Raw genomic sequence first — 72089 nt, 5'->3', positions numbered from 1 at the left:
CCACAGTCTAATGGGCTCCATTTTTGTAAAAAATCTACATATACGTATCCATGGCCTTAGACCATGGGGTATGGTGGGGCGGGGGTTGTGGCTTGGGTTGGGCATTGGTTGACATGTGGAACGGGGTGGCAGACATGGGAAACCCACAAGAACACACGGTATGGTGGGCGTGGGTTTGGTGGGCTTGTGGGCTGACCGGCTGGGCAGACCCAATAACACAAATTTAATTTTTTTAATAATTTTAAATAAAGAAAATTATAAAAAAAGAAGATTACAAAAAAAAAATTCCTAACTTTTATATTTGTTTTTTATCTCTTCTCTCAACGCCAAGACTATTTCTAACTCATCACCCTGTAGGTGATCAATTGGCTGGGATAGAATTTTCAAATCATCCCGTCTTTGTTTCAGGGCATCTCTAGTGGCATCTCTAGCTTCTTTGCTCCTTCGTATTTCGGCCCTTTGTTGTTGGAATACGTTGAATGTATCCAACTTGCATGAAATGTCATCCAACTTGTCGCTGTATATTCCCCTACGCGAGCCAGAACTCCCAGCTGAAGGCGACGCCGTTAGTTTTTTAGCACGCCTTCTTGAGGCATTTCTTCCATGCTCAGGCCGGTTTGGGCTTGCGAATCATCCAAAAGGTCCTCAAACTCTTGATCTCGTGCATCAGATTGGGCTTGGGACGAGGCCCTAGACCTTTTGGAGGACGAGTTAGTTTCGCTACCAATGGGGATAGTCGCCCACTTTGGATGGAATTTACAAATCTCCCAACAATGCATGAAACGGAAGTCGCCCACATTTGATTTGAATGCATTTACTGCATTTGCCAAAACGTCGGCTTCGGTTTCACCACTTTTAGGGTTTTGCTTTTTTTTATTTTAAATAACCACTAAATTTTGTAAGTTGGGAGCTTATCTCGCTCCACTTTGAGGATAAGCTATCGTTTTCACGATAAGTCCCCCTACCCATTTCTTCATGGAATAGTCTACTAACCGATTCCCACAGGGCCGTTCGATGTTGCGAATTTCCTATTTTAATAAAAAAATATTAATATAGTACAAAGTTATATAAAAAATAACCATTCCATTAATATAAACAAAGGTTAAGAATACCTAAAATTGAATGTTGAGATTGTTCACACCAAGCCCTCGCCAATGCAAGTTCTTCAGCGTAGACCCATTTTTGTTGTTTCGTTTGGCAGTTTCAACTACTTTATCCTCCTCGGTTTTTTTCTTATGACTTCTTTTTTTGATGGGTTTCGATGCGGAAGGACCCTCTTTGGGTGGTTGAGTTTCGGGAACGGATTCGTTTTGTGAAAGGTCGATGGAGGTTGGTGAAAGGTCGACGGGCGATTGTGAAAACGGGGTAGGTATTGAATCTTCGTTTTGTGGGAAGTTAGTATATAAACCATTCCCAATATACGATGCATAACTTGCTAAGTCGGGCATAGGAGAGTGTATGAAAAATGGACGAGTGGGTGGTGGGCTAGGATTATTTTCTTGGAATCCATACGTGTTGCTCGGGTCAAAAGGACGGTTGTAAGGATGCATTTTTTCGTTTTGTAGTAGGAGAATTGAAGATGTATAGAAGATATGGTTGAATGTGGTAAAAAATGGAAGTAAAATGTGATTTTTATAGTGAAAAAATGGAAGAATTTTTTTATTTTTTTTAAATATAGCCGTTGGCCAAAGGCTAGCCCAACGGATCTTTTCTTTTGCCCATTCACAAACCGCCATGTCACCTTGGTCCCCCGCCCCACGCCCGGCTTGAAACCCAAGCCCCAAGGGGCCACGTCCCAACCCAAGCCCACCCAGGGTGGTGTCTTGGGTGTTTTACCCCAACCCACGCCCCATACCCCACGGCCTTAGCGCCATGGTCTTTTTGAATGTTGACTTTGGCCACTACAGATTTTTTTTGTCTTTTAGTGAATGATTTTTTTTTTCTTTCCTAAAGTTTCAAAGTTGCTACTTAACCTGCTCCACTTTATTTGGTGGTTAAATTTGGCCCCTCTAAGTGTTGTGTTTCCGGCTTTTAGTGAATTGGTTTTCTTCTTCCTCTCAAGTTTCAAAGTTGTCACTTTTGTTATCTGTTTTCTAAAATGTTTATAAATTGTCTCTTTGACCCCATCGACTTTCTAATACGTGTCGATATAAGCTCGAATTCGTATATGTTTTACATCACGTGAGTGACTTGATGTTATAAATCTGTGTTAGGGTTTAATGCTTTTTCCCAATTTTGGTCTAGCCGCTGCTAGGGGTGTCACGGTTCGGTTCGATTTTCGGGCAAAACTGAAACCGAAATGTCGGTTTTTGGTTTTTTTAAAACGTCCGGTTTCTGTTTTTTCAGTTTTTATGTCGGTTCGGTTCGGTTTTTCGGTTATTTCGTTTTTTTGGAACAAAATTATATATGATTCAAAAAATAAAAAGTATAATTTAAAATATAAGAATCGTTCTTATGTGTTTACATTTAAGATATAATAGTTAACCTCTTTAATTAATATTGCTTACATAAATCTAACCTTCTAATCTATTTTTATGTTTCTTCAAAGTTTTTATTAAGACATTTTTATAATAATTTGAAGATCATTTAATTTTTATATTAAAATTTGTTATTTCTTGTAGGTAATAAATAAATCATTTCAATTATAAATAAACAAATAATTATTTTATTATAAAGACTTAACATTAAAGAATAAAATTAATAATATCTACTAGCATTGGGTTAAACACTTAAACAACTTAAACTTAAACATAAAAATATATGTATTGTAACTTATCGGCTGGGTTCGGTTTTTTTTCTGTTACTGAAAATGGTTATCCGAAAACCGAACCGAAATTGTGGAACTTTATTGAGAACAAAACTGAATCTCCAAGAAACGACGTTTCGCATTTTGTGGTTTTTATATGTTTTAGCGTTTATATTGAGGATAAACTCAATAAGATTTTGCTCAATGAGATGGACAATATCCCCACATAAGGATTTTGCCCAACACATTGAGTGAAACTTCACTGAGAAAATAGTGTATCTCAAAGAAACGTAGATTGGAATCTTTTATGTTTGGGGTTTTTTGGCATTTTTAAGATGAATGGTATATAGTAAAATATGGTGTTTTGGGTTTGGTATGTTTAATGGAAGGTCTGAGACGTTTATATAGGATGTTTTTTGCGCGTTTTTTAGGCGGGATTTTATTATAATAAATGCTAGTAATGAAGTTCCGTCATTTCAGTTACTGTTTGATCAGCTTTATCGTTTAAAAACAAAGTTTTGCATTTTGTATCTAATGGCGTTTAGATTAGGATGATGTGTGCTTTGTAGTTTAAGGCGGGAATTTAATGACGTTTTATTCATGAGTTTAGCGTTTTGTGTAGAGAAGTCTAAAAACCTTTTTACCCTTAATGAAGCGCGTCCATGTAATTAAATCGATGTTATTTATGAAAACGCCACCGCACCAATCTAGTCCATAGATTGTTTTGATCTGACGATCCATAAGCGTTCTCACTGTTCTCACACTTTTCACCGTTTTCCCTAAATCCTGACCCTATATATATGTGAGAACGCTTATGGATCGTCCGATCAAAACAATCTATGGACTAGATTAGCGCGGTGGCGTTTTCGTAAATAACATCAATTTTATTACTTGAACGTGCTTCATTAAGGGTAAAAATCTCTTTTTACTGCTCAAATTCAAAACGCCAAACTAATTAGCAACACGCCATTCAAAACGACTAAAACACCGTTAATACAAAACGCCAAAGCTTAATGATAAAACGCGTTGCATGCTTAGAGGGTAGATGGAACAAACAGTAACTGAAAGTCAATAATTAACATTTATTACAAAACATTCCCTCCTAAACTTGCACCATGACCCCTGCTTAGCAACCAAATATCATTCCAACATAATCTTCACATGAACTATATCTAAAACACACTTCTCATGTTAGCTTACTTATCAAATACATTATAATCATATTTTATACATGTTTACCAATTACTTGCATAGAATTTCACATATTATAGTCATTTAGACATTTCATCAAACACTTGGTGTGAGTACTATTTTCTAAGCATAATGTACAAGTATTTCATGTTTTTCTTCCTACTTATCACTTTCATTTATCAACACAAGTAAACATCATACCAATTCCATACCATACTCAATCTATATGCAAGTACACATCACATACTACATATATTCATGATCAAGTTCATACCATTTCGTGGATTAAACATAAACCCACTTAACTAAGTGTGGTAATTCATCCAAACACCTAAATTATAGCATTTTACTCAAAATCTTTACTTAGGGTTTGTTCCTAAGCAAGCATACATCACTCATTTGGCCATAACCTCTATGATTCAGACATAAATCACTACTCGTGATGTTCATCAAGATTTCTCAACTTCATTAAACATCAAATTTCGACATACCTTATGATCCCTTAGCTTGGGTGATTGTTAATTCTTGTTCCTTTATAATTTTGAGCCTAAATTATCCTTTAATTTGGTGATTCTTGATGAACTAGGGTTTGCACCCTTGTTCTCTTCTCCTGATCGTCGACATATACACACACTAAGTGTGTGTTATGTGTTGATCTTTATGTTTTAATAACACAAGTTCCCTTGTTGGCAAGCCTGGTCCCTCAAGTTTTGTTAGTTACTAAGTAGGCCACAACCTACTTATTTCTCACCATATTTCCTCTTATTAATTGGGTTAAACATTCCTAGTTATTCTTATTTACGGGTTCACTTTTACCCCTAACGATATTTTACCGGTACTTTTATATTAACTGGGGTTTAAATTACCAAACCATTTTTGGGGTGTTACATAATACCATCCACAGAAGACTATTAGTTTTGTTTGACTTCGTCTTAGTTGTAATCTTTTGAATTACTAATGAATTATATGAATATAAAAACGCCATGAACGCCAGAAAATTTACCTTTATAACATATATGAGATTAATTCAACTGGTGAAATCTACAAAAACGCCTAAAAATTTGTAAGGTTTGAGTTGTTAAAGATATATAATGAATTTGGGAACGCCATGGACGCAAAGATGTTAGAATTATTAATTGATTTTAATGAATTTGGGAACGCCATAAACGCAAAAATATTTACTATGTAATGCAAAAACGATTAATTCATCGAGGTAGATGTAAAAAAACAATAAAACGCCATGCAATTATTGAATCTAACTAAACGCCAAAAAAATCTTACACGCCAAAAATGAAGCGGTGTTGTGAGACACAATGGAAAAAAGAATATAAAAGAACAAAAAAACCCCTCCGCCCTTCATTATATCGCGTGCCACGGGTACGGCCAGGACCCGTTCTCACCGTTTTCACACTTTTAGACCTTTTATCCTAATCCTGTTTCTATATATATATATATATATATATATATATATATATATATATATGAGAAAGAGTAAAATGGACATTTTTCGTACAAAGTATAAGAAGTCTATGTAAGCATGATATTTTAAATTTTAGGTATGTGTTTTATAATGTTTTGATATGGTATAATACAGAAAAACATCAAACACAAAAATTTATAACATAGTGATATGTATTCTAGGCACTTAATTTAAAACGCACTAATTTAATTCTCCGCATGGTGTTTTAGATTTCATGCCTATAATACATTTAATTGTGTTTTAAATTGTTATATTTGATGTTTTTCTGTATAATACCATGCCAAAAGAATAAAAAATTATACCTAAAATTTAAAACACCATGCCTATATAGACTTTTTACACTTTGTACGAAAAATGTCATTTTTATAGGAACCGTTACATACATACATACATACATACATACATACATACATACATACATACATACATACATACATACATACATACATACATACATACATACATACATACATACATACATACATACATACATACATACATACATACATACATACATACATACATACATACATACATACATACATACATACATACATACATACATACATACATATATATATATATATATATATATATATATATATAAGAGAAGTGATGGAAGGTTTTTTTATTAATTTTTTTCATCAACTTAAGTATGATATTTAATTGTAAAATGTAAAAAAAAACCTGATTTTACACTAGTAGAGCAATTATGTGTTTGTTCTAGAGTAATTATAGTTATTCTACTCTACTAGCAGAGTAATTATAATTACTCGTAAAATCACGATTTTTTTATAGATTTTGGGATTAAAATACGTCATCGATAAGATGGAAAAAATAAATAAAATAAAATATCTTCTTCACTTATCACGTTAAGCCAATTTGTACAATAATCTCTCTCTCTCTCTCTCTCTCTATATATATATATATATATATATATATATATATATATATATATTGAGCGTATTGGGTGAAAACTTATGGTTATTGAGAAAACCTCGGGAACTCTAACCTCCCAACAGTTTTTGCTTTTGAAAAAAAAATAACACATGTAATATATATGTTTTTAAGAGTTTTGAGCAAAAAGGAAAAAAAAAGCGCCGAGTGGATGCTATTAAAAAAATAAACAAGTTTTGCGCAAAGCGTCTGAAACATATGTTACACATGACTGTAAGTCTGTAACATATGTTACACAAAAACTTATTCATTTTTTTTTAAATTTGGTTGACACTTTTTTGATTTTTTTTTCAAAACACTTAAAAATATATATATTTTATGTTATTTTTTTTTCAAAAAAAAAATGTTGAAAGCTTAGAGTTTCATAAGTTTTCTTGATAACTTAGGGTTTTCTATATATCATTTCCATGTATATATATTAGGGTTGTTCGTGAGCCGAGCCGAGCCGAGCTAGGGTAAGCTCGGGCTTGGCTCAATTATAAACGGAGCTGGCTCGACTCAGTTCGGATTTGAAACCGAGCTGAAAATCTAAGCTCGGGCTCGGTTTGGTTTTAAACCGAGCTGGCTCGGCTCGGCTTGGTGTGACTCGATTTTAAAAATAAAAGTTAATACGTACTTAGCTCTCAAAATTCAGTATTCTAAAATATTATTCGACACTTCAAAAGAACGTATTCAAAATAAGTTCAACCTAATACATTACAAGTCAAAATCATGTTCAACAACGCAAAATAAGTTTTATATTTCAAGTAAATACAATATTTTTCATTAGCAGGACAATCAACTTTTAAATATGTCATAGATATCAAACTACAAGACTAAATACATGTATATAATAATCACTTTTTTTGCAATATATTATAGGTATATAAAAATAAAATATATTATAAGTAAAATAATTCGAGCTAAGCCGAGCTGAGCTACCAAGCGAGCCAAACCGAGCAAATTTGGCTCGTCACGAGCCGAGCCGAGCTAGGCTCACTTTCAAACCTAGCCGAGCTAGGCTCACTTTCAAACCTAGCCGAGCTGGCGCGGCTCACTTTCAAACCGAGCCATATCGAGCGAGCTTTTTCCGAGCTAACTCCGAGCGAGTTTCGAGCAAGCTCCAAGCCGCAAACTTTTTGTACAGCAATAATATATATCACCTAAAAGAAATTCATTTTTGTTCTTCTTTTACAACCCCTCCAATATTTATGGTCTTGACTTTAAACCGCTCCAGTTTTTGGCTCAATTCATCATCAATGCTTACATCTCTTTGGGTAACTACAAAACCTCCATCTTTTTGAGCTTTCATCTTGTTGCCTACTTTTCTCACCATCTTTCCCAGAAAGTCCTTAGCTTGGGAGTCCCCAATCGCGTCTCTTGCAAGCCTTCCTAACGAAATTTCCACATGCCCGTTGGAGACGATTTTCTTGAACAATTCTTTACTTTTGATATCAATTTCCTCTAAGCATTCAACAAATGCTCCGATTATGTGACCGTCTACCTCATTTTGCACGTAATCTTTATCCAAATATGTGTCGGCTTGCATTGTAAACGAGTGAGTTCTTTCATATACGGAGTGAGGCACCGAAGGCTGAGGAAAATATTGCATCGATTCTAAGAATTTGAGTGAATAGATTGTGATTAGAAATGCAGAAAGTTGCTAGCTAGTTCTTTTTTGTTCTTTTGTAATGGTAGATGTCTTATATGGGTATGGTTATATGTGATATTTATATCTAAATTTTTGTGTGCCCAGCAAGTTTGAATAATCAACATTCCATATATTGACTAAATAAAGTTCTTCTTTTTTGACTCGTGTTTTCACTCTTTCTAGTTGAATAAGTCTTGATATGATTACTAGTAAAACTTTTAAACTTTTATGGCTAGAAGACTTTAATTTGAAGTCACACCTCGTTAGGGTGTAAGGGGTGCTCACCTAAGAGGTGAGTCCCCTCTCTTACGCCCAACCAATCCTCGTGTGCCACGTCAACTCCCCTCTTAAACTCCTCTAACACCCTAAATTGATGGCGGCACTCCCCTCTTAGGTGAATTGGTTTTTTTTTTTTAAAAAAAAAAAAGAAAAAGAAAAGCATTGATTGGTCACTCCCTCTCTCTCTCCTCCCTCTCTCTTCGGTGAGCCGCCACCGTTTCTCTCTCCTCTCTCTACCTCACCGCATGTATGGCGGTGTATCACCGCTCGGCAAAACACCTCCCCGATGGGGATTTCGGTGTGCACCCCGATCCCCCTTAGCATCTATGTAGATGAGGGATAGTCAAAAGTTTTCTTTATTCATGCTATCACATTAATTGATGGTTAAAATTATCTTGGTGATATATTTGTACTTAATAGGAAGTTTATATATGTTTGAAAAAAAGAAAAGAAAATTGTGTAAGATTAAATATATTACGTATTGGTATTTAATCTATAGCCATCATAATCATTTACATTATAGAGATCAAAATATATTAGAACCTATTAAATAATTAGTTGGTAATTGTTGATGGACGATATTACCCTTATTAACTAATTAGGGTTTCCTCCTGGGTGCTTATATAAGGAGACTTATGTGGAGGTTAAGGGGTTACACAGTTACACAATCAGACATCCCATTAGCCATAACATCATAATGCTCGACCTCCTCTCCTACAACCGATACCCTTTTCGGTTTTCTTAGCCACCATCATTAGATTGCACCCTAAGGAGGAACCAGACCAAAAACTGACAACTATGTCAAACACTATTGCTGCATCTACATCTGGATTCTCTGCTGGCCTGTACTGATGCAATCAAAGGTACGTTTTCATGTTTTCCATTATGCCTAAAACAGAACTGACCAACATGTGGTATCAGAGCGTATGTTGATTAGTCAGTTCTGTTTTCGTATCCATAATTCTGGGATTGAAACTTGGAAAACGGAATTTTGAAACCTTATGAATCATAACAGCCGGTTTCGAGTCGGCCTTGTCCACTCGAGATCATTGTTTTCGGATAAAAGCTTAATCATATGTTTATTCGAAATTAACTGGTTTATGTTTTAGCCGAAATCTGTTTAGAAAATTATTAATTTTCAGGTTTCGGGTTCCAGAATTTTATGTTTTACTTTTTTAGGGTTCATCACTTGTTCTTAGAAAATTCGAAAATTCTATTATGTTTTGGAATATGATTCGGATTATTAAGTGTTTTTCCTGTTTTTGATCTGTTTTGTCCTCTAAAGATTTCGAAAAACTGTTATTAGATAAACAGATTATGATTTTGAAATATTTGATAAAATTAAATCTTTATTAAAACAGGAAACACTATCATAAAATCCCTTAGATTTCGAATTTTCGGTTATGATATCACAATTAACAGCTGTTGACGAGGTTGCTACTCGCAACCATGAGGTTGCTACTCGAGACCATGAGGTTGCTACTCGCAACCATAACGTCATTAATCGAGACCGTAGTTGCAACTCGCAACCATAACGTCATTAGTCGAGACCGTAGTTGCGACTCGCAACCATAACATCATTACTCGAAATCGTGGTTGCGACTCGATCCGCGCTAACGGGTGGTTTGCTATTAAATGATTGGTTTTTGTGATTATTTAGTTAATTAATGAGGATCAAATAATGTTTTACAAAACCAAAAATGGCTTTACTTGAATGAGTTTTTGATATATCATTTCTGGCCAAAGCTGACTTGATACATCTACTTATCGTTCAAGTATTACGAAAGCTATGTTAAGTGTGCATCATAAGCATGAATGTTTTAATATCTGGCCAAAGCTGATTTAATTCCTTCATAGATGGCATACTTAACAAGTGCATAACTAAAGTGATTGTCTCAATTTCTGGCCAAAGCTGATTTGTTACAACCACTTTGCACACATGCTTAAATGATTACACTTCTGGCCAAAGCTGTTTTGTCTTCGTTTAAGTAGAACTTTAAGTAGTCTATTATTTTGATGTTAGTAATAGACGTATCACAATCTCTTCACATAATGATCCTTATATTAATGATCCTCAATTAATTTTTTGTGATCATTTTGTCTGCCTTATTCTTAGTACCCATAATTTTTGCTCACTATATTTTTCTTCTATAAGTCTATATCTCATCCACTCTAATTCCTAAGCCTAAAATGTTTTGCTTTATTTAAAGTTTCTATAAGAATTAGCTCTTAAATTAAATCCTTGATTATCTCTTAAGACACGATAACCCTATTGCTCTCTTCTGATAAGGCACTACAGAAGAAAAGTAGAGCATGATGATTAGGATAAATCGAACATGATGTCTCTTATGATAATCAAGAACTCTCTAACATAATTGCTATCACTAAAGTTATTCCAGATTAAGTTTTTCCTAAGATTAATCTATAATTGTGGAATAATCACTAGAACTCCTAAGGTGCATGTCTTCATTTAAAATTATAAATTATAAGGTTAAGTGGTATATGTGAATATATTATAATGTACAATACCATGACCCATAAAGTTAAGGGCTTACGCATGGAAATAAGTACATTTTCCAGTACATTACATACTAAGTTTTCATTTGTACAATTTGATGCATTATAAATCAGCTATAACACTCAAAAGTACCAAAGTATAATGAGTGTGTTGATAAGCAACATATGTACAAAGAAATAAATGTTTGAAACTGGAAAATAAGATGTTATTCACCTTACAACCACTAAAACCTTAAGAGAGGATTGTTCTAAGGTCCATAGACAAATTACAAGTGCTAATCCCAATGTTAAGGTTCTTCAAGGGAAAAATCTCACTAGATAATTATGTCATTAGACTAGGCATAAGCAACGAGACTATCCATTATTCTAAAGAACAGTTGGATAAATTAATTAGATAGTAACTTCCTAATGATATTTAAGTCTGATAATTTTTTAATATTCCAATTAACACATGATTAGTTGACTCTAGTTCCATACGTTTCCTTACCAGAACTCGACAAATAACTAACATGAGAGTTAGTGACAAAATTAAATGTTAACCATAATGAACAGTCTTCCAACAACGCTTTTCGATACCTTATATATTCTGAAGATTAATCAGAATATAGTATCATAATTAAGCAATGTTATGAAGGTTGTGCGGTTTGCATAGTCAACATAAAGTCACACTCATCTTAAATTCTCCTCTTATTTGTTCTAAATATCTGGATAGAAACATTACTAAGATGAAACTAGATGATACCTTACTTTTTCACAACTTTTGTCATCATGCTAATGAGAATTTGACAAAAGGAAAATGAGACTTATAAATTTCATCCATTAGAACCAAAATTCATGAGAAATCATGACATAGTTAATGAGGATGATTTTTTCATCTAATCTCATTTTAAGTGATTTTAAATCATGACGTTAAAGCCCTAAAATATGCCTTGGCTTAAGGAATAAGCATGGGTCCATCATAAGTCATTCATTGACATTCGTGGAACTTATTCCAAATGGAATATTCAGACATAATTCATTTATCATTTAACAGACTATCAACTTGTATCTAAATTTTGTCACATATGGCCCACGGTCTTAGAAGAAATTTATTCATACATATACTTTATAAGATTTCTATTAAATATGTCCCTAAGTTTCTTATGACATCTGGACGTTAAAGAAATGAAATAAAGTCTAACATATATGTGATAGGTTCCCACATCACGTAGCTCATTGAAACTTTTCTTGTAGCATTTTAGAGATATTAAAGATCAGTGGGAGCATTAAGTGTCTTAATAATAACTTGCAATAGTTGCAAGAGGTGGGGGAGTGAAAATTTTACATTACCTCATAAGTTTGCACCTCTTGTACAAGACACCGCTCCATCACGACACTGTTCTATCATAACTTGCCTCCTTAAAATTTAATGCTACTCTTACAAAAGTTTCATTGTTGCTTAATTGTGGGCACATTTAGATTTCTTGCCTAAACTAACATAATCCTCAACAAGAGAAACTACAACGACTAACGTCATTAACTTGTTTCTCTATTAAAATTTGTTGGTCATTACACATTGACCCTACGCATGCTGAGTTCCTAAAGATTTCTAAGCTCGGTGGGAGCAGTCAAAGTCCTTATCATGATTTGCAAGAAATACAAGAGGCGGGGGGATGAGTGTCATTAAATTTCACTCCGAATTTAACTCCGATTACACCTCTTGTATATCATACTGCACCAACCCTTACAAACTTAGAATGAAATGATAGCAACCTAACCAAGAGCTAATCCATAAAACTGAAACTTCTAATGAACTCAATAATCAACTCAGGAGGTCATCTAGGTTTAAAAGCCTACTAACTTTGATGATTACATAACCTCCCTAACTAAAGTTGAAATGGATTTTGGAAATGTTTAATGATCCTATCTCTTAAAATCAACCCATTAGCGTAAATCAATCATCTGAATGGAATAAAACAGTTTTCTAGTAAAACTGATTTTATGTGTTCGTATAACGTTTGGGATTTGATTGAATTACTTAAGAGTATTCATAACTAAACCAAATCCTGATATAAGCGTTAAGACACTAAGAAGCATGATTGATTGTCAAAGGTTATACTTAGGAAGAGATAAATTATCAAAGATTTCTTTGAGGATCATCACTGTTCTAGTAGCTTATAATGGTTTAAAGCTACATTAGATGAACATTAAAAAACATTTTTTCCTAACAAATGGCTGACACATTTACATGTTCATTAGATAACAACCTAAAGTTTCAAACTGAAGGTCAAAGAACACTTTATTTGTAAGCCAACAAAATCCATGTATGGGTTAATGCAAACATCATAATGTGATGAAAAGCTAACGTAATTATTTTCATCAAGAATCAAGTGGATTAAGGAACCTACCTCAAAATGAGTGGGAGCAACTAAGATAAACTTGTCTATATAGATGACATTCTTTTGACAAGTATATGTTACATAAGTCAAAGCATTGTTAACACAAACTTTGATATAATAAATCTCAGAGATATCTCTTACGTGATTGATATCATAACATACTGAGATAGACCCAATGGGATATTAGTTCCGTTCCATAAGTTTAACGTTAAATGGGTCCTTACATATGTAACAAAATACTGCTCTCCTTTAGAGGATAATAGGATAAATGAGATTATTTCCTTACGCTTCATTAATTAGAAGTCTTATGTAAGTTTAAGTCTATACTCGTTTAGATATTACTCACATTGCAACACACTAGATATGTCTAGATTAATGTGAAGCATCTAATGGAGTATTACAATATCTTTAAAAGAAACGAGAGACTATACTTTAAAGAAGAAGTGAGAATTAAAACCGGTTTATTACTCTAACTTTGTGATATTCAAAGATTATAAAATGTAATTTTGGGTATATCTTTATGTCAGCAGACAAAACCTATTTCATGGAGGAGTCATAATGCACTGATATTAACAACCTAAGTTATAACGACATAATATAGTCACTAAATGTTGTTGGAAATTTATCAGTGGACTCATAAGTTTATTAACTCCATATAATTAATGTTTTGAAGAATTAGTGTGATAAAGTCAGCTACCATAACTCCTTGAACAATAACAGTTCAAGAGGTGCTGCATTAAGTTTCGATACGCAATTAATTATTCGTTTATGAACGAATTGAGGAAACTAAGTTTTGTATCGAATACATTCATGATATGCTTAAGGATCCTATAACTGAAGGGCTATTACCCATAAGTCTTATTAAGAGAGCTCATAGACGGGTATTAATTAATAGTCGTGCGCAATTGCATATCGTACTATGAATGACTAAGTATTAGTTAATTTTCCTCATCAGTTTGATTTTGTATGTCTCTAAGAATATGTCAAGCTAGCATAATGGCATATAGAAAAATATAGTTACAAATCAAACAAAGGGCTTACGCGTATTTTGATCATAACGATTAGGTTTTAAATTAAGGCTATAGTATGATTAATGGGGGTCCTGAGTCGCATAATGATTCAACGGCTGTATTTTTCTGCTATAGTACTTGTTTAAGGCTAAAATGAATGTTAACTCCTGATCAGGCTTATCTAACACTCATAGTAAATGATTACTCGGCTAAGTGGGAGAATGTAAGATTAAATATATTACGTATTGGTATTTAATCTATAGCCATCATAATCATTTACATTATAGAGATCAAAATATATTAGAACCTATTAAATAATTAGTTGGTAATTGTTGATGGACCATATTACCCTTATTAACTAATTAGGGTTTCCTCCTGGGTGCTTATATAAGGAGACTTATGTGGAGGTTAAGGGGTTACACAGTTACACAATCAGACATCCCATTAGCCATACATCATAATGCTCGACCTCCTCTCCTACAACCGATACCCTTTTCGGTTTTCTTAGCCACCATCATTAGATTGCACCCTAAGGAGGAACCAGACCAAAAACTGACAACTATGTCAAACACTATTGCTGCATCTACATCTGGATTCTCTGCTGGCCTGTACTGATGCAATCAAAGGTACGTTTTCATGTTTTCCATTATGCCTAAAACAGAACTGACCAACAAATTGCAGTCATACATGTGACTTTTGTGTAAAATTAAACATTATATTTTTTTATACTTTTCTAATTTTAAGATCTTCCATATTGTTAGGTTTTTTAGAAAAATTACATTACTAAATTCAGAATTTTACTATGGTTTAATAGATTGTTGATTAGAGTAGTGCACCTAACCCATTACATTAATTCATTTATTTTTCAAGTTTGATTTACTATTGCGATATGTTTTAATGCATGGCACCCTTCAACCAAGTTTCCTACCATTTTCGTAGTGTAAAAAAAATTTGATTTTATACAAAGCATACTCTTGATCCAAAAAAAAATTGGATGTCACTGAAATTTTGAGCTAGATTCGCCACTGATGTATATAGTTATATGATTTCAATTGTAATGAGTTTTGTTTGCGCATCCACTTATCAGATTTTATTCGTTGTTAACGAGTTTTGATATACCATATTTTAACGATACAATCAACTTTGTAATTTTAAATGTTATACAAAAGTGATGAATGAACTAATAATAGACGGTTTCACCTAATATTTCAAAATAGGTGACTATATGCACAATGTTTATAAAATAAAAAAGTTAGCTCTATACTACCATATACCAAAATAATAAGGATGTATTTTACCTAGAATTTTTAATTAATTCTGAAAATAAAAATTTAAGGGCTGAACTCTTCTAGAAAGAGTGAAAGACATTCATTTTTGTTAAATGTTTGGGTCAAATCAAAGATCATATGCTCTTTGGCTGCTACATTACACAATAAAGTTATTTACCCAATACTCCCACACTTATAATATTTCTATTCACCATAATCCAATTCCATAACTACAATTTAACAAACTTTTTAGGACAGTAGTCTAAATTTGAAGCAATTATAAAATGGAACAATTAAAAATAGCTTGAAAATGGAATAAACTAAAACAAAGTCCATGTCATATCACTACCGGTTGATAGATAAAACAAGATTTTTCTACCGAATCCATATATATTTTTTATTCCCTCAACATAAAAAACATAAAAAGTTTGGATACTTTTTTAATTCACTTAACCCTAATGCATCATCTAAACTATATCCATCTTGTGTAATTTTGCTAGTACACTAATACACATCCAATGTCATTGCAAACACTTCTATAACAAATCTAACAAACTCATATCTTAAGTTCTAAATTTTAACAAAGAAATTATGTATCTATACTTCAATAAACCGATCAACGAGGACGGGTGTAGCCGAGGATGGTGTAAATCGTCTGCACAACGGTAAAAACTAACAAAACGGAAGCTGCCATCACCGATACAAACGACCATGGTGTGCTAAAATACGTGTATTTTAAACCCGCCCATTGCGTATGCCACCCGCTATGATAATGCCGGTTCACATCATCGAATAACCGAGCCAAGTAACACTCATCTATATCAAAAGAAATATCCTTTCCCATATTGTTGAAAAAAGTTGCAACTTCAGCATCAGTACCTAAATAATTCTCAATAATATTTTGGTCACATAATAGTCCAACGTCTTTAGATGTGTTTACTAAAGAATCAAGCAATGTCACGTATGTAGTAAAGATTTTAGAGCATCCACTGTGACATTGTTCAAACGCGACCGCGTTTAATAAAAACGTACACATGAAGTCGTCGATTGTTATCGTGGGCATGTGTATTACACCGTGTTTGAACTTAACCATGAGGAAGCTTTCGGCTTCCCATGGTTTTAGTTTGATTCCCGATCGCTTGAGCTTTGAGATGTTGTGAATTATATGCGGTGGTGGGAGGTTGCCGGGTTCGGTGCAATGTTCGAGTTCCAATGGAATGAAACTCGATCGAAGAAGGTCGAGCAAGTGTTTGGCTTTAACGTTGGAGCATTTCTCCAAAACGTTATCAGGTCTTTGTAAAGTGCGGTTAAAAAAGCCCAACGCTAGCGTAGCTAGCGTTGGGCTTTTTGGCGTTTTTGTCAACTCAAATAGACATTCGAGAACAAAAAAGGGGATCTGATTCTCTGACCTAATCAGATCCCGAAAGAAAAAGGGTACGATCCACGTCATGCTTACTAGTGGATCGTACTCATCAACCTCCACCAATCCACCAAGCATTCTAAAAAGCTCAATTATAAAACAACCATCGAGCACCATCATCTCGATGAACTCGTCTGTGTTATAAGGGATGGTCACTGAGTAAGACTCTCGGGCCGTGGCCTCTAGCGGTTGCACAGCCCTCAAGAAGTCTTCCAGGACCATCCCTTTAGTTTGTGTTCGGTTAAGTAACTGACGGAGTAACCTCCACTTGTGCTCCTCGACCATCTCGAGGTGCGGCTGGCCATGGTGGAAGGGTCCAACGGAGACGATGTGTGGTTCGTATGATTTACCGTTGATGTCGATTAGGGTTTGTGGGATTTTGAAAATGGAGCAGGTGGTCCGGCCGGCTGCAACATTTAGTTTGGGTGTCTCTGAAAGTTTATGTTGCATCTCCATGAGTCTATCTTTGTTGATTTCCCAAATTGTGATGGCATGTTGTTCTTTACTTCACAGTTTCGAGAATTGATATCCATCTTCTTGTGTGAGAAACAAAGCTTTTGATTGGTTTTAAAATTGAAGTCTATGTGAATATGGTGTGATATAATATGTAGAAGTAAAGGAAACCAGCACGCTAACATGACATGGTTTGGTAGCGTGAAACCAATAACTTATGAATAACTTGTAAATGGAAAACCTATATATGCACAATAGTCTTAACCTACCCGCGTTGCGGGTCAGTGGGCATAAAAACGTGCTACCAACGTTAAGGAGATGGGGACGTAAAATCATGCTAAGTAGCATAAAACGAAAACGAAAACCAAAACCGGGTAAAGCGTAAAAAAACATGAATTTCCAACAAAACGTGACGTAAAACGTAGAAGGAGTCAAATTTATAACGATGCGTATTAGAAAGTGGAGGGGGTAAAACAAACTTAAAAGACCAAATGTGACCACCAAATACGAATGAAAAAAAACCCTGATGGACCAAATGTGACTATCAAACATTATGCTAAATAGCAACGAACGACGGACAAATCTGAGAAAAACGTAAAACAAAAACTAATAGAAAAACGAAAATTATTTAACCTTTGTGACACAAATTATAAAAACTAAAGTTTTGTTACAAAATGAAAAATCATAATGCCAAAAAAGGAAAAAAAAAAGAAGACAAAAAAAATAATATTCCTCCATATATTATTAAAATTAATATTGAGAGATTTAATAATAATAATAATAATAATAATAATAATAATAAGGATAAGGATAACAAAATATTTTTATATATAAATTAAAATTAAAATTAAGAGATTTATAGATAATAATAATAATAATAATAACAACAATAATAATAATAATAATAATAATAATAATAATAATAATAAGGATAACAAAATATTTTAAATAAAAATAGAAATATAGTTGTGAAATTGAATGAGAAATTGTCACGTTCCATTAATTGTAGTTTTTTATTAATATTTAGATATGCTTTGAATCAAGATTTGGTTTTAAATATAGAACTACAATATGTCAATAACGTGTAATAGGCTTATGCATCACTCTTACAGATATCAAAACTAAAAACCAATCCATAACATTAAATAAAAGATCCTAGTTACATTTATTCGATTACTGAAATAAAGAATCTTGGCCAGCAACTTCCTAACACTGCTCATTAAAATCCCAGATCATCCCATATTACCTGTAAATCAAATAGGAAAAACAAAAAAAGAAAACTACGGCTGAGGCAAAAAGTTGCTCAGTAATAGATAAATCAATAGTACATGTAAAGACGAATAAATGAGAATGAAACGGAAGTCAGACAGAGGCTAGACTGATACTGAACCCAATACATAAATTAGCACAAAGACTGATACATAATCAATAATAATAAATCAGATTACTTATCATTTATAAACTATTTATCTCTTAGGCACCATTTAATAATCCCTCGAATTTAAAATCAAATTACTTGTCTTTGTTATATAAAATCCCAAAAGTATCATCTTTTTATAAGCATTAACCATTTTTCCTTCTTTCAAATAGTTTTACTTATAGTATAATATAGTTTAAAATCTCACTTTCTTTAAAACACGAGAATGTCGAAATTACTATATTATATATAAACATTTAAATGTAGATCAAAATTGAATGATAACTCTAATTTCATAGCAAAACGTTATTTATCCAAAACAACTATATTTCTAACTTTGAAAATATATATTTACTAAATAAATTAATTTAGATAACCTGAGTTTTGAAAACATGTAAACTGATATTCGAAACAAAATGGTTCTAAAAACAAATACTGAGGCGGACACCAGGACAAATGCTGAAAACATATACTAACGGATACAAACTAACGTATAACACGATACGTGAATCTAAGTCGAAACTAAAACTAATAAGACGGATACTGAGATGAAACCGATACAGATACTGAGTCAAAATAGATTAAACCAAAATCAGGTACTTAACATAACCAGAGGCACGCCCAGATGCATATAAACATATAAGACAAAGCATAACAGATACAAGACATACGTGACTACACATAATAATAAATAAATAAGTCACGTAATATATAAACATATCATAACAGATACAAGACATACGTGACTACACATAACAATGAAATAAGTGATGTAACGTATATAGAAGCACCCACGAGCTTAAATAGAGGGGTACACAGCTAACTAGTCTATGCACCGAGACGGTGCATGTAGGCCTACACACATTATTCCATCTCAACAGGAGTCAGAGCTAAGATCGATCTATTCGGCTCTAGGGCCAGGTGCTACACAAGCACAAACTAGAGATGCCGTGAACTTTAGTTACGCACTGTCACGATGAGTGCCATGTCATTGACGCCCCAACGACAAGACTTAACATATAATTGCTCTGCTGACAGAGTACAAATTCGTATTAGAAATAAATGTATCTTGACATAAGTCTAAAGGGAATATGCAATAACGAGCACAAAATGTAAGGTCTACTGCATGCTATAATAAATACTAATCATATAATAATCCAAACCGAAACATCTAACGAAAACATCTGTACTACAAAGTAACGGATTGAATAAAAATTCTACGATGAAAGGAATCCGTACCAACGAGTAATGAAAAGCAAAAGTATACTACGATGAAAAGAAAATAGAATCCGTACCTTAATCTAGCAAAGTAAGCATCCCAATAAATCAAGTCTTCCTCGAATAATCAAGAACCTATAATCTCGTATTTTATTTTCAAATCAGTTATATGTTAAATCATTTGTTTAATCTACCTATTTGTTCAACTTTCCCGGCAATCAACAATCCGAATTTAATCCTTTATTTTAATAATAACTTACGGCCACAAAAAAAGAACTACCCTTCCGTTAAACTGAACTGATTTCCCAAAGTTTTTTAAAATAAAGTGTCATTTCTGTATTATATAAGAAGTACCCATATATATATACATATATATATATACGTATATATATATATATGTATATATATGTATATATATGTATATATATATAGGGTGGGAGTTGGCTACAAAGTCCATTTTTCCTACAAAGTGTACAAAGTCATAAAACACCACAATTTCAGCTATAAAACACACTCAAAACCCACAAATAATAAAGTGAAGCTTACTAAAATGCCATATTTGTGGGTTTTGTGTTGTGTTTTGGATGATAAGGCTTTAATTTTTGAATGACTAACGTTAATGTGTTTTATGTTGATTATCATGTTGTGTTTTATATTCATAGTTCATTGATTGTGTGTTTGAAGTTTTTATGGACTGTTAGGGTTTGAATATTGTGTTTTAGTGATCTTCACTTTGTTATTTGTGGGTGTTGAGTGTGTTTTGTGGCTGAAATTATGGTGTTTTATAACTTTGTACACTTTGTAGGAAAAATAGACTTTGTAGCCGAACCTCACCATATATTATATATATATAGTAGGAGTTAGGTAGAAAGTGTGTTTTTCCTAGAAAGTCTAGGAAGCTATAAGAACGCGACATGTGGCATTGAAGGATTTTAACTAAAAGGGCAATTATGTAATTTGAATATTATTTTAATTATGGATTATTTTATTAGGATAACTAACTAACCAGAAAATTATGGAAACTAAATATCCCATTTAATTCAAATTGACAGTTTCAATTTAAATCATACAATACATACAACATATTCAAAGGAATTCGTAAAAAAGGATTTTACAACTTTGCTGACGGATTCTTGACATTGTGTTTTAACAGCAAGCATATTTCTTGACGCTGTGTTTTAACAGCAAGCAGATTTGCTGGAGGATTCTTGATATTGTGTTTTAACAGCAAGCAGATTTCTTGACATTGTGTTTTAACAGCAAGCAGATTTCTTGACGCTGTGTTTTAACAGCAAGCAGATTGCTGGCCATTGTGTTTTAACAGCAAGCAGATTTCTTGACGCTGTGTTTTAACAGCAAGCAGATTTCTTGACGCTGTGTTTTAACAGCAAGCAGATTGCTGGAGGATTCTTGACATTGTGTTTTAACAGCAAGCAAATTGCTGGACACATTGTCAGTGTCTTCGTCTTCAACACAACCCAGTGTCTTCGTCTTCAGCACACTGTCATCATCAACATTAAAATGGTAAATCACATAAACCTTAAAACACACTGTCATCATCAACATATTTAGATGTCATTTTAAAACACACTGTCATCATCAACCTTAAGATGGTAAAACACATCAACCTTAAAGTGGTAAAACACATCAACCTTAAATCATACAACGAAGATACGAAAGTGAATCGGGTAACCTAGAGTTAAATGAGAGTGACCTGGATTCGAAAAGGGCACGCCGGAAACCTTGACTGATCGTCGGTGGCGGCGTCACCCCAGCCTCCCTCTCTGCCTACCCCCTTCTGGTCGCTGAGCACCACCACCACAGCACCATCCTGCGCTGCCACCTAACCCCACAAAATCCCTCATCCACTGTGTGTTGCGGCCATCACCGTTTTGAGGTTTTTAGAGGTGGGTTTAGAGACGGAGAGAGGGGGGAATCGCATGAATTTAGGGATTGGTTATTGATATGGCAGTTTCTTAACTGATTTAAAACACTTCCAATTACCAAAATACACTCACTATATTAAAAGTCTCTAATTATATAACTCAGATATTACGAAAATGCCATCCATTTGATCTAAGCCATTAAACACACTCATCTAATGGCCCAGATCGCTTCCTACACTTTCTAGGAAAAACACACTTTCCGCAGGCTCCCTACTATATATATATATATATATATATATATATATATATATATATATATATATATATATATATATATATATATATATATATATATATATATATAGAGAGAGAGAGAGAGAGAGAGAGAGAGAGAGAGGAAGTGTATTGTACAAAATGTCTAAACGTATGCTACGTACGCGATGTGAAATCGCATGTTATAAAATAGCATGAATGAAATCGCATGTGATAATTTAATGAAATCGCACGTTGGCTTTTTGTAACAATTTCGCATGTGATAATTTTGATGAAATCGCATGTTGGTTTTTTGTAACAATTTCGCATGTGGTAATTTTGATGAAATCGCATGTTAAAAAACCAACATGCGAAATTGTTACAAAACCAACATGCGATTTCAATGTGGGATGAAGATCTGACGGCTGAGATGATCGCGTACGTAATGTAGTATAAGGGCTCTTGTACGTTAACCTAACCCTATATATATATATATATATGGTCATGATTTAGGGAAAACGGTGAAAAGTATGAGAACGGTGAGAACAATTTTGGTGTTGACATATGGCATTGATGCTAAATTAAACTAAGGGGAAATATAGTTAAAAAAGCCACTCACATGAACTGGGTGTTAAAATAAAACGTCATAAAAACACACAATTCAGAAAAACGCCATGAAAATACCCAGTTAAAAACGTCATAAAACACTCAGTTCAGAAAAACGCCATGAAAATACCTAGTTAAAAAGCCGTAAAAATACCTAGTTCAGAAAAACGTCATGAAAATTCCTAGTCTAAAACGCCATAAAAACACCTAGTTCAGAAAAACGCTATAAAACACACAGTTCAGAAAAACGCCACAAAAACCCAGTACATTTTTTTTCGAAAAGCATATCAATAGTATACTCGTTGGAAAGATAAAAAAGCGCTGAATTTTATGGTGTAATTTTTTTTTTTGAAAAATAATCACGTATAAAAAAGTTATTGTCGTTTAAATATTATGGGGGAAAATGGCATGTGATTAGCATGTGCACCTTTGTTTGTATCTTTCTATTTTACCCCCTTCTGGTAGTTCCAAGACCCCTATTATTTACAAAAATGTCACCGCATTAATCTCAGCCACAAACCACTAAAATCTTGTGGCTGAGAACCCTTCTCACACTTTGAGACGTTTTCTTCTGATCCTGTTTCTCTCTCTCTCTCAAGAAAGGAAAATCTAATTCCAATTATCTTATTTAAAGAGTCCACAAATACGTATAAACATACAATATAGATTTGAATCTTCTAATAGTTATTTTTATAATCAAAATCGCTTTATATTCATTTTATTTTACTAATGATAATTTCAAACTCCATGTGAATATCATATCTAGAAGCACAACAGTAGCTAAAATAGTTAATTCTTGATCACCTTTGTCAAAACTGAAGACACATGTACTTGACTCAGCCACAAACAACCATATAGTTGATTCTTGATCACCTTTGTCAAAACTGAAGGCACATGTACTTGACTTAGCCACAAAAAACCATAATCGGATACTTCTGGTTGAACATTTATTTACTTCTTTTTTTAAATATCAAATTTAACTTTTAGATGCACAACACCAATTATTCTATTACTGATGTTCATATCACAACAGAAAGAAAAGCTCAAGCCGGTCATCTTCTTTGCTTATAGTTTCGACTACCTAACACGTTTTTTTAACGTTTTATAAACTTCCCATGTCTTTTAGTTCTATCTTTGACTTAGATTTTTAGTCGCCGGATCAACTCGAGGTCACAAAAAAAAAAACGGATTTAAGGAACATATAGGTGTAACACCTCGTAAAATCGTGTCCAATAATGTATTGACACGTGTCCCTAATCCTAATAATGTCAAACGTTGGCTAGGAGAGACTATTTTTGCCAAACAATGAAAGAATGAATGTGGAGGGACTAAAAGTGTCAACATGCTGAAACTAAGCTTCTGAATGACCTTTAATGGTATCCGTATTCTCAAATGAGCCACCTGTTGGACGAGAGTAACCGTTGGTGATTTTATTTGGAAGTGTGTTAATTGAATGGTTAAAAGCGTCAACATGTTAATTTATACTTCTGAGCGACCTTTTAACGAACCGGGAGCCTTTAGGGCTATTTATGTCATTTATGAAAGTTATATTAAGTTTAGAGGTTGAGGGGCCATTTGTGCCAAAATTCGAAAGTGAAAGAGGGGCGCCGCGCCGCGCGACGGCTCACCCCCTTTCTTGTCGCGTAACGCGACGAAGTGCTTTTCACAGAAACATGTTACCAGCTGCAAATTTTGCCTTGCAGCCCACACAAACCACTATATCGAATCTATGGGCATTATAGCTGCTTTGTACACGTATTAGGACATGTGTTAACATCCCCTAAGCCTTCATAACACCTGGATTGATTTCAAAGATCCTCAAATAATATAAATAGGTGTTTGTTTCATTTGAAAACTTGCACCATTTCTTATAAATCCTTCTATACTCTTCTCTAGAGGTTCCTGAGCAATTGGGAGCTTCCCTTTGAGTTTTATCCAGTCCCTTGGATCACTTGTAAGTGTTCCTTTCGTTGCTTATTCATTTATTAGGCTTTTAAAGCCGAGAGTCAAACGTTTTCGATAAACGCTTTGACTTTCGGTTTAGACCTTAATTGTCCAGTCATTGTTCGCAACGAACATGGCTACGTGATCGTAATTAGATATGTGTTAATCCCTCAAAAGGGCGCCTCCTAAGAATCACGTTTGCTTGGTCAATTGACGGGTCAACATATTAATGTTTTAAAAAGTCAACGGGCAGATTTTGAAATAATCATAATCTGAGTTTAAAGGTGTTCTAAAATACGTTTTAACAGATAACCAACTTGGTAATAATTATTAGAACATGTGTAAATATGTTCGGCTCATCAATTCCAGTTTTAGGGTCGGTTCACAATCGAAAGTCGTGAAGTTTGACTTCTGCTTTGACTTTCGATTATTACTCGAATTAGACTAGTTTGCTACTGATTTAAGGTTCCGTTATGATTGTATTATGATTTAGCATAACCCTCTTAGATTATATTACATGATCGTAATAGTAATCTGAGTTTTATGCAAGTTTCCGTTATTATGCCATACTTTGACTATTTTGCCCTTTTATTAAAAATAAGGTTTTAAACACCAATGGACTTGCAAATGACTTAGGTATTGATATGTTAACATGTTTAGCATATTTTGATGTTACTAATCATCTTAAACCGAGTTTTGTACAATATCGTAAATTATGCTTTAAAGTGACCGAAATGCCCTTTCGGCGCATAGAACGGTTTTAAACATAATTTCTTATACTAAAATCATTACCTACTAATGTAATATCATAATTAGGATATTTTGGGATATCAAGTCAGTTTATAAACTGAGTTTATGCACAAGTTCTTATATTACGTTCTTAAATGACGATAATGCCCTTATGGCACATAAAATGGTTTTAATCATGGTTTTCATACAAAACCTTTTACCTACTGATGTGTTATACTAAATAGCATATCTTGACCATATAAACCTAGTCATAACATCAGTTTTCATAAAACATCGCAAATATCGTCATTTAACGAATTTAACGCCTTTTCGGCGCGTAGTATGGTTTTAAACCATATTTACCAACCAAGACTTGTTACCTACTGATTTTATAACTTATTTGAAATGTTTTTACAGTAGGTACATGTTATAAACTCAGAATCCCAAATAAGCTTTCTAAACTATGTGTGAAATGACCAAAATGCCCCTACGGATCATAGTTTGGTCGTAAACTATAAAACACATATATGTTTGATATCCTACTGATACTATATCATAAATAAAGTGTTTTCACAGAATTTTCATGGTTGTAACATCAGATTATACGCAAGTTCCTTTTATACGTCGCTAAATGACCAAAACGCCCTTGTGAGGCATAGTTTGATTTTAAAACCTTAGCAGGCATACAAGTTGATATCCTACTTATATTATAACTTGTTTACAGTATGTAGGCATATAGAACTTGTTCATGACTCATCCGGTTACTCGTTATCGCCTATACGCGTACGGTTAGGCTTATGTAACTAGTTTGCATAAGTTTACCGAAATGGGTTAAAACTTATCATTTTTATCTCAATTTCCAGAATGTTAATAGTTTACCCGTATTATACAAGTCTTAGTACTTGTTGGGTTTAAACTACATTCTATTCCGATCATCGCTTAATCAAGTGTATCGTACCGTTTTCGATATTATAAGTTAACCGGTCTAAGTCTATGACTTGAATGAGACCCCTTAACATTCTAATTGGTTATTTATACCATCATTCCAGACTAAAGCCTTCCAGTAAATTGTTACCTACGCTTACTTAATTGAATACGGTCGAGTTATTATAAACCTTGCATTTTATCAAGTCTTAGCTCAGGTAAATACTCTTAACCTATTTTCTCTATACGAGCTTGGGATACGGTAAATTATTACCGCATGGTCAGGTATGGGATTCGAAGACCAATGTGTCGGGAAATTCAAATAGCCCGTTTTAATTCGTATTGCTTGACTTAAACATTGAGGGTTAATATGACCGTGTCCTGGATATCCTCGGCTCATTTAATTGTAAGTGACCACGACCTAAGCGCGGGGTGTAGGCATACACCTGACATACGCAAATGGTTTATTTAAAATGATTTATAACCCAATACGGGTTTTGCCCAATATGGGTATTCCCAATAAGAGAATAAGTGGTGTGTCGGTTAATCATGACTCGTCATAGTTTCCGAGCCCCATATGTATTGTCAAGTGTTGTAAAACTGATAATATGAGATATAGTTTGTCCCAAGTTATTTATAAAAATTAAATGTACCATTGTGTACATGAAAACAATTTTGAAAATGTTTTCAAAATGTGTCGGTTGATTGTATTTACCAGTAAAAACTGGCATATTTTCAAAAGACTAAGTTACAGGTACAAATACGTAAATAGGCTGGAAGCTGCTCGGTAATGCTAGAAGAGGAATTTGCAACTCCTCTGAATATGCCTATTAGTCTGTTGAACTCCTTTTGTACATAATGATCCGCCTGTGGATTATTATTACAAGCTCGTCTGTATTTATTACTTTGGTATTTCCAAACAATTGAATTTATAATAATATTTTATATTCCAAGACTACCGTTGTGCTATTCTGTGTATGTTTGACTATGGCGATACCAATCTTACGTCACGATACTCCCCACCGGGCCCACCCGCCTGTGCTGGAAATATCAGGGTGTGATAATAGGTACGAAAATTAGCGTGATCAGAATTCTTACCTTAACTGGTCGAAAAGAGAGCAGAATAGTCGAATCAAAGGCGTTGTTCCATCTTACGTGACTTTCAGAGCCAGCCCAATGGGCTTCCAACCCTAGGCACAGGCCTAGGGCCACCCAAAATGAAAGGCCTCCAAATTTTTTGATGGTTCTTTATATACTAGGTCCATTTTTTTTTATTACTAAACAAGAAATAAGAAGCCCAAGGTCAGAATCGTTTAAGAAGAAAAGGCCCAAAGAAAATAAAAGGCCCAAACATGAAACTGAAAAGGCGCTCTATCTCGGTCTCCCACACAGCCACCAATCATCGCACAGAGAGAAACGAGAGAAGAACAAACGGCGGCGGCTTTGCAGTTTGGAAGTCACGATGTTGTCGCCTGAATCGTCGATTGATTACAGGTATTAACGTTTATAAATTCTTCTCGATTGTGTTTTGTCAATCACCCAGCCATCAAATAAATTAACAAACCCTCTGCCCTCAGTTCTCATATACAGTTTTCGATTGTATTTTGATATCAGTTCTCGATTTGAATTGGTATCAGTTCTCGATTTGAATTGATATCAGTTCTTGTCTTCTTGATTTGTAGCAGTCTAGCAAACGTGGATTATCTGTTGTTCTCGGAACTCAGTGGCACAAAGTCTCAGAGTCAGACACTCAGATTCTCGGAAGTCAGTGGCACAACCGCACAGGTTAGATATCTCATATCTGATTTTTTTTCCTGAATCAAGTTGTTGTTTAGGGAATTAGGGCTTATTCTTTTTTCATAATTTGCTATTTTTGCTGAATAAAGTTGTTGTTTAGGGAATTAAGGCTCATTATCCATCTGTTAAATAGATTTATATTTTAGCAATGTCAAATCAAATTCGAACTTTTGAATCCGGTCATTCAAAAAGGCAAAAAAAAAACGTAAACAAGAAGCTTTAATTTAATCACAAAAGGGAGCACTTCTAAAATTTTGTACACCTACAACAAGTCAACCTATAAATGATAGTGATACACCTACAACAAGTCAACCTACAAATGATAGTGATACACCTACAACAAGTCAACCTATAAACGATATTGATCCACCTACAAATAATGAACCTACAAACGATAGTGATACACCTACAAATAATGAACCTACAAACGACGAAAAACCTACAAATGATGAATTTACAACCGATGAAATACCTATAAATTTTGTTGATCCAAGTCAATGGAATAATATTAGTATTGATCTAAGAGATATACTCGTAGAAAAAGGTCCGATTAAAATTCATGATTACGATTTTCCACAAGATGAACACTCAAGAAGCTTTAATACATCTCACTATATGCGAACATTACCAAATGGTGAAACGCTAGAAAGAAAATAGTTGATTTATTCTATAGATTTAGATAGAGCGTTTTGTTTTTGTTGTAAATTGTTTAACGTGAATCAATGTACTAGTAGCTTAGCTAAAGAAGGTAATAACGATTGGAAAAATATTAGTAGTAAATTAAAAGAACATGAAAAAAGTAAGGTACATATTAACAATATGAGAACATGGATGGAATTAGAGATAAGATTGGCGAAAAATAAGACAATCGATAAACAAAATCAAAATCAAATAAATAAAGAAAAAGAACAATGGAGAAATGTGCTACAAAGAATTATTGCCCTTGTAAAGAGTCTTGGTACACATAATTTAGCATTTCGTGGGACAAATGAACAATTGTATGAAGAAAACAACGGTTTATTTTTAGCCGGTATTGAGATGATTGCAGAATTTGACCCGATAATGCAAGAACATGTTAGACGCATACAAAATAAAGAAATTCATAATCATTATCTTGGACTCAGAATGCAAAATAGGATGCAAAATGAACTAATACATTTATTATCAAATGAGGTCAAAACAAAAATTATTAAAAAGGTTAAAGAGGCTAAATATTTTTCAATTATTCTTGATTGCACACCCGATATAAGCCACAAAGAATAAATGTCCATTATCTTACGATGTTTAGATATTTCGCCAACTTCAATAGAAGTTAAAGAAAACTTTTTAGAATTTTTAATAGTGAATGATACAACCGGTAAAGGTCTTTTTAATTCTATTATTGAGGAACTTAATAGAATAGGACTTAACGTGGTTGACATTAGCGGTCAAGATTATGATAATGGTTCAAATATGAAAGGAAAACATAAGGGAGTACAAAAACAATTGTTAGAAGTTAATCCTAGAGCCTTTTATGCTCCATGTGGTTGTCATAGTTTAAATTTAGTTATTTCTGATATGGCTAGCGCTTGTGATAAAGTTCAAGATTTTTTTTGGAACCATACAATGTATTTATTCTATTTTTGCATCATCCACTAGATGGAAAATTTTACAAGATAATATACCATATTTAACTCTTAAATCATTATCACAAACACGTTGGGAAAGTCGATTAAAAAGTGTTAAAGCAATTAGGTTTCAAGCTCCAAAACTAAGAGATCCATTAATGCATTTGTATCGTGATAGTACCAAGGTTAATGTTAAAAGTGAAGCTAAATCTTTAGTTGAAAATGAGTTGGAAAATTTTGAATTTTTATTAGCGATGGTTATTTGGTATGAGGTTTTACATGCTATTAATGTAGTTAAACTTACAATCAAAAGATATGTGTATTGATATTGCTATAAAACAACTAGATGGACTTATTATTTATTTTAAAAAGTTTAGGGATGAAGTATGTGAAAATGCTATGATTGAGGCTAAAGAAGTTGCTTTAAAGATGGGCATTGAACCTAGTTTTCGTGAAAAACGTGTTATTCGTAGAGATAGAAGATTTGATGAAAATGTTGATAATGAGACTTTGAAATCTCCTATTGATTGTTTTAGAACGGATTACTTTTTATACATAGTAGATCAAGCTAGTGTTTCACTCGAAAGTAGATTTGCTTAGTTTAAAGAGTTCGGACAAATTTTTGGTTTTTTTTTGTTTAGTATAAAAAAGTTAAAATCTTTAGATCAAAAAATTTTAAAAGAGAAATGCATTTATCTAAAAAAGTTTTGGAACTATGATAATCATATTGATATTGATGATTTAGATTTATTTGAAAAACTAAAAATGCTAAGAGAAATTATACATGTAGAATCTGACACCCTTACTAATATATTAACTTATATTAAAAACTTTAATTCTTTTCCAAATGCATATATCGTCTATAGAATTGTGTTAACCATTCCTGTAACCGTTGCTACCGCAGAACGTAGCTTTTCCAAATTAAAACTAATAAAAAAATTCTTAAGATCTACAATGTCACTAGAAAGATTAAATGGTTTAGCTATTATGTCAATCGAAAAAGATTTTTAGAAGAACTTGATTACGATGATTTCATCAAACAATTTGCCTTGGTTAAAGCTAGAAAAGTAGATTTTATTTAAACATATACTATAATTATAGAAAACATATGATTTTCAAAAAAAAAAAATTTAACTACGCCAATTATAAACTTTTTAGTTTATAATTGTCAGTCCCAAGCCCGGATAAAGGAGGAGGGTGATGTTGAAAATGATAATTTTACAAAAGGGCCACCACTTCGTAGTTCGATTAGGGCCTTCGAAAACGTAGGAACGGCTCTGGTGACTTTCAATGTCAAAATTGCTTGTACCGATTAACACGAGTATAAAGTAGGGTTCGAAAGAAAAGAACAAAAACTGGGTTATCTTGATACCTGATTAGAACTGAATTGGATCATACAGAAGCGAAAAGAAAGAACCAAAGGCATACGGCCGCCGCTATCCGGAAAGAAGAAGGCGGCAATACATCTGGTTCCTGTGGGAACTGCGGTCATGGTGGCATGGCTGCTGCGGAGTGGTGATGCGGCGTCAATGGGAACGATTTCGATTGCGAGATATGAATCGTTTATAATGGACAATGGTGATGAGTATAACATATCAAATCTTCTGTCGATTAGTTTAGAAGGAGATACTGATTTTATTTTGAATGGAAGACGTATATTATAATTGCTAATTATACGACATGGAAACTTTAAATTCCAAATCTATTATATTGATAATTTACTCTTCCCTTTTTACTCGAAATTTCTAGCTACAATTACAAATCAAATGTTTTTCTTTCAAACTCACATATACATATAGTAAAATAGTTTGGTGAGTATTTCCCATTTAATTTTAGTAGAAATATGTAATTAATATATCAAACCAACTAGGTTAATGCCCGCGCGATGCACAACTTCATGCAAAACCATATTATTTACTTTGAAATAAAATATTCTGTACAAATACATACATTGGAAGAAAAAAACAGAAAACTTTTCAAATGCCGGGAAAAACTTCCTTGTAGACTACATTTAAATTATGTTAATCATAAGTGTATCAATAAAAGTAATGCAAATAAACTGACATTACATAAATTAGTAACAAAGTGGATTTTATCATTAGGTGTGAAGTTTTCTTTTTAAGCCGTTTACAAAACATCAAGAAAAAGACAAATATCGGTTATGTATACAACTTAGGAATTATACATGTTTGGAACCACTTGGACTAAAGGCTTGTGAATCACTCTTGAATATCTTTTGACACAAGTTAAAATAGTTTCCTTGACATTTCGAGCAAAATGTTTGATTGTTGTTCCAAACCTAACCAACCACAATTTATACACATTTAGTAAACAAAATTATAATCATCAAACAAATGCCACAGAATCTTTGGCTCTGCAGTTCTCACCTTAACTAAAAAAGAAAGATACGACATCTAATGACAAAGCGATATTCAACTGCAAAGCATACTAAACATATGATTAACACTTCATTATCCCCAAAAAATGGATAACAAAATGAGATGCATTTTTTAGTTTTATCACATGAAGCGCATACCCGTTTGTTTAATAAACATAAGAACATGTTTAAAGTATTCTTTTTAACTTTCAACATTGGTTATCCTCTTTCTTTGACTTCATTTTGTGTTTTATTAAAACCACTGTCAATTCCATCTTTTCCTATTCATAAAAGAAAAAGTAGGGGAAAAAAGAATTAACAACCTCTAAAATTTCAAATAAAGAAACAATATACTCTACTTTTTTAACAGAAACTGAAAGACTTGAAGCTACACTTCCATTTAAATACTTGACTGACCAATATGCATACAAGTCCACAAAATAAAGAAGACAAATAATACATGCGAGAGAGAAGGAGAGGGAGTTATATGAATGTTGCCTATTGCTACTGTTTTGCCTGAACAATTTTATTTTCTCATTCTTTCCATGCTAAAGCTACCTTTAGATTGACAATATGAGAAATAAAATATGATTTTGAATTTAAGTATCATAATTTTATATCTATATATAAAACAAATGTAAAAAAAAATGTTTACCATATTTTTGGTAGTAATATTTTTTATTTTAAATATAATTGTCAACCTTTACTAAAATATAAAAAATAGATTTTTCTAAATTTTTATGAATAATCAGTTTCCATAATTATCAGTTTGAAATTGCAAAGTAAGGACGAAATTTTTATGATTAATCACTTGCAAAGTAAGGACGAAATTTTGAAATAGCAACATACTAAGTGACAATTGACTTTCTATAATTAAAATGAATATAAAATGGGTTATTTATTTATGTTAAATCTTATATAAAAACCTTATAATGTAACATCTCAAAACTATAATGCAAGGTTTAAAAATGACAATCATAGTGTTATCTATCTATTCCATATGTAGTACTAAAGGTTCACAATACTATCTTATAACAACACTATACTCTCTGTGCAGAAAAAGAGAAAGATAAAAGAAACAATGGGATCCGGATTATTTTAAATCTTGTTAAATGCTTAATTAATTAACATAAAATTGTGTTTAATATACTTTTTGAAGAAATTAGTAACATCATTAGCATCAGTTAAGGATTTATATAATTTAAGAAATGACTACTTAACACATAGATTAAACTTTCAAGACATGACAAATGAGCGGTTAAAAGCACAGTTAAGAGATGCAAAAAATGTAATAACTTGAAATTCAAAACCATAACCAATGTCAAAAACCAACAAAACCATATAAAAAGTTAATATCTACCATATGAAAGGCAAAAAACATGCCCTAAATGTCATATAACTAATGACTACGCCTAACGTAAGGTACAACCAGTTCAACACTCAACACCGGGTTATTTTCATCAAAAGAATAATGAACCGTGTCACGGACCTTAATTCGAGCTGCTTTCATGAACTTCTTCCAACTGGTTAACGCGTATCGAAAACCTCCGTCGCTTTTTCTTTCACGTCTGGTACCGTTGGTAAATTGCTGTGGGAGATCCAGATGCATAAGCCTAACGGTGATATCTTTTAAACCTTCATCAAGTCTAGCCATCCGTGATACAGGATCAGGAATCCTCTGTATCGTTGTAAAAATAAAATTAATAATAAATATGAAACTAAAAGAACAATGTTTATTAAGTAACAAAAAATTGTAACACTTGTTTTTTAGCGGTTTGTAAAATGATATTAAAACTTACAAAATAACGTTCACCAGCCATACGAACAAAACGACGAACACCACCAGGTATTTGTTCATCAACTTCATTTTCAGCATCGATAGGTGCAACTTCAGCTTGCAAATTAAATATATAACATGTATTACATTAACATATATAAAATATATAATTAAGTACCAAAATGTAACTTACCTCATCGACATCTACATCAGGAAAATTCATTTCAACACCGTTTTTTCCAAAAAATTTTAAATGGAAAAAATTACCAAAAGCTTTTGTAACTAACAAAAAACAACCAGCCTTCAACTGTAACTGACTGACAATTACGTCAATACCAACGGTAAAACCGACTTTACCGTCAGACGTTTCAATGGCAACGTTAAACGTTTTGTTGTCTATAATTACAGTAGAGATTACATCATTTGAGGAATAATCATAAATTTTTGGTAGGATACATTTAGGAATGACCTGTGGGAATGATAAAAAAAGAAAAAAAATAGTTTTAATATAAGTAAAGTAATACATCAACACATTACGAAAAATAAAAAATAGAATTTATCTTACATAAAAATGAGATGATGGAGGGAGCAGATACGTCCAGAAAGAGCCACGACTAACCCCATCAACGAAATATGTTAATTTAAACGTAATAGAATCTACAGGATTAAATACTACCAAACAGCCTTTGGTTAGTCACAAATGTTCTACAACATTGGACCAACCATGGAAAAAGAATAACTTTCCTTTAGAAGCGCTTAAAGAAACATTAAATAATCGGCCATTGTAACACCCCGAAACTCGAATTATTTAGTTGCTAGAATGTTACCACATCTAAAAGAAGGGAATGTAATAACTAGGTTATTAAACCTAGTTAAATGCTTTGTTAAAAGAAATAAGGATATAAATTGGGTTAAGTATGAACAAGGGAGAAACATGAGGGGTTGAAAATGGACAAAGAGAAAGGCAAAATATAAAAAAAAAAAATCACACAACCCATTCTGGGCGTATGTGTGTGTTCGAGCAGAGGAGAAGAAAAGAGGGGGAACCCCTCATGAACCCTAATCAACGAAATTGGATGCGAATTAGGCTGAATTCGAAGTTGCATGAGTCGAAATAGTGATTATCTAAGCAAGCTTTAGCCAAGGTATGCCTTAAATCTCTGATTTGATGAACAACCATGAAGTGGGTTTCGATGAATTCGTGAGTTTGGTATAATTGGGATGAAAGCTTGCTAATATTATCTTGTTTAAGTTAAGTCTTGGTTGAATTTTGAGGTATCTTGATGATTTAGTATGAAACCCACTTGTATGTTAAAAGATGGTTATAAAGTTGTGAAATTCTAATTGCAAATTAGATAAATGTTGATGATATTATGATTAATAGGTGATTTAGAACAATATGCATATGGCTAGGGTGGTAAATTGTGAAGTTGGGATTACTTATGTGAATCAATGGGTGAACTAGGAAGAATGTGCTACAATTAGTTGTACAATGTGCACCAAATGGTGTACGCACGCCAAGTGTTTGATGAAATGTCTAAGTGACGTTTGGGATATGAGAATTATATGAAACGACTTGAGATTATGAATGAATTGTGGAAAGACGAGGTAGTAGCAAACTAACTTGAATAGTGTGCCTTAGGTAGAATTCGTATGAGTATTCGGAAGACTGTATATTTCGATAAAGGTTATGTATTAGGAACTTGTATCTAGTGCTTGAATGGTGTAATGCTCGCCTTGTATTGATGCGCTTGAATCATGGTAATTAAGAGTGAGTGTGTATGATATGTGAAACGAATAGTAAATTGGTAAGTAATAATGTTGGAAGTTATGTCATATTAATACCATGGATTATATTGTCAAATGTAGAATCATAAAACAATTACATGTGAGAGTATATGTAAGCAAATGTGTATGCGAGTATGATTATGTGATCATGTGATTGTAAGTACATTTGCATCATAAGTACGAAATGTATATAGTGTCGTATGGTATGTGATAAATTAATATGCGTTTTATGCGTTAACATGATGGATTACATGAGTTTGAAAATATTTGATTTTGGATGTATGCTTTATGTTTACTAGACTTGACCATGAAAGTCAAATGTAAGCTATGCTTTTGATATGACCAATTATATGCAAAATCGCGTACACTAACAAGGAGTTGATTGCGGTGACACGAAAGCGTTAGGGATCACATGGAAATGGACTCAAGCAAGAAAGACTAACGGGTCAAGAGGGGACAAGGAAGCCAATGAGAAAACGGACGCTCAAGGTAAGTGATTCCGTAATCACTTCTTAGTTTGTTTAAGTAGTGTAGCGTTTTAATTAATTAAACATGATGTTTAATGTCAAATATGGATTTAGTTGAATGAAATTGGTGAATTTTTCTAAGTAGGCCAAACGGGTCAAAATGAGGTCTTATGATTATATCGAAAAGTTGTAAAAGAAATGGCTACGGTAGTATAAACGGTTAATGGGTAGAATTGCACATAAGTACGCAATCCGGGAATCGGAGATGTGGTTTAATAGTCAAAAGACTCAGATGTGAGTTGGTTTAATAGATATACATTTGCGCAAGTGGAGGTTTTAGTAATAAGTTTGATACGTAGATTTAACTGGAATGAATGAATTTAATGAATACCGGGTATCAGTTGCGTAAACCCCAAGTACGAAACTCTAGATAATATAAGAGGATTATGGATATAATGTTCATGTATGTTTTGGGTTAAAACAAAGGAGTGGTTTGATGAAAACATAAACGGGTCAAATAATTAGAAAATGATTATTAAGTCGATAGCGTGTAAGTTAAGAATTTCCTTAATCCGGATATGAGATTTTAAGTTCATATGATAGAATGTGAATTTACAAGCATATAGGAAGAAACGTGAGGTTAAACGGACAATCGGGTTAAAAGTTATGCGAGTTTTAGTGGGCGTTTTGTATCTGCACCCGGAGTATGGAACGCCGGGCAGAAACCCAAACGCCCATGCTTCACTGTCAAACGCTGGTTCCATGTTAAAGTGAACGTCGGGGTGTTCCAAACAAGCCTAGATCACTTTCCTTGAGTTCCTTTGATGTATGTAAAGCTCCATGTGATAGGTTTATGATCCGGAATCATCACGCAATCTTCTACCACTACCCTACATGTAAAAAAATGCATCAAAGTAACATGTCTTGATACAAATTCGATGCTAAAACATGTAAATATTAACCACTTAGGCGTACCAAAAGCATACGCATCAGGTATGTACGTATGTATGTATGTATATATATGATTGTATGTAGATATGCAGGTGCATATGATCAGACGTATGAATATATGAATGCACGAAGTAGGATTTATCGCCTATGAAAAGAATGGGACAGGTATGCATGTATACATGGTTTCAATACGTTTGAGTATGGACGTTACTAATGATGTGCTTGAGATTGGAATGTAATGCAGGAATGAGAACGTCAGACTCTTGTAGAATTGAAGCCGAACCTTGAAGCTGAACTCGGAACAAAGGAATCCGAGAGGATAGTCGAATGAATCAAAGTTTATGTTGTCGAATGTTATATGATTTTTAATTTGTATCAGATTATTGTTGTATGACGTTGTCAATGACTAATGGTTAAGTTGTATGTGGTGTCCACAGGTACTACACGGATTTTCTTCTACCACTATCGAAGATAAGCGGGCATAGATCGAGTCGAATAACAAGGGTTGTACGGAAAGAACGGTTACGTAGTCTTAATTTTGTAACGCATTAATTTGTAAAAAGGGAAGTGAATTTTGTAAGCTTCTTCTTGAATGTGTGTATTGTTATAAGATCGTAAAGAAAATTTTAAAGCTAATTTTTCCGCTGCGTTATCTTTAAGTTCTTACACGACGATCTTACAGGGAATTGTTCTTATTACGAACGGGTCATGCCCGAATTTTTCTTAAATAATAGTATGGTAATATTACTTTTCGGACTAAGAAATATGGGCGTAACAAGTTGGTATCAGAGCTCTGGTTTGAGAGAATCAAGTAACAGGAGGTAAATACTTGAACTCAAACCGGTGTGCTCCCGTGACCAAGAACCCGTACAATCCAAGACTCGATCGAGGCCTAAAGACAAAAGCGAATGTAAGTATATATTAGATTATGTAATTGAGGGAAGCTAATAGTATGTTTTGTGAAGGGTAAGCGCAATTGTTAGAAGAGATGATCCGTGAATGCGGTCTAGGACCGGCATCGAGGCAAGTAATGAGACGAACTGACCCCAGGTACGTAAACCTAATGTATGGGCGTATGAAATGGTATAGTTAAGCAAGTGAAAGAAAAATTTTGAACAAATTATAATAACGACATGGTAAATAAGTTTTGAAAATGTTACACGAGCCGAAACTTAATTCTTCGGGCATGATGTGGCGATTACGCGAAGACACGAAAGTAGTACGTGGGTTGTGTACCTGGCCAGTACACAAGAAATGTATCACGTTCGTGAGACCGCGATAATTGCTACATGTATGTCCGTTAGAGTTGGGTAGCAGGTGGGCGTACGGGTAAAATGAGTAGTAAGACTCTCGGGAGACTGAGAGTACTAAGTAAGAGTAAAAGTGCAAGTGATAAGAATAAAATGTTGAATCCGTAAGAAGTACGGACCAACAATGTATGAATGCAATGCTTGAATCCGCGAGACGGATTCAAGGAATGAAAGATACGAATGCAATGCTTGAATCCGCGAGACGGATTCAATGAATGAAAGATACGAATGCAATGCTTGAATCCGTGAGACGGATTCAAGGAATGAAAGATACGAATGCAATGCTTGAATCCGCGAGACGGATTCAAGGAATGAAAGATACGAATGCAATGCTTGAACCTGCGAGACGGATTCAAGGAATGAAAGATACGAATGCAATGCTTGAATCCGCGAGACGGATTCAAGGAATGAAAGATACGAATGCAATGCTTGAATCCGCGAGACGGATTCAAGGAATGAAAGATACGAATGCAATGCTTGAATCCGCGAGACGGATTCAAGGAATGAAAGATACGAATGCAATGCTTGAATCTGCGAGACGGATTCAAGGAAGGAAAGATACGAATGCAATGCTTGAATCTGCGAGACGGATTCAAGGAATGAAAGATATGGATGCAATGCTTGAATTCGCGAGACGGATTCAAGGAATGAAAGGCATGAATGCAATCTGTTCGAATCCGCGAAACAGATTTAAGATATAAAAGGCGAAACTAGTCTACATAAGAAGAAGTCGATAGCTTGACCATGATAAGTAAATGTAAAACAAATGAGCAAAAGAATGATAAGAATGAAAATATTCGTATGTGTAAGTAGTTACGGACCGAACAAGTAAATATTCCTTAAGTGATTTAAACTTACATATATATATATATATATGATATATATACATGAATATATTTATGCAAATGCGTCGTATGCAAGAATGGTAGAAATGATAAAGGGACATACGGGTCAGACGGCGATCGTCCCATTTGAACTCGGTAGTTAATGATTTGATTTGTTAAGTTTTATACTCATAGGTGAGCTTGAAGAATAGAGACGCAATGTCACTAATCGGAAAGGAATGATCATCGTAAGGCATGGATAACGAATCAATGGAATTTACTTCCGTCAGGTATGTATAAAAAGAGTTATGACATAAATAGGAGGTTATGACTCGACTAGTGATGGATGTGTTAAAATAGAATGTATATATATAAACCGTAATGCAAAAATGTAGAATGAATTTCAAAATGCTCGTAATGATCGCCGAGTGGTATAGAACTTGAATGCTCGTAACTGTGGAAATTCTGATAGAATATAAGAGACGACAAGTATCGTTAAGAAATACTAACCTTGATGCTCGGCTTGTTGGCCATGTTCATTTGAACAAGACATTGTAGAAAAAGATACACATGGCATAAATGACAACAGTAACTATGGGAATAATGTTTAGCCTTCGTGATTTAAGCACGGATAAGTAAGTTTAGGAAGGGTGATTATAGTTGTAATAATAAGTCCTTGAATGATTATAGTATGCGTATGGTAGTATATCGACCCCTCCTATGAGCTAAAAGGTAAACGAAAGTAATGATAGTAATGGAATGTCTAGGATGACTCATAGTTAACAAAAGGAAAGATAGCGTATGGTGTATGAGTAGAATAAAATAAATCGATTTATTCCGATTAGTCAATATATGAATGTAATATACTTAAATAGGATGTTAGAAACAAGCCATAGACTTAGTTTGTATGATTAATAACTGTATACACTTGGAATAAATTCGATGAATGAAGTGCTAGTGATAGTATGTGCTAGGAGCTAGCATTATAAAGTGAAGACGACACTAATAAGAGCTCTGGATCAGATTCTGACTTTAATGCGATTATGAAAGTAATTTACTTAATTTAAGAACGGAGGGACAATGTGTACAAAGACGTTTATGAATGAATGAGATTCTTTCCAAGATCTCGAATGCATCCCTGTGGTAGTAAGCATTGTGAATGAAAAGGTGAAAGAGTAGGAGTAGAATTGGTCCAGTTGGAATGAGAAAGGTTTCGGGGACGAAACCTTCTTTAAGGAGGGTAGACTTGTAACACCCCGAAACTCGAATTATTTAGTTGCTAGAATGTTACCACATCTAAAAGAAGGAAATGTAATAACTAGGATATTAAACCTAGTTAAATGCTTTGTTAAAAGAAATAAGGATATAAATTGGGTTAAGTATGAACAAGGGAGAAACATGAGGGGTTGAAAATGGACAAAGAGAAAGGCAAAATATAAAACAAAAAATAAATCACACAACCCATTCTGGGCGTATGTGTGTGTTCGAGCAGAGGAGAAGAAAAGAGGGGGAACCCCTCATGAACCCTAATCAACGAAATTGGATGCGAATTGGGCTGAATTCGAAGTTGCATGAGTCGAAATAGTGATTATCTAAGCAAGCTTTAACCAAGGTATGCCTTAAATCTCTGATTTGATGAACAACCATGAAGTGGGTTTCGATGAATTCGTGAGTTTGGTATAATTGGGATGAAAGCTTGCTAATATTATCTTGTTTAAGTTAAGTCTTTGTTGAATTTTGAGGTATCTTGATGATTTAGTATGAAACCCACTTGTATGTTAAAAGATGGTTATAAAGTTGTGAAATTCTAATTGCAAATTAGATAAATGTTGATGATATTATGATTAATAGGTGATTTAGAACAATATGCATATGGCTAGGGTGGTAAATTATGAAGTTGGGATTGCTTATGTGAATCAATGGGTGAACTAGGAAGAATGTGCTACAATTAGTTGTACAATGTGCACCAAATGGTGTACGCACGCCAAGTGTTTGATGAAGTGTCTAAGTGACGTTTGGGATATGAGAATTATATGAAACGACTTGAGATTATGAATGAATTGTGGAAAGACGAGGTAGTAGCAAACTAACTTGAATTGTGTGCCTTAGGTAGAATTCGTATGAGTATTCGGAAGACTGTATATTTCGATAAAGGTTATGTATTAGGAACTTGTATCTAGTGCTTGAATGGTGTAATGCTCGCCTTGTATTGATGCGCTTGAATCATGGTAATTAAGAGTGAGTGTGTATGATATGTGAAACGAATAGTAAATTGGTAAGTAATAATGTTGGAAGTTATGTCATATTAATACCATGGATTATATTGTCAAATGTAGAATCATAAAACAATTACATGTGAGAGTATATGTAAGCAAATGTGTATGCGAGTATGATTATGTGATCATGTGATTGTAAGTACATTTGCATCATAAGTACGAAATGTATATAGTGTCGTATGGTATGTGATAAATTAATATGCGTTTTATGCGTTAACATGATGGATTACATGAGTTTGAAAATATTTGATTTTGGATGTATGCTTTATGTTTACTAGACTTGACCATGAAAGTCAAATGTAAGCTATGCTTTTGATATGACCAATTATATGCAAAATCGCGTACACTAACAAGGAGTTGATTGCGGTGACACGAAAGCGTTAGGGATCACATGGAAATGGACTCAAGCAAGAAAGACTAACGGGTCAAGAGGGGACAAGGAAGCCAATGAGAAAACGGACGCTCAAGGTAAGTGATTCCGTAATCACTTCTTAGTTTGTTTAAGTAGTGTAGCGTTTTAATTAATTAAACATGATGTTTAATGTCAAATATGGATTTAGTTGAATGAAATTGGTGAATTTTTCTAAGTAGGCCAAACGGGTCAAAATGAGGTCTTATGATTATATCGAAAAGTTGTAAAAGAAATGGCTACGGTAGTATAAACGGTTAATGGGTAGAATTGCACATAAGTACGCAATCCGGGAATCGGAGATGTGGTTTAATAGTCAAAAGACTCAGATGTGAGTTGGTTTAATAGATATACATTTGCGCAAGTGGAGGTTTTAGTAATAAGTTTGATACGTAGATTTAACTGGAATGAATGAATTTAATGAATACCGGGTATCAGTTGCGTAAACCCCAAGTACGAAACTCTAGATAATATAAGAGGATTATGGATATAATGTTCATGTATGTTTTGGGTTAAAACAAAGGAGTGGTTTGATGAAAACATAAACGGGTCAAATAATTAGAAAATGATTATTAAGTCGATAGCGTGTAAGTTAAGAATTTCCTTAATCCGGATATGAGATTTTAAGTTCATATGATAGAATGTGAATTTACAAGCATATAGGAAGAAACGTGAGGTTAAACGGACAATCGGGTTAAAAGTTATGCGAGTTTTAGTGGGCGTTTTGTATCTGCACCCGGAGTATGGAACGCCGGGCAGAAACCCAAACGCCCATGCTTCACTGTCAAACGCTGGTTCCATGTTAAAGTGAACGTCGGGGTGTTCCAAACAAGCCTAGATCACTTTCCTTGAGTTCCTTTGATGTATGTAAAGCTCCATGTGATAGGTTTATGATCCGGAATCATCACGCAATCTTCTACCACTACCCTACATGTAAAAAAATGCATCAAAGTAACATGTCTTGATACAAATTCGATGCTAAAACATGTAAATATTAACCACTTAGGCGTACCAAAAGCATACGCATCAGGTATGTACGTATGTATGTATGTATATATATGATTGTATGTAGATATGCAGGTGCATATGATCAGACGTATGAATATATGAATGCACGAAGTAGGATTTATCGCCTATGAAAAGAATGGGACAGGTATGCATGTATACATGGTTTCAATACGTTTGAGTATGGACGTTACTAATGATGTGCTTGAGATTGGAATGTAATGCAGGAATGAGAACGTCAGACTCTTGTAGAATTGAAGCCGAACCTTGAAGCTGAACTCGGAACAAAGGAATCCGAGAGGATAGTCGAATGAATCAAAGTTTATGTTGTCGAATGTTATATGATTTTTAATTTGTATCAGATTATTGTTGTATGACGTTGTCAATGACTAATGGTTAAGTTGTATGTGGTGTCCACAGGTACTACACGGATTTTCTTCTACCACTATCGAAGATAAGCGGGCATAGATCGAGTCGAATAACAAGGGTTGTACGGAAAGAACGGTTACGTAGTCTTAATTTTGTAACGCATTAATTTGTAAAAAGGGAAGTGAATTTTGTAAGCTTCTTCTTGAATGTGTGTATTGTTATAAGATCGTAAAGAAAATTTTAAAGCTAATTTTTCCGCTGCGTTATCTTTAAGTTCTTACACGACGATCTTACAGGGAATTGTTCTTATTACGAACGGGTCATGCCCGAATTTTTCTTAAATAATAGTATGGTAATATTACTTTTCGGACTAAGAAATATGGGCGTAACAAGTTGGTATCAGAGCTCTGGTTTGAGAGAATCAAGTAACAGGAGGTAAATACTTGAACTCAAACCGGTGTGCTCCCGTGACCAAGAACCCGTACAATCCAAGACTCGATCGAGGCCTAAAGACAAAAGCGAATGTAAGTATATATTAGATTATGTAATTGAGGGAAGCTAATAGTATGTTTTGTGAAGGGTAAGCGCAATTGTTAGAAGAGATGATCCGTGAATGCGGTCTAGGACCGGCATCGAGGCAAGTAATGAGACGAACTGACCCCAGGTACGTAAACCTAATGTATGGGCGTATGAAATGGTATAGTTAAGCAAGTGAAAGAAAAATTTTGAACAAATTATAATAACGACATGGTAAATAAGTTTTGAAAATGTTACACGAGCCGAAACTTAATTCTTCGGGCATGATGTGGCGATTACGCGAAGACACGAAAGTAGTACGTGGGTTGTGTACCTGGCCAGTACACAAGAAACGTATCACGTTCGTGAGACCGCGATAATTGCTACATGTATGTCCGTTAGAGTTGGGTAGCAGGTGGGCGTACGGGTAAAATGAGTAGTAAGACTCTCGGGAGACTGAGAGTACTAATTTTGTAACGCATTAATTTGTAAAAAGGGAAGTGAATTTTGTAAGCTTCTTCTTGAATGTGTGTATTGTTATAAGATCGTAAAGAAAATTTTAAAGCTAATTTTTCCGCTGCGTTATCTTTAAGTTCTTACACGACGATCTTACAGGGAATTGTTCTTATTACGAACGGGTCATGCCCGAATTTTTCTTAAATAATAGTATGGTAATATTACTTTTCGGACTAAGAAATATGGGCGTAACAGCCATCTTCAGTGTGTATCATAACATTTGTAGGGCCTTTATCTACACCCCATAGTTTGAACGCAACGTCATCTGGAATGGACTAATAAAACAAACAAATGCAAAATGAATTATAATTACAGTGAAAATATATAAACAATGCAATAATAATAAACTGTATTTAATAATAAGAAAAACAAAAGACCAAAAATAACTTATGTAATAATTTATCATTTACCAGAATAACTTCCTCTGCTACATTCATTAGCCTACAGAACCAGGGTCCTCTGAAACTGACTTAAAAATTTCGATGTTAATAAAGTGTAACATGTTAAGGTTAGTGTGAGAAAAAAACAAAAGCATGAAAAAAAAAACACAGATTCTACATATGAAATGTTACATAAACTAACAAAATGAACAAAAAATACCTTGATGAACTTTTAGCCATATGAAATACCTACAAAAATAGGTTACATAAACAAACCACATTAGATGAATTATTAAAAAAATATAAATAACAACATAAAAAACAATGTGAACGACATGTTATAATAACAATCCATATATAACAAACCTCATCAAAAGTATCTTTTATTCCAAAATCTAGAACAAATGGAGGCAACCGATGATGTAACCATTATGATACAACATAATAAAAAATCGTGTAACCAAATGATTTACACTGACAATTAACAAAATTTAAAACTCCTTAAAATATATAATCCTATTATCCTATAATCAAATATAGATAAAGTGACCTCAAAAGTTGATAGATTACATAAACATGTGAAATAAAAACAAAATCATAAGAATTTCCAAGACAATCAGAATCAGGGTTTATATAACATAAACTTAACCAATAAATCAGACTAAAAAATCATATAAACAGAATCATATCAAAAAAAAAATTCATAAAATCTATATTGAATAACAATCGAATTCAGGGTTTCCTATAAACATCATATTCTGCATCAAAATCGGTTTTAGGGTTTTGCATAAACATCATATTCTATAACAAAACCATAATCTTAAAACCCCTAAATCAACATATTTTAAAATGCCAATGGGATTTATATAACAACCCTCGGTAAAACCGACACCCTCATAATATTTCTGACACCCTAATATATCTTAAAATATCCCAACATGTCTTTATATGCACCCCATATGTGAAAACCGAGCCCAAAATACAATATAACATATAAAATAAATTAAAAACAATAATCATTAAGTTGAGGCGGGCCGCATTGACCTCACCTCAACTTAACGCGGGCCGCATTAGAATGCAACCAGAATCCGCTGAAAACGTTAGTTGATGCGGGCCGCGTACAAGATCGCTTAAGTCCATGCGGGCCGCGAGTGTCCTGAATGGTGGCGCAGCCCTGGGCCGCCACGTGGCCCAACACACGGCGGAGCTATACGATGACCGGGCCAAGCTATAAGTTGACCGCACATTGACGCGGGCCGCGTAAGGGTTAGCCTTACTTAACGCGGGTCGCGTGAAGACGCGATATCAGCCCTATAAATAGAAGGCAACGGGCCTTCAGTCTGTTCGCTCATTTCTTTCTTTCTTTCTTAATTTTCTGTAGTGGCGTTACTATACCCGGGTATTATACCCCCTAAAATAGCGAGGTTCTGCTACGATGTAAGTATTATAACCCCTGGAGACGTATTAGATACGCTGCCCGATTGATCTAGGGTTCCGTAACGGCTGTCGTGGTTCTGCCCGACGTAGTCGTTGGAATGCCGTCTCGGGGAGAGTATTACTAATGTTAAAATGGGTTATTATACTAACACACGTGCATTTGTGTAATTTATAGATTATCTCCAGGAAATCCTTACGAAAAACCTAAAACAGTAATGTGAGTTGATTCACTTTTTGTAAACCTTTTTGTTACTGTTTTTACAAAACCTCACTTAATTAAATATATACAAAGCAGTTATTGAGTATTTGTAAAGAATACAATTATAGTGGGTACGTTGGGGTTTTGTATACAAAATTGGTTACTGGCGTGGTAACATCCCATAAGTTGAGTATGACCGTACCACTGATGTTAATTGTGATGTCTTGGATACAAATGTAATTGCGGATGTGCCCTCAATACTGCAAATTGGTTTTTACTTAAACTTGATTAAACTGGGATTCACTTACCAGTATTTCCCACTGACAAAATGTTTTTAAAACGCGTTTTAGGTAACAATATGTGAAAGCCAAATAGAAGCCAGCTGGACAGCACTGAAGGCTTGGAAAAGTGGCAATAAAGTTACCTAAAAATAAAAGAGATGTTTTTAATAAATAAATAGGATTCATTCCTATGAAACGTGTGTATTGAAAACTTGGGTTTTACCCATATGTTTAATATTATTAAACGAGGTGGTTTACTCTGATTTAACATTTCCTAACTACGGTCCTGATGAAAATTTCCGCTACCAAATTGATTAATAACGTGATACCACCGAAACTGGCTCGCGGCCGCCCGTTCCCGGGGAATAGGGATCGGGGGCTGTGACAGAAGGTGGTATCAGAGCTATGCCACTGATTCAGCCACAAAAGTGTTCTGCTGACATCAAAATTCAAAGTGTTAGGAAATAAATTATGGAAATACGTGTATAATTGTATTTCTTGCTATGTGTTATCTGACTATTTGTTAGTTTACAGTATAAGCGACCAAGGACCTTCTGACACCTATCGTCAACTGTCTGGTTCGCTTAGGAGCGAAGGCACCTCCTCTTCTCAGCCTGCCCTCTCAGGGTATTCTGCTGACACAGAAGAAGGAATCTTTGTGTTTAAGGCTCAGTCTGAAGAGCCATTTCCTCAGAAAAAGAGGGGATGGTTCAGTAGGGGAGCGCACGAGCGTAGGAAAAGAATGAAAAAGTTGCAGGAGCAGCGAGTGTTAGCCGCAGCAAAAAGAGAGACTGATGCTTATAATCAGGATATGCTCAATAGGGGTATCGCTAATATCCATATTTTAGCAACCACTGCTGCTGACCCAAACCTGGAACAAATGCTAGCACCCCAAAATCCTGACCAACCCATGGAAGTAGAAAACCAGATAGAAATGCCTGATTACAACCCGGAGGAGATACCTAGGGTACCTGCACCAGATCCCCTAGACCCAAACAACTACGACCCCTGGTGGGACGATGTTAGGGACTACGTGCAACAAAACCCAATACAGGAAAATATGCCAATGCCCAACTTAGGAGCTTACCCAGGATTAGATCCTCAAGATCCCTACAACATTAGTGATGCATATGTTAGGGAAATTTTAGAGAATCCATACCCGTACCAGGCCCCTATTCCTCCGTATCAGGAACCCGTACCACAAATTCCAAACCCAGTCCTAGAACCTGCACCCCCAATGAGTGCAGAAAATGTCCAAGAACTTAGGACTTTTGGGGAGAAATTTTAGAAAGCAGTGATAGAATGCGACAGGTGGGAGAACGCCTCGTATGGAAATACGATGAGCGTAATATGGATTTTTGAATGAATCCATATCAGTGAAGATGATGGCAGGAACAGTAGTAATAGTAATAATAATAATAAAATAATATATGTGTATATGTGTTAGAAAAAAAAACAATACGGATGCCTACTATTAGTATTGTAGCTTTACATTTCAATCGGTATTGTAATTTAAATTTTAGTACTAGTGTGTAATGATGCATACTATATAAAAAGAGTAAAAGTCGCAATGCTCGACGCTTTTGGTTAAAAGTGCGTGTCATGTGATTGGCTATATTCAAATATTATTTGTGATATTAATATTTGGTAATTGTGTAAAATTCAGATGGCCGACAAGGAAAATCAGGATAATCTGAATAACGATAACCAGAGTAACAATAACGTGGTTAATGAGAATCCAAACAACAATGGAAATCAAATGGATAATAGTGCCGTTCAACACGTAGTGGCACAAGGAATTATAGATGCAATGCCATTTATTATTCAAACAGTTCAAGAAGCGAATAATAAAAGTAAGCACAGCAGTAAACGACCAAGTGAACCGGAACACAGCGTAAACAATGGACCCATACTTCAAGCGCCCATTCCCAAAAGAAGAAGAACCATGCCATATGGTTGTTCTTACAAAGAATTCTGGTCCTGTAAACCAATAGAATTCTCGGGCAATGAAGGACCCATTGCAGCCCTACGTTGGATAGAGAAAACTGAGGCCGTTCTGAAAATAAGCAAGTGTGCTGAAGAAGATAAGATAATGTTTGCTTCAAATCTGTTTAAAAACGCAGCCTTGGAATGGTGGAACACTATCCTCCAATCAAGAGGAAGTGATAGAATTTATAGCATGGAATGGGAGGAATTCAAAAATATGGTAGAAAGGAAATTTTGCCCTCCTAATGAAAAAGAACAAATAGCAAATAAATTTCTGAATCTTAGAATGGTCGGGGTGGACAGTAAGGGTTACACTACCACATTCTTTGAATATGCTAGGATAGTACCTACCCTTGCATCACCAGAACCAGTGTTAATCTCCCGTTACATCTGGGGATTAATTGGAGAGATTAGACATGTAGTCAAGGCAGCTAGACCCCAAACCATAGAGGAAGCCGTAGAACTAGCCAATACCTTGACTGATGAACTAGTGAGAACTAGAGAAGAAGATCAGAGGAGAAACCTAACCCAAAAGCTTACTCAAGAATTCCGTTCTGGGAATTCCAATCGTAGGAATGTAGGTTCTACCTCTGCACCATACTGCAAAGCCTGCAGAAAGAAGCATTCCGGAAGATGCTCTACTTACTGCAATTTCTGCAAAGCACCAGGACACAAGGAAGAGAATTGCAAGAAGAAATCCAGTAATGGATTCTGCTTCAATTGTGGAGAAAAAGGTCACATCAGGCCAAATTGTCCAAAATTGGCTCCAGCTGCAAATAACAAGAATCCTAAAAATGCTAGAGCTTTTGTTCTAACTGCAGATGAAGCCAAGATGATTCCAGACGTCATTGCTGGTACGTTTTTAGTTAATGATATTTTTGCTAAAGTATTATTTGACTCTGGTGCCAACCAAAGTTTTATTAATACTTCATTTTGCAAACTCCTAAATCAATCATTAACTAAACTACCACAAGAATGTCTAGTAGAAACAGCAAATGGAGAAACCGTTAAGATTTCTGAAATTTTGCAAGGAGCAAGAATAGAAATTTTTAATCAAAAATTTATTGCAAACCTTTACCCAATGAATCTAGTAGGATTTAATATCGTGTTAGGAATGGATTGGTTAATAGCCAATAAAGCAAATATCTTATGTGATCAAAAGTCAATACAGATAAAATCACCAAAAGGTGAAAGATCACAATTAAAGGAGATAAACCATCTAGATCCACTAAATTCATCTTTGTGATGAAAACTGCAAGTTATATAAGGAAAGGATCTATAGTGTATTTGATTTCTATAATCACTAACACGAAAGGAAAAGAATTAAAAGACATTCCAGTAGGGTCCCAGTTTTCAGATGTCTTTCCAGAAGAATTGCCAGGACTACCACCTGACAGGGAAGTTGAATTCAGAATTCACCTGCTACCAGGAACAGCACCAATTGCCAAAGCACCTTATCGTTTGGCACCCGCTGAAATGCAAGAACTGAAGAAACAATTAGACGAATTGTTGGATAAGGGATTTATACAACCAAGCTCATCACCATTGGGAGCACCGATTTTATTCGTTAAAAAGAAGGACGGATCAATGCGTATGTGCATTGACTACCGTGAATTAAACAAAGTCACGATTAAGAATCGGTATCAATTACCAAGAATCGATGATTTGTTCGATCAACTTCAGGGAGCTCGACTTTTCTCTAAAATCGATTTAAGATCAGGATATCATCAATTAAACGTACAGGAAGAGGACATTCCTAAAACCGCATTCAGAACAAAGTATGGTCATTATGAATTTACCGTCATGCCATTTGGTTTAACCAATGCCCCAGCTGCATTTATGGACATGATGAACCGAATATGTAAACCATATTTGGATAAATTCATAATTGTCTTCATAGATGATATTCTAATTTACTCTAAGAGTAAAGAGGAGCATGCAAAGCATTTGCAATTACTTTTAAGTTTATTGAGAAAAGAAAAGATTTATGCTAAGTTTTCAAAGTGTGAATTTTGGTTAGAACAGGTGCAATTCCTCGGACATTTAGTTAACCATGAAGGAATTCATGTAGATCCAACAAAGATCGAGGCAATTACCAAATGGAAAACCCCAGAGTCACCAACTGAGGTTAGAAGTTTCTTAGGATTGGCCGGTTATTATAGAAGATTTATCCGAGATTTTTCTAGAATAGCTATCCCTTTAACAAAGTTATCCTATAAATCTGTTAAATTTGAATGGGGACCAAAACAAGAAGAAGCCTTTAGAATCCTTAAGCAAAGATTAACCCATACACCTATAATAGCGTTACCAGAAGGAACTGAAGACTTTGTAGTCTTTTGTGACGCTTCAAAGTTAGGATATGGATGTGTATTAATGCAACGTCAAAAGGTTATAGCTTACGCCTCTAGACAGCTTAAGAATCATGAAGAAAATTATTCAACCCATGATTTGGAACTAGGAGCTATAATTTTTGCCCTTAAGATTTGGAGACATTATCTTTATGGTAGTAAGTTTACTGTTTTTACAGATCATAAAAGTTTAAGATATGTTTTCGGGCAAAAAGAGTTAAATATGAGACAAAGACGCTGGATGGAGTTACTTAGTGATTATGATTGTGATATCCAGTATCATACAGGAAAAGCCAATCTGGTAGCTGATGCTTTAAGTCGAAAGTATCACGAAAAGCCAAAAAGGGTACGTTCTCTTAAATTAAATCTCCAAGTAGATTTAAACGATCAAATTAGAAAAGCACAAGAATCTGTAATCAAGGAGGATACTGAAAGATTAAAAGGAATGATTAAGGAATTAGAACAAGGAACAGATGGAATTTGGAGGTTCCATAAAAAGAGAATGTGGATACTGTTAGGGCTAGATTTTTATCATAGGTGATCCTTACATATGATCCTAACCAGTGATCCTTGTTTCTTTGGCAGACAGTGATCCTCAGCGGAACTTCAGGATCAGGATCACGGGACATTACGGTGATCCTTATACTAACGGTCACCTTCGCTTACTACAATATTGTTTTGCAGGAACATCTAGCAGGATATGCTCTAAAGACCATGATCCAGGGACGCGTCTTCACAAATATGGCAAGAGCTAAATCAGAGATAGACGTTGCACAGGATATGGAAACATGGCTTGATTCATGGGCAGCAATTTAGGCTAGATTGTCTTTATTTCTAAAGGGGTAATGAGCTGATATTTAGTTATTTTACCTAAAATAAGTCACACACACATGTATAAATACCCATCTTCCTCATTCGGAAGAAGACAGACGAACATACAAGGCAACTCTCACACACTTAGACACCAAAAGCAATAGTGATCCTTGTACTCAGCTCATTATCATCCAAAGTTGTAATCATATTTTTGTTATATTGAAATTGGTGATCGGTAGTTGCCATCACCCGAGGTTTTTTATGCCGGAGATCATCCATTGATCAAGGGCTTTTTCCTCGTATAAATCATTGTGTCTTTGCATCTTCATCACAGAAGTGATCCTTTACTTTCATAGTTAACCAAGCATCATACCCCGTTTTCATAAAGTTTGGTTACATTATCCTTGTGTGATTTTTGACCAAAACAGTTTGGCGCCCACCGTGGGGCAATTGGTGCTTCATTCATAAGAAAATCTTTTGTTCGAAACCATTTCAAAGAGTTACATGGCTTCATCATTGAAGAATACATCCACGGCGATGTCTGCGGTCACCTCATCACAGATCACCTTGCCTCCTCCACCGGCAGGATCTCAGAAAAATACTGAGAAGAGACCAACTCCCACTCTCTCTAAACCTCTATCTTCTTCTGCTATGAATTCTTCTATTCCCAGTACTAGTGATGTATTTGCTTTAATTTTGCAGATGAAGGATCGTATGCAGCGGCAAGATGAAACTAACGAAAGGATCCTCAGGGAAATTGGAGATCTCAAAAGACAAAAGAAAGCGGCAGAGGATCATTCTCCACTGATGCCCAAATCCTTGAGCTTCGATACTCCAATAATCACTTCCCAGCCATCAGGGATCCCGGACGTGCAAATCATAGGGGAGTCAAGAGGATCACGTCTCAACTCGGCAGCAATGACTCAGACATCAGATCCACATTTTCAGCCAATAGGATCCTATCCTCAATACATGGGATCCTTCATGAATCCGGGAGCCTATCCGGGGGCACAGCAGTTTCAAGGATCCTACTTTATTCCAGGATCATTCCAGGGCCAAGGATCCTCCTTTGTTCCAGGATCATCCCAGGTTCAAGGATCCTCCTTCGTTCCAGGATCATCCCAGATACCAGTATCCCTACAGATGCCAGGATCCCTAAAAAGTTTGCAAACAGGAAGTCTAGATGTCCATCAAGGGGACTTCATTCCAATGCAGACCATTGCTTCCACTGGTCCCTCCGCTGTCCCAGAATCCCAGCAATACGGATTCTCTAACTTGAACCCAATGGGAGGTAACACTTTAAATAATTATCCTACTACTAACCTTGGATTCATGCAGGATACAGGTACCAATCATGCTATGGCCAGGGAATTACAGAAACTAAAAGACATGATCTCAAGTGTCCCAGGGGTAGTCAAGCCTATCCCAGAGATTGCAGATGGAAGCCACAAGGTATCTCGCTTTGCACCACCAATTTGTGATGCAGAGGTACCCAAAAGGTTCCATATCCCTACCATGAAGCTGTATGATGGCACAACGGATCCAGAGGAGCATATAGCACAATACAGGGAAAGGATGGAAATCAATCCTATTCCAGAAAAGTTGAAGGAAGCATGCCTGTGTAAAGGATTTGGATCCACTCTAACTGGATCAGCTCTTAAGTGGCTGCTAAGTCTTCCCCCCTACTCTATTACTTCATTTGCCAAATTAGTTAATCTATTCAATAACCAATTCTCTTGTAGTAGAAAATTTGAAAAATTAACTAGTGATTTGTACAGGATAACTCAAAATCATAATGAATCATTAAGGGATTATATAACTAAATTTAGTAAAGAATCCTTGGACATTCCCAACTTGGATATGGCTACGGCTGTTGAAGCCTTCAAAATGGGACTGCTTAAGGATTCATTATTCTATGATGATCTTGTTATGACACCATGCAGGAATTTAGATGAAGTAAGAACTCGAGCACTCAGGTTTATCCGGCTAGAGGATGACAAGAGGATCCAGGAAAGACAAGTAGGATCCTCAAAACAAGATAAGCAAGGATCCTCCTTCAAAAGCAACAAGTTCAAATCCTACCATAGAAACGAGAACAAGAATGTGCATGCTGTTGACCAAGAAGAGGATGATGAAGAATATCCTCCAATCTCAGAATATTGTTTTTCCGTTGATAATCATGAACTGATCCTTGCAATGCAGAATCTAGGGGAAAAAGCTAGGTGGCCCAGGAAGAATGATAAACCATCCGGGACTAAAGACAAGTCCAAATGGTGTGCATACCATGAGGATTTCGGGCATCTAACTGAAGATTGCATAGCCTTAAGAAAAGAAATTGGATACCTGCTAAGCAAGGGGCATCTAAAAGAATTATTGGGGAGAAAAAAGCAAAAGACCCAGGATCCTGAAAGGATCCCTGAAAAGGCTCCAGCACCTCCGGCAAACGCACAAGTGATTAACTTTATATCCGGAGGATCAGACATTTGTGGCACATCCTTTTCAGCGGCCAAAAGACATGCAAAAGAATCGAAAATGGATAATGGAGAAAGGCCTATTAGAACCTCAAGTGTCTCAGAAGGAAGGATGATAACATTTGATGAGGATGATCGCACTAACATTCAGGATCCTCACCATGATAGTTTAGTTATCACTCTCTTTATCTCTAACCATTTTGTCCGCAGGATCCTCATTGACGGAGGGAGCTCAGTAAACATTATCCAGCTTGATGTCTTGAAGAAGATGGGAATCCCAGAATCAGACATCACACCAAGATCCTCCGTGCTTGTAGGATTCAGTGGAGAAACGAAGAAAACTCTGGGGGACATCAAACTCCCAATCTACGTGGAAGGATTACATAATTACCAAAAATTTTGTGTTATTGACTGTTTATCTTGTTGCAACGTTATCCTTGGCAGGCCTTGGATACATGATATGAAAGCAGTCCCATCTACCTACCATCAATGTGTGAAGCTCCCTAGCCCATGGGGAATAATCAAGATCAATAGTGACCAGCAGGAGGCTAAAGATTGTTATACCTCATCTATGAAGCCAACCTCGAAGCCAAGGGAGCAATAGCAATTACAGTATCCTCCAAGGAATGTCTTGGAGGCAAGGGAACAAGATGTAGATGAAATCCTCTTGGATCCTAGTGATCCTGAATCAAAAATCTATATCGGATCAGGGATCCTTGGCCAAATGAAAGAAGACTTAATATCCTTCCTCAAAAGAAGAAAATCCACCTTTGCCTGGAAACATGAAGACATGACAGGTATATCTAAGGATATTATTACTCACAAACTTGGCATTGACAGGTCTATCAAACCAATCCATCAAAAAAGGAGGAAGTTTGCACCAGAAAGGAATGCCATTATCCAAGAAGAAGTAGAAAGACTACTTCGAGCAGGTATGATTAGAGAGGTAAAGTATCCTAAATGGTTAGCCAATGTGGTTGTTGTCCAAAAGAAAAACGGAAAGTGGAGGGTATGTGTCGATTTCACTGATTTGAATAAGGCATGTCCCAAGGATCCTTTCCCATTACCCCACATTGACTCTATGGTGGATGCAACAGCGGGGCATGAACTGTTAACTTTTATGGATGCATCATCTGGATTCCAACAAATCCAGATGGAACCATCTGACCAAGAGGATACAGCCTTTATGACCCAACCGGTTTATATTGTTATATTGCCATGCCTTTTGGACTAAGAAATGCAGGTGCAACATATCAAAGGCTGGTAAATATGATGTTCAAAGATCAAATTGGAAAAACTATGGAGGTGTACATAGATGATATGGTGGTCAAGTCGAAGAAAGCTGAGGATCACCTAAGGGACTTGGAAGAAGCATTCGATATCCTTGATAGTTACAACATGAAACTTAATCCTTCAAAATGCCATTTCGGGGTTAAGGCAGGAAAGTTCTTAGGATACATGGTAACCCAGAGGGGCATTGAAGCAAGCCCGGAACAAATCAAAGCATTAATAAATATCAAATCTCCCGCCAATGCCAAGGATGTCCAAAGACTGACAGGCAGGATAGCAGCTTTGAACAGGTTCATATCGAAATCCTCAGAGAAATGTAAAGAATTCTACGATATCCTAAGGAAGAATAAGAAGTTTGAATGGACTGAGAAACATGAGAACGCTCTACAAGCCCTCAAAGAGTATATGTCCTCAGCACCAGCATTAGCAAAACCGGAAAAAGGAGATGTGTTATCCTTATATCTGGCGGTATCCTCAACCGCTGTAAGTGCTGTCCTTGTTAAGGATCACGAAGGTACACAATATCCTATCTACTATGTAAGTAAAAGTCTACTTGATGCCGAATCCAGGTACTCACACCTCGAAAAACTTATCCTTGCATTAATCATGGCATCCACTAAGTTAAGGCATTATTTTGAAACCCATACTATTGTGGTTAAAACTAATTTTCCAATTAAGAATGTCCTCAGGAAACCGGAGATGTCAGGGAGAATGGCTAAATGGGCAGTGAAGCTTAGTGCCCATGATATAAGATATGAACCAAGAACAGCCATTAAATCTCAAGCACTAGCTGACTTTGTGGCTGATTTCAGTAGTGATCTACAAAAAGAAGCGGAATTGGAGGTCCAGCAGCTGGATGAGACCAAGGATCCTTGGATACTACACACTGACGGATCCTCAAATATCAAAGGCACAGGGCTAGGGATCCTACTAAAATCGCCACAGGGGGACATAATACCCCACTCCATAGCCTGCGAGTTCCAAGCAACTAACAATGAGGCTGAATATGAAGCCTTAATTGCTGGCTTACAAATTGCTAAGGATATGGGGGTAAAGTATCTTAACGTATATGTAGATTCATTATTGATCACTAATCACTTTAACGGATCCTATGCTGTTAAAGGTGAAAAACTAACCAAATATTTAGAGATAGTCAAAGAATTGGCACTCTCTTTTGTCTCTTTCAGCTTGACACAGGTACCAAGGGAGGATAACACGGAAGCTGATGCATTGGCCAACCTAGGATCATCCTTGAAAATTCCAGAAGATATAAGTATCCCTATCATCCATATCCTGGCTCCTGCTATTGAAAATCAGGTGGCCATGGAAATAGAAGAAGATACTGTAATGATCCCTAGTGATGAAGCCCAATCTTATTCAGAATCATGGATCTCACCAATCATGAGATACTTGCAACATGGGGAGATTCCAACGGGAGAAAATCCTAGAGCTTTCAGGATTAAGGTATCTCAATTTGCAATCTTAAATAATGTGCTATATAAACGATCCCTTGCAGGACCATATTTAAGATGTATTGAAGATCCTGAAATTGAAGAAGTGTTGAGAGACTTCCACGAAGGAGATTGTGGAAACCATACTGGGGGCAGGGCATTATTCTCAAGGATCCTTAGAACAGGATACTACTGGCCAACCATGAAAAGGGATGCTATAGAGTATGCTAAGAAATGTGATCCTTGCCAAAGACATAGCAACATCCTTCACCAACCAGCTGAATTACTACACCCCATACCATCCTCTTGGCCATTCATGAGATGGGGAATGGATATAGTTGGCAAGCTCCCTAAAGCACCTGGTGGAAAAGTATTTATGCTTGCCATGACTGACTATTTTTCCAAGTGGATAGAAGCTGAAGCCTTCGCTCAAGTCAGAGAAAAGGAAGTCATATCCTTCATTAAAAGAAACATTATAACTAGATTTGGCATTCCCTCTGAAATTGTATGTTATAATTGTTAGGGCTGGATTTTCATCATATGTGATCCTTACACGTGATCCTAACCAGTGATCCTTGTTTATGTGGCAGACAGTGATCCTCAGCAGGACTTCAGGATCAGGATCATGGACCATTGGAAGGATCCTCATACTAACGGCCACTTCCGCTTAATACAATATTGTTTTGCAGGAACATCTAGCAGGATATGCTATAAAGACCATGATCCAGGGACGCGTCTTCACAAATATGGCAAGAGCTAAATCAGAGATAGACGTTGCACAGGATATGGAAACTAGGCTTGATTTATGGGCAGCAATTTAGGCTAGATTGTCTTTATTTCTAAAGGGGTAATGAGCTGATAATTAGTCCTTTTACCTAAAATAAGTCACCTACACTTGTATAAATACCCATCTTCCTCATTCGGAAGAACACACGAACATACAAGGCAGCTCTCACACACTTAGACACCAAAAGCAATAGTGATCCTTGTACTCAGCTCATTACTATCCGAAGTTGTAACTACATTTGTGTTATATTGAAGTTGGTGATCGGTAGTTGCCATCACCCGAGGTTTTTTATGCCGGAGATCATTCATTGATCAAGGGCTTTTTCCTCGTATAAATCATTGTGTCTTCGCATCTTTTATCACAGAAGTGATCCTTTATTTTCATAATTAACCAAGCATCATACCCCGTTTACATAAAGTTTGGTTACATTATCCTTGTGTGATTTTTGACCAAAACAGTTTGGCGCCATCCGTGGGACAATTGGTGCTTCATTCATAAGAAATTCTTTTGTTCGAAATATTTTCAAAGAACTACATGGCTTCATCATTGAAGAACACCTCCACGGCGATGTCTGCAGTCACCTCAGCACAAACCACTCTACCTCCTCCACCGGCAGGATCCCAGAGAAATGCTGAGAAGAGACCAACCCCTTCCTTCTCTAAACCTCCATCTTCTTCTGCTATGAATTCTTCTATTCCCAGTACTAGTGATGTGTTTGCTTTAATTTTGCAGATGAAGGATCGTATGCAGCGGCAGGATGAAACTAATGACAGGATCCTCAGGGAGATTGGAGATCTCAAAAGACAAAAGAAAGCGGCAGAGGATCATTCCCCACTGATGCCAAAATCCTTGAGTTTTGAGACTCCAATGGTCACCTCTCAGCCATCAGGGATCCCAGACGTACAGATCACAGGGGAGTCAAGAGGATCACGTCTCAACTCGGCAGCAATGACTCAGACATCAGATTCACATTTTCAGCCAATAGGATCCTATCCTCAGTACATGGGATCCTTCATGAATCCGGGAGCCTATCCGGGGGCACAGCAGTTTCAAGGATCCTACTTTATTCCAGGATCATTCCAGGGCCAAGGATCCTCCTTTGTTCCAGGATCATCCCAGGTTCAAGGATCCTCCTTCGTTCCAGGATCATCCCAGATACCAGGATCCTTACAGATGCCAGGATCCCTAAAAAGTTTGCAAACAGGGAGTCTAGATGTCCATCAAGGGGACTTCATTCCAATGCAGACCATTGCTTCCACTGGTCCCTCCGTTGTTCCAGAATCCCAGCAATATGGATTCCCTAACTTGAACCCAATGGGAGGTAACACTTTAAATAATTATCCTACCACTAACCATGGATTCATGCAGGATACAGGTACCAATCACGCTATGGCCAGGGAATTACAGAAACTAAAGGACATGATCTCAAGTGTTCCAGGGGTAGTCAAGCCTATCCCAGAGATTGCAGATGGAAGCCACAAGGTATCTCGCTTTGCACCACCAATTTGTGATGCAGAGGTGCCCAAAAGGTTCCATATCCCTACCATGAAGCTGTATGATGGCACAACGGATCCAGAGGAGCATATAGCACAATACAGGGAAAGGATGGAAATCAATCCTATCCCAGAAAAGTTGAAGGAAGCATGCCTATGTAAAGGATTTGGATCCACTCTAACTGGATCAGCTCTTAAGTGGCTGCTAAGTCTTCCCCCTTACTCTATTACTTCATTTGCTAATTTAGTTAATTTATTCAATAACCAATTCTCTTATAGTAGAAAATTTGAAAAATTAACTAGTGATTTGTACAGGATAACTCAAAATAATAATGAATCATTAAGGGATTATATAACTAAATTTAGTAAAGAATCCTTGGATATTCCCAACTTGGATATGGCTACGGCTGTTGAAGCCTTCAAAATGGGACTTCTTAAGGATTCATTATTCTATGATGATCTTGTTATGACACCTTGCAGGAATTTAGATGAAGTAAGAACTCGAGCACTCAGGTTTATCCGGCTAGAGGATGACAAGAAGATCCAGGAGAGACAAGTAGGATCCTCAAAACAAGATAAGCAAGGATCCTCCTTCAAAAACAACAAGTTCAAATCCTACCATAGAAACGAGAACAAGAATGTGCATGCTGTCGACCAAGAAGAGGATGATGAAGAATATCCTCCAATCTCAGAATATTGTTTTTCCGTTGATAATCATGAACTAATCCTTGCAATGCAGAATCTAGGTGAAAAGGCTAGGTGGCCCAGGAAGAATGATAAACCATCCGGGACTAAAGACAAGTCCAAATGGTGTGCATACCATGAGGATTTCGGCCATCTGACTGAAGATTGCATAGCCTTAAGAAAGGAAATTGGATACCTGCTAAGCAAGGGGCATCTAAAAGAATTGCTGGGGAGAAAAAAGCAAAGGACCCAGGATCCTGAAAGGATCCCCGAAAAAGCCCCAGCACCTCCGGCAAATGCACAAGTGATCAACTTTATATCCGGAGGATCAGACATCTGTGGTACATCCTTCTCAGCGGCCAAAAGATATGCAAAAGAATCAAAAATGGACAATGGAGAAAGGCCTGTTAGAACATCAAGTGTTTCAGAAGGGAAAACGATAACCTTTGATGAGGATGACCGCATTAACATCCAGGATCCTCATCATGATAGTTTAGTTATTACTCTCTTTATTTCTAACCATTTTGTCCGCAGGATCCTTATCGATGGAGGAAGCTCAGTGAACATTATCCAGCTTGATGTACTGAAGAAAATGGGTATCCCAGAATCAGACATCACACCAAGATCCTCCGTGCTTGTAGGATTTAGTGGAGAAACGAAGAAAACTCTGGGGGACATCAAACTCCCAATCTATGTGGAAGAATTACATAATTATCAGAAATTTTGTGTTATTGACTGTTTATCTTGCTGCAATGTTATCCTTGGCAGGCCTTGGATACATGACATGAAAGCAGTTCCATCTACCTACCATCAATGTGTGAAGCTCCCTAGCCCATGGGGGATAATCAAGATCGACAGTGATCAGCAGGAGGCTAAGGATTGTTATACCTCATCCATGAAGCCAACCTCGAAGCCAAGGGAGCAATAGCAATTACAGTATCCTCCGAGGAATATCTTGGAGGCAAGGGAACAAGATGTGGACGAAATCCTCTTGGATCCTAGTGATCCTGAATCAAAAATCTATATCGGATCAGGGATCCTTGGCCAAATGAAAGAAGACTTAATATCCTTCCTCAAAAGAAGAAAATCCACCTTTGCCTGGAAACATGAAGACATGACAGGTATATCTAAGGATATTATTACTCACAAACTTGGCATTGACAGGTCTATCAAACCAATCCATCAAAAAAGGAGGAAATTTGCACCAGAAAGGAATGCCATTATCCAAGAAGAAGTAGAGAGGCTACTTCGAGCAGGTATGATCAGAGAGGTAAAATATCCAAAATGGCTAGCCAATGTGGTGGTTGTCCAAAAGAAAAATGGAAAGTGGAGGGTATGTGTTGATTTCACTGATTTGAATAAGGCATGTCCCAAGGATCCTTTCCCATTACCCCACATTGACTCCATGGTGGATGCAACGGCGGGGCATGAACTGTTAACCTTTATGGATGCGTCATCTGGATTCCAACAAATTCAGATGGAACCATCCGACCAAGAGGATACAGCCTTTATGACCCCAACCGGTTTATATTGTTATATTGCCATGCCCTTTGGACTAAGAAATGCAGGTGCTACATACCAAAGGCTGGTGAATATGATGTTCAAAGAACAAATTGGAAAAACTATGGAGGTGTACATAGACGATATGGTGGTCAAATCAAAGAAAGCTGAGGATCACCTAAGGGACTTGGAAGAAGCATTCGATATCCTTGATAATTACAACATGAAACTCAACCCTTCAAAATGCCATTTTGGTGTTAAGGCAGGAAAATTCCTAGGATATATGGTGACTCAGAGGGGAATTGAAGCAAGTCCGGAGCAAATCAAAGCATTAATAAATATCAAGTCGCCAGCCAATGCTAAGGATGTTCAAAGGTTGACAGGCAGGATAGCGGCTCTGAACAGGTTCATATCGAAATCCTCAGAGAAATGCAAAGAATTCTACGATATCCTAAGGAAGAATAAGAAGTTTGAATGGACCGAGAAGCATGAGAACGCTTTACAAGCCCTTAAAGAATATATGTCCTCAGCACCAGCATTAGCAAAACCGGAAAAAGGAGACGTGTTATCCTTATACCTGGCGGTATCCTCAACCGCTGTAAGTGCTGTCCTTGTCAAGGATCACGAAGGTACACAATATCCTATCTACTATGTAAGTAAAAGTTTACTTGATGCCGAATCCAGGTACTCACACCTCGAAAAACTTATCCTTGCATTAATCATGGCATCCACTAAGTTAAGGCATTATTTTGAAACCCATACTATTATTGTTAAAACTAATTTTCCAATTAAGAATGTCCTCAGGAAACCAGATATGTCAGGGAGAATGGCTAAGTGGGCAGTAAAGCTTAGTGCCCATGATATAAGATATGAGCCAAGAACAGCCATTAAATCCCAAGCACTAGCTGACTTTGTGGCTGATTTCAGTAGTGATCTACAAAAAGAAGCGGAATTGGAGGTCCAGCAGCTGGATGAGACCAAGGATCCTTGGATACTACACACTGACGGATCCTCAAATATCAAAGGCACAGGGCTAGGGATCCTACTAAAATCGCCACAGGGGGACATAATACCCCACTCCATAGCCTGTGAGTTCCAAGCAACTAACAATGAGGCTGAATATGAAGCCTTAATCGCTGGCTTACAAATTGCTAAGGATATGGGGGGTAAAGTATCTTAACGTATATGTAGATTCATTATTGATCACTAATCACTTTAACGGATCCTATGCTGTTAAAGGTGAAAAACTAACAAAATATTTAGAGATAGTCAAAGAATTGGCACTCTCTTTTGTTTCTTTTAGCTTAACACAGGTACCAAGGGAGGATAACACGGAAGCTGACGCATTGGCCAACCTAGGATCATCCTTGAAGATTCCAGAAGATATAAGTATCCCTATCATCCATATCCTGGCTCCTGCTATTGAAAAACAGGTGGCCATGGAAATAGAAGAGGATACTGCAATGATCCCTAGTGAAGAAGCCCAACCTAATTCAGGATCATGGATCTCACCGATCATGGGATATTTGCAACACGGGGAGATTCCGATGGGAGAAAATCCTAGAGCTTTCAGGATTAAGGATTTCCATGAAGGAGATTGTGGAAACCACACTGGGGGCAGGGCTTTGTTCTCAAGGATCCTTAGAACAGGATACTACTGGCCAACCATGAAAAGGGATGCTATAGAATATGCCAAGAAGTGTGATCCTTGCCAGAGACATAGCAATATCCTCCATCAGCCAGCTGAATTCTTACACCCAATACCATCCTCTTGGCCGTTCATGAGATGGGGAATGGATATAGTTGGCAAGCTTCCTAAAGCACCTGGTGGAAAAGTATTTATGCTTGCCATGACTGACTATTTTTCCAAATGGATAGAAGCTGAAGCAGGAAAGGGGGCATACAGGTTGCTAACCATGGAAGGAAACTTGTTACCAAGAGCCTGGAATGCTGTTCACTTAAAGAGATATTTCATGTGAACATGATCCTTCCTGCATGTGAAGTATCCTTGAAGGATCCTGGAGATATCGGTAATCCTTATTCTGGTAATATGCTTATCCTAAAACTATTGCATTTTCTTACTTGTTGACTAAGGATAAGGATCATGTATCCTTCATCCTCTACTCACAAACCATTTGAGTTATGATAGTTCAGGTATCTTCAGCAAATCGTCAAAGATCACCAAAAGCACCACAGATCCTTGGGTCCAACCCCAGTTATCCTTGGGATTATCCCCAGTTTCCGCCAGCAGCGCACGATGATCCTGATATAGTTCATGTCTTTGGGATCAGTACCCATTTTCGGGGCTGGCGACCTCATCGTACTGGCTATACTTGGGATCCTACGTATAATGGTGGACGCACCATACATCCGTTCCTAAGGTTTCTAACGTTTTCACGTTAGCTAAGGTTTTGACATTTTCATGTCACTAAGTTTGGATAGTTGCCAGAAAGGGCCATACTCCAGTTTACATACGATCCTTTGGGCTTGTCCCCAGTTATCCTATGGGCTTGTCCCCAGTGATCCTCCGGGATCATTCTCAGTTATCCTATGGGCTTGTCCCCAGTGATCCTCCGGGATCATTCTCAGTTACCCTTTGGGCTTGTCCCCAGTGATCCTTTGGGATTGTCCCCAGTTATCCTTTGGGCTTGTCCCTAGTTACTAACTTATCTTTTATATTGGCTTAGTCCCAAGTTATACTCCATTTTTCAGGTTTTCGAAGTTAAACAATTAAGGATCCTTAATCCTTATTGTTCATTAAGATTTTTACTTATGGTTATCCTGATTAAAGGTTAGGATCCTAACTTGGATCCTCAGGTATGATCCTTAACTACTTTTAATTTCATTATTCGTTTGAATAACCTTTAGACCTTGACAACTGAACCTATGATCCTTAAAATAAACTATCTTGAAAACTTTCGATTATAGGATATTTGATCCAGGATCATATCCTAAATTTCTTAAACATAATTTGCTCAACTTTTCAAACAAACATGTGTCAAAACAATTGAAAATCAAAAAGGATAATAACACAAGATAAGCGACAAAAGTTTAAGATTTTATTTATTAAACAAAAGGATCTTTAACCCTTTCAAAAAGTTGTCAAAATTACCTACCCAAAGCATCTACCAGCAATACGTGGCCCGTCCGCTGGGGTAGGTAAAGGGTGTCCATGATAATAGGTTCAAAAGTATTGCAGGGAAATTAAAAGGCGGCAGGATCACAACGGCTTCATCCCCCAAACAGAGGATCCCTCCACCATGTGTAATCCTACCTATTGTTCAAAGGATCCAGGATCCTTAACCCTAAGAAACTATTGTTCAGAGATTACAGACCATAATTGTTTCAAACATCAACAACCACAAAAAACCACTACCAATCCTAAAAAATTGGGCTCCGGCCTAGTCTCGAAATATCCATCATCGCCCAATCATGCAGCTTACTTCTTCGCTGCTCCATCACCACCAGCTTCTCCACCCTGATCCTTGTCAGCATCGCCTCCCTCCAACATTGGGATGTCCTCAGCATCATCATCATCTTCCAACTCTGCTAACCTTGCCTTCCAGCCTTCAACATCCCATGTGCTCCTGTCAAAGGAAGGATCCTGAGCCTCCGTAGCCATCTGCAGTTGTATCCTGTACATGGTTATCGCGGCAGAGACCTTAGCATCTTGGGTGATCTCCTGCTTCTCGTTATCCATATCAATCAACCTCTGAGCAGCCTCAGTCTTCGTGGCCCGGAGTTCCTTCTCAAGATCTGCTATCTTGAGATCCTTAAGCACGCCCATTTGTTGAAGGTCAGCAATCTGGCTCTCTTGATCCTCAACATGGCCAAGATAGGTCTCGATCTCGGCAAGTTTCTGCAAAGAAGGGAATAAGGTAAGTTCAGAACCGGATGATCCTCGAAGAAACAAGATACCCAAACAGGATATTCAAAACGGATGACCAACAGGGGCAGTGATCCTTACCTCATTCACGTAATCAAGGAATTGCTGACGGAGGAGGGGAAATCCTTGGAGATCTTCAGAGGTTTTCCTCTTTTTTCCCTTGCCACGGATAGACGCTTTGGGAGCTGATGCTGAAGGACTGGCAGCAGGAGCCTTCTTCTTCTTTGAAGACGTGACATTGGCAAGATCACTTATCCCAAATATGGAGGCAGATTTGACAGACCTGGCAGATTTTCCAGCACCTACACAATTCAAAAACAAGATAAGTTCCCTTATTAAATTAAATACTTTTACATAAAACTTACTTTTTATGAGGATACTTACTTGACATTGTGGCAGATGCAGAGGATATCTCTTGAGAATCTGGGATGGTGATTTGGAAGCTTCTAACTTCAGGATCAAGCTTTTTAAAAGCTAACACTCTTTCTCTGGCAGCAGGGGTCAACTTTAAGTGAGCAACGGAGATAGCTGCATAAAAAAGACAAAAAGAAAAGACATCAGTGATCCTCATCGTATGAGACATGGCTGATAGTGATCCTTCGAGGATCCTCTACCCTACCATGAGTGGCCCATTCCTTGGGCAGATCCTTCCCATCCGGGATGGAATCCCTCTTAACAAAGAAAAATCGACGTTTCCAGTTTGTATCATTCTTGGTAACTTTAAAGATTGGATGATCCTCCCCAGCTTTCCGTTTCAACAAATACCGGTGAGAACCGAAGGTGGTGAGATCGTAAAGCTCAGCTAACTCTGCCATCCCCAAATCAATCCCTTCTTGCTCGATGATCCTCTCGAAGGTATACAGAACCCTCCAGATCATCGGCATAGCTTGGATATATGAGATGCCGGTCAGAGAAAAGAAAGATTGGGTGAACGTCGGGAAAGGATATGAATACCCAATAAGGAAGGGAGTAGCAGGAAAAGCCACCCAGGTATTCGAAACAAAGTCACTCAAAGCAGTAGGATCAAAGGATTTAAAAACAACATTCGCCGGGAAGCAATGGCGAATCTTGTCTATGTGGACATCAGAAAAGCAGCACCTCTCCATAGGAGAATCCTTGATAATCCCCTGACCTTTTAAAGGACTATCTTTCTTGGAATCCTTATGTGGGGAATTACGGAGCAGCATGTTTGGAGCGGAAACAGAGTAAAAGCAAAAAACAGAGCAGAGAAAAGGAAGAAGGGAAAGAAAGAAGAAGAGGATACCTGATCAAAGTCTTCGGTGATGATTATAAAGGGAAGATATCTCGAATTTAAATACAAACTGATCCTCACCCTATCTCCTATTTATAATGATGATTTGCAGGGATTGTCACATCTGTGACGTAATGATCACAACGGCTAGTCCATGTGTAACGGCTAGTTATTCGGAATCGCCCGTTAGAGATAAGATCGAAACAAAATATAACTCGTCTATTTACAATTAACTCCTTATATTTTGGGGGCAATTGTTAGGGCTGGATTTTCATCATATGTGATCCTTACACGTGATCCTAACCAGTGATCCTTGTTTATGTGGCAGACAGTGATCCTCAGCAGGACTTCAGGATCAGGATCATGGACCATTGGAAGGATCCTCATACTAACGGCCACTTCCGCTTAATACAATATTGTTTTGCAGGAACATCTAGCAGGATATGCTATAAAGACCATGATCCAGGGACGCGTCTTCACAAATATGGCAAGAGCTAAATCAGAGATAGACGTTGCACAGGATATGGAAACTAGGCTTGATTTATGGGCAACAATTTAGGCTAGATTGTCTTTATTTCTAAAGGGGTAATGAGCTGATAATTAGTCCTTTTACCTAAAATAAGTCACCTACACTTGTATAAATACCCATCTTCCTCATTCGGAAGAACACACGAACATACAAGGCAGCTCTCACACACTTAGACACCAAAAGCAATAGTGATCCTTGTACTCAGCTCATTACTATCCGAAGTTGTAACTACATTTGTGTTATATTGAAGTTGGTGATCGGTAGTTGCCATCACCCGAGGTTTTTTATGCCGGAGATCATTCATTGATCAAGGGCTTTTTCCTCGTATAAATCATTGTGTCTTCGCATCTTTTATCACAGAAGTGATCCTTTATTTTCATAATTAACCAAGCATCATACCCCGTTTACATAAAGTTTGGTTACATTATCCTTGTGTGATTTTTGACCAAAACAATAATGGTTCTCAATTTATTGGAAGAAGAACCACTGACTTTTGTAACAGTTGGGGAATCAAGATGATAACATCAACACCAGTTCATCCACAAGCCAATGGTCAAGCGGAATCATCCAACAAGATCATCATCAACAATCTGAAGAAGAAGCTAGGATCCAAGAAAGGAAAATGGGCAGAAGAGTTACCTTATGTGCTATGGGCTGATAGGACAACTCCCAAAAATGCCACTGGCCAAACACCTTTCTCTTTAGTATTTGGGGCAGAAGCAGTGATCCCAACAGAGATGGTGATCCCAACTGCTAGAACAAGTGCTTGTGATCCTGAAGAAAATGCTGCAATCCTAGCTCAGGATTTGGATACTATTGAGGAAATCAGGGATCTAGCTAGAATAAGGATGGCAAGCTACCAACAAAGAATGGCTGGTGCCTACAACAAGAATGTCAGGATAAGGAAGTTCCAAGTGGGAGATATGGTGTTGAGAAAAGCATTTCAAAATACTATCAATCCTGCTGACGGGAAGCTAGCACCAAAATGGGAAGGTCCCTACTTGATTGAAGCTGAAGCAGGAAAGGGGGCATACAGGTTGCTAACCATGGAAGGAAACTTGTTACCAAGAGCCTGGAATGCTGTTCACTTAAAGAAATATTTCATGTGAACATGATCCTTCCTGCATGTGATCCTTACATTGAAGTATCCTTGAAGGATCCTGGAGATATCGGTGATCTTTACTCTGGTAATATGCTTATCCTAAAACTATTACATTTTCTTACTTGTTGCCCAAGGATAAGGATCATGTATCCTTCATCCTCTACTCACGAAACATTTGAGTTATGATAAGTTCAGGTATCTTCAGCATATCGTCAAAGATCTTCAAAAGCACCGCAGATCCTTGGGTCCAACCCCAGTTATCCTTGGGATTATCCCCAGTTTCCGCCAGCAGCGCACGATGATCCTGATATAGTTCACGTCTTTGGGATCAGTACCCACTTCCGGGGCTGGCGACCTCATCGTACTGGCTATACCCGGGATCCTATGTATAATGGTGGACGCACCATACATCCGTTCCTAAGGTTTCTAGCGTTTTCACGTTAGCTAAGGTTTTGACATTTTCATGTCACTAAGTTTGGATAGTTGCCAGAAAGGGCCATACTCCAGTTTACATACGATCCTTTGGGCTTGTCCCCAGTTATCCTTTGGGCTTGTCCCCAGTTATCCTTTGGGCTTGTCCCCAGTGATCCTCCGGGATCATCCCCAGTTATCCTTTGGGCTTGTCCCCAGTGATCCTCCGGGATCATCCCCAGTTATCCTTTGGGCTTGTCCCCAGTGATCCTTTGGGATCATTTTCAGTTATCCTTTGGGCTTGTCCCCAGTTACTAACTTATCTTTTATATTGGCTTAGTCCCAAGTTATATTCCATTTTTTCAGGTTTTCGAAGTTAAACGATTAAGGATCCTTAATCCTTATTCTCCATTAAAGTTTTACCTATGGTTGTACCGATTAAAGGTTAGGATCCTAACGTGGATCTTCAGGTATGATCCTTAACTATTTTCAATTTCATTATTCATTATCCTAACCAACCCTTATACTTTGACAACCAAACCTATGATCCTTGAACTAAAATACTTTGAATAATTTCAATATGAGGATATTTGATCTAGGATCATATCCTAAGTTTATTAAACACTTTTTCAACTCTCGTTATTTTTTTTAGCAATTGAGAAATAAGAGGATTATTGAAGGATAACAACACAAGATAAGCCAGAAAAGTTAAGTTATATTATTAAACAAAAGGATCATTAACCCTTTCAAAAAGTTGTCAAAATTGCCAACCCACATTTCTACCAGCAAAACGTGGCCCGTCCACATGGGTTGGCAAAGGGTGTCCATTGTCTATGCGGTCTTAGCATTTTTGCAGGAAAGTAAAAGCGGCAGGATCACAAAGGCTTCATCCCCCAAACAGAGGATCCCTCCACCTTTTGCAATCCTACCCATTGTTCAAAGGATCCAGGATCCTTAACCCTAAGAAACTATTGTTCAGAAATTACAAGCCATAATTGTTCACAAACACCACTACCACAAAAAACCACTACCAATCCTAAAAAATTGGGCTCCGGCCTAGTCTCGAAATATCCATCATCGCCCAATCATGCAGCCTACACCTTCGCTGCTTCATCACCACCAGCATCTCCACCTTGATCCTTCTCAGCATCACCACCTTCCAGCATGGGGATCTCCTCAGCCTCATCCTCGTCCTCCAGGTCTGCCAGCCTTGCCTTCCAACCTTCAACATCCCACGAGCCTTTGTCAAAGGTAGGATCCTGAGCCTCCTCGGCCATCTGAAGTTGAATCTTATACATAGCAATTGCCGCGGAGACCTTAGCATCTTGGGTGATCTCCTGCTTCTCGTTATCCATATCAATCAACCTCTGAGCAGCCTCAGCCTTCATGACCCGGAGTTCCTTCTCAAGATCTCCTATCTTGAGATCCTTAAGCACGCCCATTTGTTGAAGGTCAGCAATCTGGCTCTCCTGGTCCTCAACATTGCCAAGATAAGTTTCAATCTCAGCAAGTTTCTGCAAACAAGAGAATAAAGACAAGCTCAGACTCAGGTGATCCTCAAGAAAAGCAGGATACACAAACAGGATATGATAGGCGGATAACCTACAGGGGCAGTGATCCTTACCTCATTCACGTAGTCAAGGAATTGCTGACGGAGGAGGGGAAATCCTTGTAGATCTTCAGTAGTCTTCCTCTTCTTCCCCTTGCCCCGGATAGACGCTTTGAGAGCTGAGACTGAAGGACTGGCAGCAGGAGCCTTCTTCTTTGAAGACGTAACATTGGCAAGATCACTGATCCCAAACTTGGAGGCTGATTTAACGGACCTGGCAGATTTTCCAGCACCTACACAATCAAAAAAAACAAGATAAGTTGCTTTATTAATCAAACAATCCTACATATAATTTATTTTCTGTAAGGATACTTACTTGACATAGTGGCAGATGCAGAGGATACTTCTTGAGAATCTTGGATGGTGACTTGGAAGCTTCTGACTTCAGGATCAAGCTTTTTAAAAGCTAACACTCTTTCTCTGGCAGCAGGGGTCAACTTTAAGTGAGCAACGGAGATAGCTGCATAAAAAAGACAAAAGAAAAAAGACATCAGTGATCCTCATCATATGAGAACAGGACTGATAGTGATCCTTCGAGGATCCTCTACCCTACCATGAGTGGCCCATTCCTTGGGCAGATCCTTCCAATCCGGGATAGAATCCCTCTTAACAAAGAAAAACCGACGTTTCCAGTTTGTATCATTCTTGGTAACTTTGAAGATAGGGTGATCCTCCCCAGCTTTCCGTTTCAGCAGATACCGATGTGATCCAAACGTAGTAAGATCATAGAGCTCAGCTAGCTCCGCCATCCCCAGATCAATTCCTTCCTGCTCAATGATCCTCTCGAAGGTATAAAGAACCCTCCAGATCATCGGCATAGCTTGGATGTAAGAGATGCCGGTTAAGGAAAAGAAAGACTGGGTAAAGTCTGGAAAAGGATATGAGTAACCTATAGCAAACGGAGTAGCAGGAAAAGCCACCCAGACATCTGAGACAAAGTCGCTCAAAGCAGTAGGATCAAAGGATTTAAAAACAACATTCGCCGGAAAGCAATGACGAATCTTGTCTACGTGAGCATCACTGAAGCAACACCTCTCCGTAGGAGAATCCTTGATAATCCCCTGGCTTTTTAAGGGATTATCCTTCTTGGAATCCTTGTGTGGAGAATTCCGGAGCAACATGTTTCGTGACGGAATAGAAACAGAGACGGAGTAGAAAAAACAGAGTAAAGAAAAGAAAGAAAGGAAAGAGAGAAGAAGAGGATACCTGGACAACCTTCGGTGCAGAATATAAGGAGAGTGTATCTTGAATTTAAACACAAACTGATCCTGACCCTATCTCCTATTTATAATGATGATTTGCAGGGATTGTCACATCTATGACATAATGATCACAACGGCTAGTCCATGTGTAACGGCTAGTTATTCGGAATCGCCCGTTAGAGATAAGATCATAACAAAATATAACTCGTCTATTTACAATTAACTCCTTATATTTTGGGGGCAATTGTTAGGGCTAGATTTTTATCATAGGTGATCCTTACATATGATCCTAACCAGTGATCCTTGTTTCTTTGGCAGACAGTGATCCTCAGCGGAACTTCAGGATCAGGATCACGGGACATTACGGTGATCCTTATACTAACGGTCACCTTCGCTTACTACAATATTGTTTTGCAGGAACATCTAGCAGGATATGCTCTAAAGACCATGATCCAGGGACGCGTCTTCACAAATATGGCAAGAGCTAAATCAGAGATAGACGTTGCACAGGATATGGAAACATGGCTTGATTCATGGGCAGCAATTTAGGCTAGATTGTCTTTATTTCTAAAGGGGTAATGAGTTGATATTTAGTCATTTTACCTAAAATAAGTCACACACACATGTATAAATACCCATCTTCCTCATTCGGAAGAAGACAGACGAACATACAAGGCAACTCTC

The 72089-nt window shown here is 36.5% G+C and overlaps 1 protein-coding gene and 2 long non-coding RNA genes across 3 annotated transcripts; 2 read left to right on the top strand and 1 right to left on the bottom strand.

Annotated features, from left to right (window-relative positions):
• Positions 1-16072: 16072 nt before the first annotated feature.
• On the bottom strand, positions 16073-17410 carry LOC110888935 (UPF0481 protein At3g47200). The gene has a single exon (XM_022136431.2). The coding sequence runs from the start codon at positions 17330-17332 to the stop codon at positions 16073-16075; it is 1260 nt and encodes a 419-aa protein (XP_021992123.1). The 5' UTR covers positions 17333-17410.
• A 17458-nt stretch (positions 17411-34868) lies between these two features.
• LOC110891362 lies at positions 34869-37705 on the top strand. Its single transcript, XR_002565263.2, has 3 exons — positions 34869-35008; positions 36051-36140; positions 37507-37705. It is a non-coding gene; the product is annotated as an uncharacterized LOC110891362 (long non-coding RNA).
• Positions 37706-40638: 2933 nt separating this feature from the next.
• LOC110891361 lies at positions 40639-43512 on the top strand. Its single transcript, XR_004873290.1, has 2 exons — positions 40639-40815; positions 41858-43512. It is a non-coding gene; the product is annotated as an uncharacterized LOC110891361 (long non-coding RNA).
• The last annotated feature ends 28577 nt before the right edge of the window (positions 43513-72089 follow it).

The sequence above is a fragment of the Helianthus annuus genome, chromosome 11 (assembly GCF_002127325.2).
Source record: "Helianthus annuus cultivar XRQ/B chromosome 11, HanXRQr2.0-SUNRISE, whole genome shotgun sequence".
NCBI lineage: Eukaryota > Viridiplantae > Streptophyta > Magnoliopsida > Asterales > Asteraceae > Helianthus > Helianthus annuus.
This window is presented reverse-complemented; position numbering and strand designations above follow the sequence as displayed.

Coding starts and splice junctions, on each gene's coding strand:
- LOC110888935 (XM_022136431.2), bottom strand. CDS start 17,332: ATGGAGATGCAACATAAACTTTCAGAGACACCCAAACTAAATGTTGCA.